The 72,089-nt window shown below is 49.5% G+C and overlaps 1 long non-coding RNA gene across 1 annotated transcript; it reads left to right on the forward strand.

Moving 5' to 3' along the window:
- Positions 1–18,272: 18,272 nt before the first annotated feature.
- LOC123787487 (uncharacterized) lies at positions 18,273–23,753 on the forward strand. Its single transcript, XR_006778245.2, has 2 exons — positions 18,273–18,452; positions 20,177–23,753. It is a non-coding gene; the product is annotated as an uncharacterized LOC123787487 (long non-coding RNA).
- The last annotated feature ends 48,336 nt before the right edge of the window (positions 23,754–72,089 follow it).

The following is a 72,089-nucleotide window of genomic DNA, read 5'->3' on the forward strand; positions in this document are numbered from 1 at the left end:
AGGAGCTGGCTGGAAAGGAGGGGTGCATGGGACTAAGGGAGGAGAGAATTGAAGAAAGGAAAGATGGGAGCAAGAACTCTAAAGACCAAATCTCCTCTCAGCTTTCCTTATTGTCCACGCTGTACTCACCTGTTCACCCTGCACCCTAGACCATCTGAGGCATCCTGTTATGTAATGTTCTATTTCAGTTATCTCCATAAACAAATGAAATACACTGGAAATGTCAATACTTGGGCTCCACCTTCTAGATGCTTCTGGAAGTAGCACAGAGGTCCTATATCAGACTGAACATCCTGACTCTTAAGTTTGGAAATATGACTGCCCCACTCGTGGGATTTTTGGAGCTTCTGATGAGTGCACATCTTGAATCAGAGAGCTCCAGGACATTAGAGCTGGAAAGACACTTAGAGAATGTGTAAAACTTTATTTCACGGACATGAAGAGTGGGTCAGAAAGACTGCAGGGAGTGAGGAGGGGCCTGGGGAGGGACCATAATTGGAATTTGCATGTCATCCTTTACTTTTTCGCCAGGGTCTCACCTGAGAGCCTTAGCTTCCCAAGCCTGTTTCCCCCACAGAATCCTGTTTTGGGATTGCATGTATTTATTACTTGAGATAACCCATGTGCAAACACTTGCCCTGGTGTGCCGCACATAATCATATTAGCCCTCAATAAATGCTTCCTCTGCTGCTCTTGGGCTCGTATCACAAGCTAATTGGGTATAGTCCTGACCTTAAAAAGAAGTGCAGGGTATATAGGCCTGTATGCGTTGATCGTCGAGTCTCATTATAATAAAAGCAGGCTCCACTCTTTTCCTTAGAAGCGGGAATGGATGACCTTTAGCTTCCCCTCTTTAAAAGTCGCGAATATTTAAAGACTTTGAAATAAGAGACAAATTTATCCAAAGTTGGCCTTTTAAGCCAGGCCTCTTTCATGAGTTGCTGCACTCACAAGGAAATGGAACTTTTTACTTTGCTAGTCAAAAAAGTCAGCTGTGCCAGGGATGTGGTGGACACAGTGGCCCTTCCTGCAGGGGAATCTCACCTCTGCACCTGGTTGTTGCTCACAGGGCCCCTGCCTCCCAGGTGAGGCTGCTGGAGTCTGCCCTCCTGAGTAGAATCAGCTTATATTGAAATAGACACCCACAGCTTTAAAATATGGCCTGAGTCTTAGTCTGTTGTTGCAACAGTGTTGTATTTATTTTGGCCTGACTTTAACCTCAGCAATACAGATAAAGGTTCCATGTTACCTTTGGTTGTGAATTCTGCTGGGTGTTATTTTTAAACATATGACCCTTTTTTCCCCCTTCTTACGTAAGACCACCGAGATTTGGTTTGTTTTCACTGAAATGTGTCGTGTGGTCAAGGAGCCCTGGTTGCTTTCATTGGAGATGGGCGTTGGAAACCAAGCTCTGCACTGCGTGTGTGCTGTCATTGTTACCAGAGTCTCATCATTACCTTGAAATGCATTTCCTTGGTCAGAGAATTCAAAACTACTTAGATATTTATCGACCCTTTCCCCTTCTTCTATATGTTTGTTATGTTATTTGCCTGGTTTTTTTAAGTTGGGATGTTTATCATTCTTAATTTGTAAGGAATCCTTAAATTTAATATTAACATTGATATAATTTTAGTACATAGTTATCTTATTTGGCATTTACACTTATATGTGTTTTTCTGGCATATAGAAGTTTAAAATTTTTAGGAGTCAAATGTCTTTACCTTTTACTGTATATTTTAGTTTTACCGTTAACAGCAACCATAGATAATATTTATCTACTTATTTCCTTGTCTTATTATTCATTGTCTTTTGCTTTTCATTGCTTCTTTTCAAGTTTATCTGATTATTCTTGAATTTGTTTTGTGAAATAGTAGTGCAAGTTTATTTCACTTTAATTGCACAGTATTTATTGTGCCACTGATTTAAAATGTTATTTTAATTTTTATTTCTTATAAAAACTCAAAGCTGTCTTTTCTGTCCCAAAATAAGTTACCTATTCCTGTGCAGTCCGGCCCACTGCAGACTTCTTTCTTACATCTTAGTGTATCTTTTTAAATATTTTTACTTACAGTAGTGCAGACGTAGGTTAACTAAAGATTTGGGGTTTCTGTGAGAAACAGTAGCCTCTGTTTCTCCCCTCTCCACCCATCCTTATCCATCAGAAGAACTTATTTCTTTCAGTGGATTTCTCTTCTTGCCAATTTTCTTGGGGTTATTGAACATTATTTCTTCAAATGAACTTTAGAATTATTTTAACCAAAAAATCGCTTTAAAATTTTTATTGAAATTTGTTAAATTTAAAAAGTAGTTTTGAGACTATTAATTTTTTTATAATACTCTTTCTTTCCTGAAGTGTCTTCCCATTTATTAGAGTCTTTCCTGTTCACTAAATTTGTGGAGTTCCCTGACCCCATCCAGGTCCTTTCTGGTAAGTCATCAGTGTACCCCTGAGTTGTGTGTGTGTGATTCAGACTGCAAAGATAAACACCCACCCACATACCTTTGCTATTTTAATAATATGTTTTTCTCCATGTGTTTTAAATAACAATAAATGTTTCTTCTAGTCATTTCTTTCATAGCCACTCACCTTAGCTGATACAGAATAAAAAGTAATGATAGTACAGCCCTGAGGCTGACGTTGTTTCCAGGCCCACCGCCTTCACAGCAGTATTACTCAGGCATTGGCACCAACTGCAATGAGATAATGCATTGGTGTTGGCATCCAAAATATAGGATCTTGAGTAATATTTTATTTTATTTTAAAGATTTTATTTATCTATCTATCTATCTATTTATTTATTTGTCAGAGAGAGCGTGTGCACAAGCAGGGGGAGCAGCAGGCAGAGGGAGAAGCAGGCTTCCAGCTGAGCAGGGAGCCTAATTCAGGACTCAGTCCCAGGACCTTGGGATCATGACCTGAGCCAAACGCTGACGCTTCACCGACTAAGCCACCCAGGTGCCCCAAGTAATATTTTATTTTTAATGTATCAAAATCCTATAAACATGATTCCTTCAAATCATTGTGGTCCAGTAATTCAACATTAGGTTGCTGTCTTTACAAGGTATCCAGAAAAGTGGGAAAGATTTAGGCACATGAGTTTTCATGAAGGGGTGATGATCTGTAATTGCTCCTGGCCTCCTGTCCATGCTTCCTGTCCACTCCATCACACAGACATATCCACCCATAGGTCGCCCACACACACACTCTTCCTTTCAAATAGCCACCTTCATTTATCTTTGAACCCAGCCTGAGTACCTCTCCTCCTGGTGGAGGTCTTCCCTACCCCATGTGACTGTTTCCTGCCTCCCTGGGATCTCAGCGTTTTATCCCCAGCTTAGTCTCTTCGGTGCATGTCACAATGGTGATCAGATCATTATTTATGTAGGTTTTGCTTTTTATTGAATATTCTGAGAAGAATACAATCTTGTCCCTTTTACGGCTGCACTTTCCACACCTAATGCAAGCACATAACTTGTAGCAGGTGCCCACTGAACATTGGTTGAATGAGAATAAAGTGAAATCTTAGAACCACCTAAATGCCCAACAGTTGGAGCACAGGCAGGAAGGCTTTTCAGTCATTTACATTCTTCTTTTCATAGATTTTTAATGCCAAGGGAAATTGCCCCTTGTGATAGTATTAGGTTTGTGTAAACCAAAACCAAAACATGAAAATTGCTGGAAAGAAATACACCAAAATGTTCACAGTGGTTATTTCTAAAGTGGAGAACTATACTTTGGTGTGTTTACTTTAAAATGGGCATGTATTAGTTTTATAGTCACACAAAAATGGTTTTTGTTTTTAAGTTGATTTAGAAAATTTAAGCCTAAGTTACGAGAAAAAGTACCTCTGAGGAATAGGGACGTTGCAATTAAAACCAGATCTAAAAACAGAGATTTCAATAAAATAATATTTTAAATGCTGTTTGGAGAGAAGCCTGACCCAGAGAATGGATAGTAAGTAAGCTGTTGTGTCTGCCAAAGGACCACCATCCAACAGGGAAGTGAACGAAGTGCAGAAACTCATTCACAACAGATGAAACCTGCAAGAAAATCCATGGTGGAATCAGTGAACACCATCAATCCTACAAACGTTTAACACGACTAATTGCTTAGGATCCACATGCACACTGTAAAGGGGGTGAGGAACTATACAGAAGTAGTGACACTAAATTCACAAGAATGGTCACCCTTGTTGAGGGGGCTTGTGATTGAGGAGAGAGGGAAGGGGGGTGATTTTTTTAACCAACTCATGAAAATAGTGGTGTTATTACATAATTCTTTGTATCTTTGTGTGTGTCTAATATTTTACAATAAAATTCTGAAATTTCATGACAAATTTTAAAATGAAACAAAAGCAAAAATGAAAGGAATCCTGCTGTTAATTCTTTCATGAGCGAAGATTCTCTTGTCAGTAGGAATAGTTCATTCTCACCGGTCGATAAATTCAGATTCTCAAAGAGAGCCTCCCTTTCGCTCTCCCTCCTTCCTTTCCAGCCTCTCTGTTGGTCTTTCTCTCTCTCTCTTTTTCTTTTGGCTTTCTTTTAAAGTAGTTTACTCTTTTTAACAGAGATGTCTTTATTAAGAAACTTAGGGGGCACCTGGGTGGCTCAGTCGTTAGGCATCTGCCTTCGGCTCAGGGTGTGATCCCAGCGTTCTGGGATCAAGCCCCACGTCAGGCTCCTCCGCTGGGAGCCTGCTTCTTCCTCTCCCACTCCCCCTGCTTGTGTTCCCTCTCTCGCTCTCTGTCTCTCTCTCTCTGTCAAATAAATAAATAAAATCTTTAAAAGAAAAAAAAAGAAAGAAACTTAGAAATAACACGAAAACCAACAGATAGCTATCAGTCTATCACTTGCATTGTACTCCTGCCTCGTGTAACTATAAGAACTTTCAGGATTTGTCTAGTGCTGTAAGTTACCAGTAATTTGTATTTCATTTATGTAGATTTCTAACTTGGCAAATACTTCCAGAAAGCACACAAGAAAAGGAAACATGCTCCTCTAGCTCTATTGGGTTATGACTGACCTCATTTTTCAGGATCAGCGAGCTATTTGAGATAAGAGATGAACTGCGCTGGCTTACAACTTTCTAATAACTTGAATTGTGTCTACCAGATTTCTAACTGTATGGGAAGGGGAGGAGGCTATCCTCAGAGCATGACCATGCAGTCTGGAAGTGCTCCGAAGGGAGTGAAGTCCGATGCCCTCCCTCTGGAGCCGGAACACGAAGGAGCAAGGAGGCAGAGCTACTCCGCGGGTGATCGAATGGCCTCCATTCTTGAAAAATACCTGATTAGCTTTTCAGTGCAATAGGTCAGAGTTCTTATTCTGCAAAGCGCTATTCTATTAGGATCTTCTCATCTCCCACGAGCCCTGGAATGAATGTTTGTTATGCTAGGAGAAAGTAATAATTGCTTAAATACAGAAAAAGTACATTTGACAAATATTCATGCTGGAGAAACGGGAGAGATGGGATCCCAGACCTGGTGCAGCACTGTAACCAGTCCCTTAAGCTCCTTACTTTTACGCTGATCCACTGATTATCTTCTCACCTAATTTTAGCCCAAAGTTTCAGCTGCCACCCCCTCCCATCTTACTCAAGAAATCATTTATTTGTTTTTCTCTACTATTGACCTACCTGTGAAGATATCAAATAGAAGCAAAATTGATGAAAGGCAGATAGAGCAGAAGAAGAAGGATCCTGGGTTATCTTGCTAACTGGGGAAGTCAGGACACTGGCAGCTAAGGGTTAACTTCATCGGAGGAAATCACCCTTACTCCATAGACTGTGCCCCAGGCCACCTTCCTCTGTCATTTGCACGCCTTCACACACACACACACACACACACACACACACACACACACAGGCTCATGTACACACATAGACACAGAAGCACACGCTCACACTTGAGCGCACGGCCCTATCCTGCCCAGCTCAGCCTCCTGCTGGCACCGCCACAGGAGCCTGGAATGCATGGTGAGCCTCCACGTCCACATCCCTGCTCTGAGGACAGATCCACTTTCACTGTGTTGACAAAGTGAAGAGACAAGCCCTGGAAGTGGTCCAGACAGAAGACCTCCAACCGCAACAAGATCCTGCTGACCCAGATTCCCGACGGCGTGCCTCTGTGGCCGGAATGGGCCGAGCACCTGTTTGTGTCGTCTCACCTCGACCAGGAACCTGGATCCACACATGCCCCCTGAACTGGCACCGTGTGGCTGGTTGGGACATCTCAGCTGTCGTGAACATTGGTGTTGATCACTTCAGAAGACGTCCACAGGCAACGGTTGATTGTGCTGGTTGAAATGGCCAAAATGATCGGACTCCCCGGCACACAGCTGCACGCCACACTCCACACTTGAGCTGACTCTTGGATTTAAAGGTCACATTAAAACTGGTCATCCAGGAGTGCGGCTTAAGTGCCCACGTTTATTACCTAAACTCTCGGGGTATGGTTGCAGAGGTCACCAACAGCAAATAAATATCCTGTAGTTTGGGGTAAAGCAAGAACAGATAATCACTTTCAGAACTAGAGTTAAATTGCAAACGCCCAGAACACAACTCCTATACTTAAACACATCATATTTATACCCACAAAACGGTATGGCACAAACTTGGATTATTTTAATTTAATTTTTTTTAAGTCTCACTCACGAGTAGCAAAAGATCATTATTGTGAACAATAACTTAGTCTTCTTGTTTATATTCAAGAACCAACTCAGATTAAAGTGATCTTTTAAAAGAGCTTGAATAGGAGAATAAATCAGTATTGGTGTCAGTTTGTCTTATTTCAATAATAGTCGCTATGGAAACGAATCACTGACCTATTTCTTTTCATACCTCCAAGTAAACAATAAGTTTCCACTTTTCTGTGTATCCTGTTTCCCTTGGAATAGGGGTCTCTGGTATAGAATGTCTCCAAAGCACTTTTTATTGAAACCTGTAGTTCTTCCCTACATGGGTATTTTTGTTGTTTTAAGCACTCCCAGCCTCATTGTGGAATTCTGCTGTGAAAGACACACGGAGTGCTCAGCTCTATCCTTCAGAAAACTGGGTGCTTTTGGCAGCCGCTCGCCCGCCTTTGCTCAGAACTGGAGAACCCAGTTGCTGCTGGATGCAGGCATGGGGCCAGTGTACCCTCAGACGCGTCACAAGGTGCCCAACGTAGAAAGGCAGCAGAGTTCTGCTTTAGTTTCTTTTTGTTCTACGCCACTCTGTAATTATAAACAGGAGTGTCGCAGAAGAGCACTTTCCAGGCTTAAGCTGCTGATTCAAGAAAGAACAAACGAAATATTAGCAGTGTGTGCTCCCTTCTGTCCTCAACCCACATCCTAAATCCATTTTATATCTGGCTAAAGCCAGAAGTTCTAAATAGAGCGGTCGTTCCCTCCGCAGCGCTGCCCGTCTCCCTGCGGGGCTGTCTGGGTGGCCACGGGCTGCCCTCGCCAGAGCCCCGTTAAACCAGCAAGTGCGGCCCTCGGCCTGCTCATCTCCAAGGACACACTCCTGTCGTAACACCGAAAGGAAGCATCCCGTGTGTAACTGTGTTTATTTTCTGCTATTTTTATGACCTGTAATGTCCTCCTCTTCATTTGTTTATTGTGTGAGATGGAAAATTACAGAGATAGAGCTTTTAAAAGTCATACACACAAAAAAAGACACAAAAGACACAAATCCCAAGCAGTACCCTGTCAGCTGCAGTGTGCTCCGGTCCAGGAACAAAGAGAAGGTACATCAGCAGTGCTGTATATGCCATATTACAGAAACAGAGTAAAATGGCCATAGCCCTTAATTTTTCTTATCTGACAAACCCAGTTTTAAAAACGGAAAGAGATCTGACCTAATAAGGTAGTGCCCCAAATGTGCCGCAGGTATCTTGGGAGAACTGTTTGAGATTTCACTACAAATATTACTAACTTTATGCTCTTAGAAAACCGTGGTTTTCCAAACAGCCATGAGAAGATAATAACAAAGCAATTGTTTGGAAAGTGGGAAAAAATCTACCTGTGAACCTGATGGATTGCTTGCAAGTATGACTCCTGTTCTCCACATCTTCCTTTGCCCAAGCTCTTTGTAGGGTCCTCCTGTTAGAGGCAGAGCCTATCTCATCACTCTTCAGATCCGGGCTGGCCCCGTGGTCCTTTGACCATCGAATGTGGCAGAAGTGAGAATGTTTTCATTCTGAGCCATATATACTCTTTTTGGCCACTGCCCCAAGAGCAAGCCTGGGAAGCATACTGCAGGATGAGGGAGCACAGAAGAACCGAGGCATCCCAGCTGACCCATGGCTGACCACACAGACAGGAGAGGGCCAGCTCAGACAGAGGGCCCTCTGCAAAGCCCAGTCCACACTGCTGACCCATAAAACCCTAACTAAATACATGGCTCTTGTTTTAGACTATAGGTTTTGGAAAGTTCGTTACACAGCAATAGCTAACTGATACATCTTTTCTTTCTCCCTTTTACCAACCCCCCACCCCTCATGCAGGCTTATTGTTATGCAGAAAGTCCTTGTCAGAGTATCCGGAGAAGTAGGTGCTAGTCCTGACTCTGAAATATTTAGCTGTATGACCTTGAACATGTCCCGTAACTTTCTGATCATCAGTTTCCTTGTCTGGGTGTTTACACCCAAAGAATTTCTAGCTAGAGCATCTGTATGAAGGAAACTGACAGAGCAGCTTGAGTTTTCCACACACCAGTATGAATGCCTTTAAGAGGTGTGCATGACAAAACTATTCACACCACAGATGTGTCATCCGACTCAGCAATCCCACTTCTTTGTCACTGTGCTTTGGAAGTACACACTGAGTATACTAGCAGTTACGTTCAAGGATGTCCAGTGCAGGATTCTTTGTATGGCAAACATCACGAAACAGCCTGAATAGCGATCAAGGAAAATGGATGAACAAATAGCGGTATATTCATACTATAAATTGTTATGCAGCTATTTAAAGAGCTTTCTGGAAGAAATTTCATGATACATTTTTTTTAATGTTAAAAAGTGAGGTTTGGGGTATATTACCATTTTCATAAACAAAACCAAACCCTTATATGGGTATGTGGTTTCATATATTTATTTGACCCCTGAGATGGTTCAGACGGATACAGAACACGCTGACTGCCTGGGCTGGAGGCAGAAGTTAATAACAGCAAAAATGTTGAAACGGCCTCAGTGTTTGGGTGGAAGGATTTAGTTAATTTGATTACAGCACTTCCATATACTGAAATAACAGATGTTAAAAATAACAATATATAATACATGGAAACAATTATATAGAATATATCTAAAATAACAGTATCAGTGAACATGAAACAGTATTAAAGGAAATAAAAATGCATGATCTCATGCACTTAGAAAGTCTTCAGGATAAATATACACCAAATATCCACGGTAATTTTTAATGATTATGAGCTTATGAGTGGTTTACCCTTACTTTCATGTATCTGCGTTTTCTAATTTTGCTCAATTAACATATAAAAGGGGGGAAGACATGGGGCGCAGACAGAAATATTTAGCAATTTGAAGGTATTGAGAAAGAACCGAAGGGGACCGGATCCTTCATAAGTGCAATCACATCTCCAAATAATAGGGAGGTGAGCATATTTTGAGTTGGAAATCGCAGTCTGTGAAAGACAGCTTGAGATAGTTAGCCTAGTGAGCTGGGAGACCGGCCATCTATAATGTCTTTAGTTCACACAATGTGATAAGAATGGATGAGATAATTAATATTTATAAAGTGCTTTAATATCCTGCAGAAAAAGCTGTTGTGTAAGATAATACTGTCTTTCTCAACTCGGCTCTTGTGTCTTCCTTCAGATGGGTCCTGAGCAACCAGCAACCTCTTTCTGATTCCCCCTTGAAAGATCACCTGCTTATCTCCTAGTCAGTGTGCTCTTCGGTTTTCTTAAACAGGAAAGATGTTACATTCCTCTTTACTGTAAATTATATAAATCCAAATGAGAAACTCTTTTTGCCTCCTGAGACTACATTTGTACTTGGATAGGTGCTGATCTTCAAAATATCAGCCTTGAATAAACTCTTTCTCCACCAAGTTTAAAAGACCCCGGACACAGTAGGAACTTAGAGTTAAGACGAATGATTTAGCGTAGATTTCGATGGAAAGCCACTTAGAGCAGGTGTGCGCCATGCAGACTGTAAGGGGTGGGCTGTTTCGATGGTACGGCTCCTACTGTCCCACGGCTAGGGCTAACCACCAGACAACTGTCCCCCAAGCCTGGAATTCACAGAAAGAACAAGCCTCAAGATGGGAAACTCACTGCTCTTCTGCCTAAGCCAGTCGCGGGGCAAGTCGTGATGAAAAGGAGCATCGTGAGAGGGCCTGGCCCCTGGTGAACTTGCCTTTCTCCGTGGACGGCGTCTTGCCCATTCCATAGCCTTTGGCAGATTCTGTAAGGGCTTGTGAGGGAGTGACGTGTCCCACCGTCCAACTCAGGGCATTATTTTCACTTGGTTTTTGCTCTGGGAAAAGAAAAAGCCATTTTTTCTTCTATGCAGACCCACTGCAGTCTTAGCACACTTGAGAACATTCTAGCCACAAAACGTGTCACCTCAGGACATAAAGTCATTGGATCCAAGTGTGGTACCTTGTTTCCTTCCTCATGACCCCGATAAAGGAATAGTGACCGGTTGTGCAGGTCTCTCCATGGGCCCCGCTAGTCACACACATTCCTTCCTCGAGGATCGTCAGTGTGTGATTTCCTTGGAGGACAAAGGGGACACAGAAAGTTACTTCCTTTCTCCTCATCCTAAAACTGGCTTCACAGTCACTCTTGCTCATTCGGTCACTGATCCTGGCTCTGCTGCTTGAATATTTTAAACGTCTCTTTGGTCAGTGTGAGCAGCAGGGCACCGCGACTGTTTGCTCCATAGGAGTGAATTCCTGTCACGGGAGTCATGCCTCAGGAACTGCTCTTTAAAACTGTGCTCTGTAGCAATGTCCAAAATAGCTAAATCGTGGAAGGAGCTGAGATGCCCTTCAACAGATGACTGGATTAAGAAGTTGTGGTCCATATATACAATGGAATATTACTCAGCTATCAGAAAGAACAAATTCTCAACATTTGCTGCAACATGGACGGCACTGGAGGAGATAATGCTAAGTGAAATAAGTCAAGCAGAGAAAGACAATTATCATATGATTTCTCTCATCTATGGAACATAAGAAGTAGGAAGATCGGTAGGGGAAGAAAGGGATAAAGAAAGGGGGGGTAATCAGAAGGGGGAATGAAACATGAGAGACTATGGACTATGAGAAACAAACTGAGGGCCACAGAGGGGAGGGGGGTGGGGGAATGGGATAGGCTGGTGATGGGTAGTAAGGAGGGCACATATTGCATGGTGCACTGGGTGTTATACACAACTAATGAATCATCGAGCCTTACATCGGAAACCGGGGATGTACTGTATGGTGACTAACATAATATAATAAAAAATCATTATAAAAAAAAATAAAAAAATAAAAATAAAAAAAAATAAAACTGTGCTCTGTAAAAGCAGGTGTTGTCTGGGGGATAGTTTGCGGCCAGGATTAAAAAACATCCCCCCAGAAATTACATTCCAAAAACAGTGGAAGCCATCCCAAAGTTGGGGAGAGTCACCGTCATTTGACTGCAAGTACTCACAGTTCTGCAGCTGGAACGTTCCTTTCTTCCAGGTGTGAAATACCTGGGTCAGTGGAAACGTTCGTCCTGCGCGTCCCCGGGAGAGGACGTTTGTTATGGAAGCAGCGTCTTCCCTGCTCGCGGCCGAGCGGGAGAACTGGCCGTTCATAAAGCCGGCCGGGTGACAGTCTACACAGCAGTTACCAACCAGACAAGATAACCCGTATGAAGTACACGGCATGCTGTCTCCCATCCTGGTATCAGCAGAGTGAGCACAAGCACGCTTTCTAAGAAGTCTAACTCTTCGCGCCAATGGGAGAATTACATCAGCATCGTTCCCTGAAACTCGGTGCCCTGCGCCTGGGACAGCTCATCGGATGCCGCCACCGACGGGGTCGGGGTTGCCCCGCCCATGAGTCAGATACGCTGGGCCCCAGGTCAGCTTAGAAGCAAAGAGCAGTGTCTATTCTGGGGTGGACGGCTGAGAGGCACGTGCGGACCGGTGGGCAAATCTGAACGACAGAAATCGTCGTTCAGGGCTCCTGAGTTAGACGAGCGAGATACCGGGTTTCTCGACTACGTGGTTTGTCCCACGCATGCCTGGGCCCTTCATCCAGGAATCCTCTCCGGAGGACCTCCGTGGCCTTGTGTGCTGGGTACGCGGTAGTGAAGAGAGAGCAGAGAAAGCCCCAGCTCTGGAGTTGGGGAGCCCACAGGGGAGGCCGACGTGTACCAGTGTGACACCCACACAGTCCCCACGCGGGGATGGGTACAGTGGGCTGTGAAGGAGCTTTAAGGAGGCTGTGAAGTAGGATGACGCGTGGGCCTCAGTCCCACGGGGCGGGGGACCAAGAAGCCCCGGGTCAGAGAGCGGACATGTGAGCAGGGGACCCCTTTGGCCACACCAATGCATACTACCTGCCCATCCTTTCGTGCTGGAGGTCACGCTGGCCCATTGGACAGTTGTCGCCAAAGACAGTTTCCCGTGGAGTAATCTGCGGCCTGGGGCACTCCCCCAGGTGGGATTCGAGTGTGGCAGCCAATGACTCAAGACGGAAGTGAGAGGTAAGGTAACCCACCGCGTCTCCGCATCTCACCAGGCCTGTTGATAGCATTGTCAGCACAGTGGACACACGGCGTCCAGGGCGCGTTCGGCTTGCTCAGCATGGATTTCATGTCTAGACGGAAACACCACCGCAGGCCAGCGGACGTGGAGCAGTCACATCACGGGTGAGCCCTGCTCCCCACTCAGCTGTGATGTCGGCACGACTCAAGGAGCTTGTGCTGTCTTTTAAGGAAACGGAATTCAGGGCACACCAGCTGATTTACTTTTTATTTTCTCCAACCTGTTTCCACCAAGCGTCTAAGGAACAGGAGTATCGCAGGTAGTGGCCGCAGGTGTGCTTCGGTGAGCGAGCAACTTACCCAGTGTTTGTGCTGGAGCTGGGACTGGTGCCCCTGAGGCCGCAGTTGGCCCATGAGGGGCTGTGAGCTCACGTCAGCGTGGTGCTTGGGTCACTCCAGTGTCCACTGTGAGAAATCGCAGGTCAGCCAGTGTTTGAGAAAGATTCGAAACTAATCTTCACACACCCTTTCAAATATTCCACTTTAAAAGTGGACATTTTTTTTTTTTGCACCAAAAATGAACTGGCACTTTCGCATTAGCCCGAGGCGAAGTCTGACCTCGATGAGAAATACAAACATTTGACATTTAAGTTTCGCTTTTCATGCCTAAAAATGTTCTCTCTGCCTCATGTGTCGACTCCACTGTCTTCTGCCCCTTCTCCAGAGGTGCGCGCGTTTAATCCGGATTTCTTTAAAGTAGACCTCAGTCCATGGCTAGAAGCCCTCCAGCACAACACCATTGCCGATGAAATAACGGTGTAATTCCCAGATTAGACCCATTTCTTTTTTACGTTTGCTACGGTGAAGTGTGTCCTTGGGGAGAAGTGTTTGGAATTCAATCCGTCTCATCAGTATAAAACACCCAGTGCTCATTTCCTCCACCAGGTCTTTCTAAAGGTGTGAGCAAACATGCAGACGATGTGCACCTGAGAAGTTTCTCCAAGAAGGTGCTCCTGAGTAGGAGCACGAGGCCTCCCTATGGAGGGAGGGCCTGGGGAACGGGGCTTCCTGAGAAGGGTGAGTGGGGAGGCCGTTTTCAGCCAGTCCCACGGTGGGGCTGATCTCCATGCGGTGGCAGGTTGGGGACCAAGGAGCTGAGGAATCACTGTTCTGCGTGCACGTGCAGACAGACACAGACACATGCCCCAGGGCAGGGAAAGCAAGGAGGCTTCCCAGAGCATTAGCACCAGGGCAGACTCACAGGCTCTGCTCCCGCCGGCGTGGAGCTGGAGAGGAAGAGGGGAAGCAGACATGGGAGCCTCAGAGTTAGACGGAGGCTTCCGGAGATTGCCTGATCTCTACAGATCTCTACCTCCCTCCTTCGCTATCCCACAGCCTGAAACCGTCCACATTTCCCTGGCGGTGTCACTCCTCCCAGACCCTGATACCATCCCACCACCCTCTCCCTGAAGATGTCCTTCTGCAGGTGCCCACAACAAATGCTGACTCTGTGAGAATGAGGTTTACCTGGCAATCCGGCCTGCTGGCCACACTCCCCCTTCCACACCCAGCCCCACATGCCCTGGTCGAGGGGGACCCAGGAGAGGACATCAGGGTCCTGCACAGTGTGGGTTGAGGAGGATGGGAGCACCAGCCCACCGGTAACACCCTCGATGGAAGTGGATAAGCAGAGGGTTGCATTTCAGTTCTGGGGTGCGGGAAACGCGAAGGGGGAGACAGACATTTTCCACATCACATTGTTGGTGAAAACTGCAAACACTTCCTCCAGCCTCAAGACCAGTGCGCTAGGAATGTGGGAAGGTGAAATCAGCCTCAACAATGCCCGATGGCACAAGGACTTCACTAGCTGCCCTTCTGGGCCGCTCCCGCTTGTCTAATGACGGAATACCAGCGCTCTGTCTGTACCCAGCATCTTTCATCTGAGACAGACACTGAAGAATCAGGGGCCAGTGGAGTCACCCCTGGTTTCACTAGCTCCTTCCCGCTTTGTCCAGGCCTGCCAGCCCCACATTGCAACAACAGCCATTCAGAATTCTCTTCCCGGGCACTGGATATTTCCCTCCCTTCTTGGGAAGTTCGCTCCTGATACCTTCCTAACCATCAGAAAGTCAGGAACCAAATTGTCCACGGACCTCAGTCCCTCAGAGACGGGTACACCATGCCCGGTGCAGTCCAAGGCTGTGGTCGACATGGCCACCCTCTTACCACCCTGCTGAGCTGCTGTTGCGACACCATCCACGTCCCCCACCCTGTGTGCGTGTGTGTCCGGTTGTGCAAAACACCCATTGTATTTCCTGATAATATCTCTGTGCAGACACAGTATCAGTGGCCAATAAAATAGGGCCTGTCGTGGAAAGCCCCGGAGAGCTGTACAAATAACCACCAGCGAGCACCGCATTAGATGAAAGCTAATTTAAAATGACGTATTAAACACGGTGCTGCAGACTGGTGAGCCCGGAGTTTCATCTCAGCTTCCTCAAAGGGATGTTCCCAATGCTCGTTCTGGTGACTCATCATTTACCTCCCCGAAAGACCAGCGGGACCTCGCTGCCTTCCTGCCGTTCACCCTTCCCACTCACCTGCTACAAACCCTCATACCGAAGTCCTCCTGCTGCCTTTAAGCGAGAGCTGTTTAGAAAGGCAATGGATTATGCAATTTCATTTCAAGGGCTTATTCTCAGAAAAATGACTCAGATTATGTAAAGGGTCTGTGTATTCAAATGAGAAATGTGTCATTCCTACCTGCGTGCAATCCCTCCCTGGTTGGTACTTGGGGGAGGGAAGAGGGGAGCAGATAATAAGAGCGCGAGTGTCTGGTGTCCTGGGAGCCCCCACGTGCACTGAGCCTGCACAGAAAGCTATGTCTTCATGCACTTGAAACTAAATCAAGTTTTTAACATGATCTTTTCCTGGGCTTCTCCGTGTTTCCCCCTTCTTTTAGGGCAAGGAAATCTCAGTTACAACCACAGAGGGAGCTGGGGCTTGTGGGCAACTTTGATACAATCGGATCCCTAAAATGTGCCTCCTTGTAACACAATAACCTGTCCCGGCAAAGATCTGCTGACGTCAGCTCCTTTCATGACTTCTCCCTTCCCCAAAGGAGGGGCAAACCTCGGCGTTAGCGTGCCATGGGCCCGGGACCCGGGTCAGTCCGCCCTTCACACTGATTGGGGGCCCTGAACCACCCATACACGCTGAGAAGGAGGAGAAGGAACAGCTCTGCAGGTTTTGCGGGGTGCCTGCGTCATGCACTTTCACAGGCTCCCAGGAGATGGCATCCACTTTGTGGGAAAGGATCTCCTCACTCCCCGTTTCCCTTTCCCGAGGCACACAGCACCAGCAGCCCGCCAGCCCGTGAGGCCACTTGGGCAGAAGAAGGAAGTAGGAAATGCTCCGTTAAGCTTGGTCTTTTACTGAAAGCAGAGTGTTGCTCAGTGACTCCTTGGAGGTGTGATGAGGACCGGCGTCGGCCCAAGAGGAGAGACGAGTGTCAGAGCCCAGCACTCGACCAGGTCACAGCAGGAGCAGCAAGTGTGGCCTGAGAGCAATGCAAGACGAAAGAGCATATGTGGGGGGTCATCACGTCTTTTTATTTTTATTTTTATTTTTTCAATGTATTTATTTATTGAGTGGAGGGAGGGGCAGAGGGAGAGGGAGAAGGAGACTCCCTGCTGCACATGGAGCCAGACCTGGGGCTCAATCCCACGACCCTAAGATCATGACCTGAGCTGAAATTAAGAGTCAGACACTCAACCGACTGAGCCACCTAGGGGCTCCCACCACAGACTTTTTAGGGATGAAAACATATTGGGGGTCACATGAACTCTAAAAACAATATTTAACCCTCATTTGCCACCTTAAGAACAAAAACCCAACAACCCAAAGGACCAAATTGCAAAAAGAAAAGTGCAAAGCTAGGCTTGCTGTGTTTTGATGCCGGACATGTTGGGAAGCACTGCACCTGCCACCAGCAAGGCTGTCGGGACGGCGAGGCCCCCGTCTCCTGGGGGCTCCTAGGGGTGCACCTGCTCTGCCCCATCCTATCTGTGTGTCAGATGATGGTTCAGAGGGGACGGTGTGCAAGGTGTAGGTACAAAGTACAAAGACGAAATCACAAGACAGCGATCTGCCAGCGAGTGTCCCAGAAGCCGCAGGAGCTGCAGGGTTGGTCTCGCTGCTGCACGAGCACAAGGCCGGCTCCTGCACAGGGTTTCCGCGGCCGGGCACCAGCTAGCTGCAGGTAGCTCCTGCCAGCAGGTCCCAGGGCTGACCTTGGAGCCACGGTGGCGCTCTCACCTAGAGTGGCTGGGCTCTTGATTCCATATCCCTGCTTTCTCAACACAAACCTTCTGGAAAATTAGGATGATGACATGAGGTTTGAAATCTTACTTTCTCCAAGTTTTATTTTCTATATTGAAAGACAGTCTGATGTTGAACACCCAAGTTTACAGTTGAGTGTGGGGTTCTAGAACCATAGCTTGGTCTAACCCTGAAAAACCAGAGGTGGACCTCTGTTCTCTAACAGAGAGAACAGAGGCCTGTGGTCGCTGCCCTCCTGGGAGCGTCACGACCAGTAAGGTCAAGGGTGGGACCAACAGCAACATAAAGGCCGCCCCGCCGTTTGTCTGGTCGTCACAGCAGGTGTTTTGTGAGTACGGTGCCTGGAGGAGCCACGGGGGGATTGAAGGGTAGCAGAGTCTGTAAATGTGGGACCAGATGGACGTGTGCAGGGCAACGTGGCTACTACTCATTTATTCGGAGCATCTGAACAATCCTGGCAAAACCCCATCGGCTCAGTAGAAAAAGAAAAGCCTGCCAATTTGGCACACTTTACTCGTGTGCAGATTATTTTTAAAAGTCCAACAACAGAAGGAATTAAACATCCTCTGCAAATCACTGTCAAGTTGACACAGAGCAAATGCTGTCCCTGGATATGAGTGACTCAGCAAAATGCTCGGCACCTGTGGAATCGAGGACGGGTACGGGGCGGCTTCCCATCGTCAGGATGCAGACGCGCATTGTCTTCCTCCTCGCCCTCTGCGACAGGTGCTCGCGGACTGCGGAGGGACACGGCAGGCACGGAGAAGGAGAGCTTGGAGGACCCGCTCACTTGGTGGGTGTGAACACTCAGGAAGCGGCTTCTCACTGATCTCACAAGCGCTGGTAGGATGGCTCTTAGCCCCTGGGAAGTTCCTCTGTCGTAGGAGGAAAGCAGAGCTCAGAAAGAGCAGCGGGGATCACTGTACTCAGTCAATCACTAAGTGTTCAGTAGGTACCAGTTGGATGAAGAAAATACCATGGTTTCCAGGCAAGGCAGCCCTGCCCTAAGGTCTCCCACCAGGGGCGTAGCAGGGATGGTCTGGGCCTGAGAGTCCCCATATCATGAGCCACCTGCTGAGAGTCCCCATATCATGAGCCATCTGCTAAAGAGCCACCTCTTTAGCCATGAGTGATATGCCCCAGCCACCCTGTATACCCCGATAACCCCCTACTGGGGGGGAGCACAGTGCCTGCTGGTGGGGTGGGAGGGGGTGGAACACGAGAGAGACAGGGAGAAGGTGAAAGATGCCATAAGGCCTCACCAGATAATACAGTGCTCAGTCCCAATGGTCTACTAGGTTGTCCTTCCCGGCAGGCTGCTCGGGTCCCCCTACAAGGAGGCCTCGGGCAGGCCCACCTCATCGCTGTCGGGATGTGACCGGACACGTTGGAGCCGCTGCGGGGGACAGAGCGTGGGCCGGGAGAGGTGAGTCCGTACAGCCCCCAGCAGAGAGCCTCTTAGGGGTCCTTGTAGGAAAGCCGTGGAAATGACCTGTGATTAGTGGTCACCAAACAGAACACTCTCCGCCCCATTTCCTAAGTCAGGAGGGTACAATCGAATTAGGGGTAGGAAAGGAAATGGGATGTCAAGAAGGGAAACATGGGGGAGGTGGGAGGCAGAAGCAGGAACACCGCTAGGATTCACGCCCGCTGGAGGGGCACGGTGGTGCTGGGCAGGCGGAGGCACGTGCGGTCGTCACAGCGGCCTCCCTCCCAGGAGGCAGCCTCAGGTTACAGATACAGACAAAGGCTCATTACAGGCGCAGAGGTTTGCAGCAAGGGTGTCTTAGAAACTGCCGTTCTCTCTGTGGCTGGTCACGAGGACCCTGCACGCTTTGACTCCTGTTCCTCCTAAGAACCTGAAGCAGAGAATTTACTGGCAGCCTCTTCAGGCCTCCGAGCCTCTCCCTCCCTTTTCCTTGCTTCTTAGGAAGAGCAGGATTGGGGCGCCTGGGTGGCACAGCGGTTAAGCGTCTGCCTTTGGCTCAGGGCGTGATCCCAGAGTCCTGGGATCGAGCCCCACATCAGGCTCCTCCGCTGGGAGCCTGCTTCTTCCTCTCCCACTCCCGCTGCCTGTGTTCCCTCTCTTGCTCGCTGTCTCTCTCTCTCTGTCAAATTAGTAAGATCTTTAAAAAAAAAAAAAGAGCAGGATGGCAGGGAAGAGGAGCTGTGCAGCAGGCGGACCGGGATGAGGAGGCTTCAGCGAGGGGAAGGATCGGTCAGACGCTCTTGCGTGTAGCTGGGTCCTGATAATGCCTGTCCACACGTGCCCAACCAGCAAACCGCCGCCTGGGAGCTGTGCCTAATCTCTGTTTGGGACTTGAAATAAGAATGACACTGTTTGTCTACAGATAACACTAGGGAGGCACTTTCAGATTCTGATAGAACCCAGGCATCCCCAGCCTTGGCCTCTGGTCACCTGTGCGGCCGGGACACAGGACATGTACAGACCCCCAGGTGGCCCTCTGGTGCAGCTCTGGCTGGCGGCCACCAGGAGATGAGAAATACAGCTTGGTTACTGTATACTTGCATTTCCTTACATTTTTGATATATTGTATTTATAATCACGGAGCTGGTTGTCTGCTTCCTGGGAAGTGTTTTGAAGTATGAGGACATAGAAAAATAGTTATACACCATCTCGTTACCCAGACACCTATTCACATTTTCTCATGTTTCCTCCCAGGTTGTTATTACTGTTTTATTTTCTTTAGAGAGAGAGAAAGAGAGTGTATTTGGGGGTGGGAGGGAAGGGACAGAGGGTGAGTGAGAGAGTGAGAGAGAGAAAATCCCAAGCAGACTCCTCACTGGGCATGGAGCCCGGCCTGGGGCTCGATCCCACAACCCTGAGATCATGACCTGAGCCAAAACCAAGAGTCGATGCTCAACCGACTGAGCCACCCAGGCACCTCCCTTATTACTATTTTTAAGCATAATTGAAATCATACATTATATATAATTTTGGAAACTTAAAAAAATTTAACATAGCATAAACATTTCCTCATGCATTAAACAATTTTGTAAGCACGGAATGTAAACACAATTTTTTAATGGCATCCTAAAACAGAAATATATGGATGAACCACACTTAAAGATTTCCCCCCTCTTAAATTACGATTCTAATAATATTAATATTGGCTCTACAATTTCTAGACATTGCATGGAGCACCATACATTGATTACCTGGTTTTAATCGTCAAATCGACCCTACGGACCAAATACTATTGTTTTACTAATATTAGAGAAGAGAAGACCAGGACTCAGTAGGGCTAATTATCCTGGGCAGGTGACCCAGCCGAGCAGGGTTCGTGCTTCCCTCTGGGGTCCCCATGCCCCATGCACAGACGTCTCAAACCTGTCCCCTGGGCCAGCCGCGTCCAGGTACCTGGAGCACAAAGTCGGGGGAAGGACAAACAGCTGGGTCTGCTCACCGCACTCAGACAGACACTGACCACCTGTTTCATTCGGGGGACATCCCTGGACATTTCCAGTGTATGTCCTCTTTTGTCAAACAGCGACGCTGAGACCTGTCATGACCACCACGAGGAATAGGGAGAAGTGAAGACAGCCGAGAGTCCTTCTCCCCACTCAGTGGCCAGAGCCTGGCACCTCCTTCCCGGGGGAGAGGAGGACGGACGAGGAGGGCCTGCTCAGGAGATGAGGCCGTGCCCGGCCCATGCTTCCGTGGGGGACAGCAGCCACCCACGCCCCGGTGTGTGCAAACCCTCGTGTCGAAGAAGCAACCGAACGGTGGAGTGTTACTCAGCCTTAAAAAGGAGAGTCGTCGGATTCATAGAGACAGAAAGTAGGGCTGGGGTAGGGGGACAGGGAGTTAGTGCGAACGTGGACCGAGTTTCCGGTTTACAAGGTGGAATGTTCTGGAGAGCAGGGGCGGGACAACTGCACGACAACACGGATGCGCTTACTGTCCCTGAGCTAGACACCGAAAACGGCTTCCGTGGTAGCGTTTACGCTGCATGTGTTTTATCATGATGAGCCCCGGAGTGACTCACCCCTGCACCGGGCTGCCCACTGTCCTCTTAAGGGCTCAGAGGGTGGGGGGGTTCCTCGCTGATTTGTCACAGCAGGTGATGGGTTGGCCTCCCACCCTCTTGAGGTGAGGAACGGATGAGGGCCGAGACCCAGGGTCAGAAAAGAGACAGCGGACCTGGACGGCGGCACGAGCCACGTCAGAGGCCACTCACTAAAACCTAGGCTTTGCCCCCTCGCCCGGGCGGCGTTGGCATGTCCTGGGCTAGAACCTGGGACCCGCCTCCCGGGAAAGTTTGACACAGCCTCAGCGTTCACTTCAGCACTGGGTTCCAGAAATGCAGGACCATTGGAAACACTGACTCACAGGGAACGATGGAATTTCAGGCAAACCCCACGAGAGATCTGGAGGTGGGGTACCCTGACTGCAGAAAAGGACCGTTACCTCCAAGGGGCACTGAGCAGTGCCCGGGCCGTGGGCGGCAGAAGCCGAGGAAGGCAGAAGCCGAGGAAGGCGGGTCCTGCAGTTTCGAGCACCGCAGGCCACAGCCCTGGAGCCGGAGTCTGCGCTGACAGCCCCAGGCGGGGGACAGCTATCCGAACCAGGGGCCACGCGCTGGGCACCCGCACTCGGCAGGGCCGCGATCCTGAATCAGGACGCAGTGTTTCAGAAGTCTGTGAGCAGTCAAATCAAATATTACCACGGTCATGCACGAAATCTGGTGGCTTGCTGATAACAGAGCCCCTGGGCCGTCACTCACAACGCACTCACTCTCTCAGACAGCTCATGCAAGCCTGGCTACGTGGTTTTGCAGCTCACCGTGCATCAGAAATGGAAAATTCAGAGGAGTGCAGGGAGCTGCCCGAGGCAGGTGAAGACGGCACTGAGGCCCTGGCAGCAACGGAGGGACACGAAGCACCGCAAGCAATAAAATAATTCAACAGCTTTGCCAGCCTAGCCCTTCACTGCGGGCAAACCGTGTCACGTCCCTGTTAGGAGGGGAGAAAGAGAAATCCAAAACGGTGCCTGCAACAGTCGGCCCCGTAAGGGAATGAGAGTTCCTTCTCGTTGGCACTCCTGTGACAAAGATTAAGGACATTTGCTCCGCTGGAGGGTATTCCCACTTCGCGGCGCCTGTTCCTGGAAGACAGGCGAGGGGCAGATGAGCACCGAGGTCGGCCCTGGTTCTGTCGCCCCCAGGGCTTGGGGGCTGGAAATTGCTGTTTCTCCTTCATAGGAGTTCCCCAGGGGCTGCTGTGACAGGTACCACCAACTGCGTGGCTGAACACGAGGGGAATGTATCCTCCCTCCGTTCCGGAGCTAGAAGGCTAAAATCAAGTTGTCTGTGGGGTCTCACTCCCTCTGAAGGCTCTGGGGGAGGACCCTCCCCTGCTCTCAGCCCCTGGTGGCTCTTGGCATACCCTTGGCTTTCCTTGGCTTGCGGCTGCTTTACTCCAGTCTCTGCCTCCCTCTTCACACAGCGTTCTCTTCTCTGTCCAAATTTCCCTCCTCTCAAGGACACCAAACATTGGAGGAGGGCCCACCCTCCTCCAGCATGACTTCATCGTAACTGATTACATCTGCAAAGATGCTATTTGCACATGCTGAGGGTCTGGATGGAGTGGATTTGGGGCATACCATATGATCCAGTACACCCACCCTTTTCCCATCCCCTTTTTCCTCCTTCCTGCCTGCTCCCAGCTCTTCCTCTGAAGACCCACCCAGCTTCACTGGTCTCCTGCTTCTGAGCTGTGTTCAGCCGACCAGAGGTCAGCCAGTGTGGGAGGAAACATCCCCGTCACCCTCGGGTGAGGGCAAGGAAGCACCAGGTGGAAGTCAGCCTGCGGAACAATAGGTGTTGGTTGGCCTGGAGCCAACTGCTAGACTCCCAGATACCCCCTCAGAAGGTCTTCAATGTACCAGGTGCCCACTAGAGCTGCACCAGAGGGGGCCATTTGGCCCCCTTTACCATTTCGCTGGCTCCGTTTGGGTTCCCTTTACAGCCCAAAGGGACGTAGGGCATGCCTCCATAGGCCTGTGAGGATAGGTTGGCCCATCTGACTTCCAAATCATGCAAACAGAGAAACAAAACAAAACCTTTTCTGCTTTGGGAAGAAGTTAAAAAGGCACTTGGTTGCATGGCCAACCCACCTGTCATCTGTCATCACCTGAGAGTGTGGGGCCAGTGTACTATGGAGCCCAGGACCTTTTGGACCATTGAAGATTCCTACCTCTGTGCAGAAGGCTGGCAGAAGTTTCAGTAATGAAGGAGTTTGGCTGACAATACAGGGCGTGTGAGACCCCTTGGCAAGACCCAGTCCCTGGAAATCCTGAAAGAGTCAACAAAGTGAAAATAATCCAAATAAGGTCTGATGTAGAGATAGGAGGCATCCCTAAATTGGACAGAACCTAAAATAAGTCTAGGTAGTTCTAGTGATACGAATGTGTGGCTAGAATGTGACAAACAGGCATGGTGATCATAACAATAAATCATCAGAAATCATTAGAGGCAATGAGCCTCTAGAATAGAGGCATCTGTTTATTTTTATGAAAAAATCACAAAGTTGTAAAAGGTAGAGACTTCAATTATCTGGAAAATGTATTCTTAGAAAATTTCTTGACAATGTCAGACAAATTAAAAATCACTTAATAGCATCTCTGTAAATGTATGCATTTGTTTGAAAGCAGAGAGGAATCCCTTTGTGCTGTTTCAAATAAAGGAGAACATATGTTCCTTGAGATCTTTATTCAATACTTAAATACCTATTTATTTTTTCCCACTTCTCCAATAAAGAAATGAAAATTATATGAAGAATGAAATGTTGCTTATTGTAACATACAAGTTTGCATGACTGTCTAGATGAAGTTTTTCTCACTAATTATAGTTCTTTATTGCTAGGTGTATATCCAAGAGAAACGGAAACATATGTCCCCACGAGGACTTGCACACAAATGCTCACAGTGGCATTAGTCATAACAGCCAAAAAGTGGAAACAACCCAAATGTCTGTCAATGGATGAATGGGTAAATAAACGGTGTTGTATCTACACGATGGACTATTATGTGACAATAGAAAGGAATGAGGTATGATGAGGGAACGCCACGGTGAGCCTTGCAAACGTTGTGCCCAGTGACCACATGTTGTAGGATTACATTTACATGAAAGGCCCAGAATGGGCAAGTCCACAGAGAGAGAGAATAGGTGAGTGGGGGCTGGGCTGGGGTGAGGCAATGGAGCATGGTGAGAATGGGAACACGGTTTCTTTTAGAAGGGACAAAAATGTCTTAAAGTGAGTAGCGGTGTTGTTTGCACAATCCTGTAAATATATTAAAAAACACCAAATTGTATACTTTCAGTGGGAGAAATCAACAGAATGTGAATTATATGTCAATGAAGCTGTTAAACACACACAATTCCTACCCACAAAGAACTCAGAATCACCGCATTCAAGATATTTCCATGTTATTTGTCTGATAATTATCAAAATAATTGGGTCTGGGACTCTGGCAATTTAGGATTTTTTTCCTTTTTTATAAGTTTCGACAGCAACTTTTATTGTTAGAATGAGAAAGTATTTCTAGTTTTCAAAACAATTTGCTTCAAGTCATCCTGAGGTATGAACAGGCATCCTGAGCTGTGAACAGTCTTCCTGAGGTGTGAACAGTCTTCCTGGTGTGAACAGTCATCCTGAGCTGTGAACAGTCATCTTGAGGTGTGAACAGTCTTCCTGAGGTATGGACAGTCATCCTGAGCTGTGAAAAGTCTTCCTGAGGTGTGAACAGTCTTCCTGGTATGAACAGTCTTCCTGAGGTGTGAACAGTCTTCCTGAGGTGTGAACAGTCTTCCTGAGGTGTGAACAGTCTTCCTGAGGTGTGAACAGTCTTCCTGATGTTCACAGTCACCCTTAGGTATGAACAGTCATCCTGAGTTATGTACCTTAAATGACAGCCTCCTTTATTTCTTGCACTTTACCCTGCTGACTTCTTATCTCCACCCACAGTTATAAAAATTATGCTATCACTCTGACAACCCTTTTTAAATTCTCCTAAATTAGGAAACATCATTTGTGGCACTGTGGGACCATGATATTGACATTGTTCAACGGATACAGATGGGTAGGTGGATACCATAATTATGAACATTTTAGATGTCAGGTAGCAGAGATCCCTTGCTTTCAAATTTCATGAATGTGAAATATGCTGTAACTTTTAGCAATTTGGACACTAATTGTAAAAACTGAGGGAGAAAAATATCTCTATTACGTGAAAGTCACATTACCACAAATTGGTTCTTTGAACTATTTATGGTAAAAAGAACATTTTGTCGCATACAACTCAGAATGAGCTGCCCAAGAAGACAAACTATAGGATCTGCACTTCCAACCACAAAACTGCAGCGCATGGGACAAAGTTTCAGAGCAATGCTCTGCAATCTGTCACTGTCCCCACCACTGTCCCCAAGGACATTTGCCTACCTCATGGGGCTGGCTTCAGAATTAATGAGCTGGGGTACAGGAGTTGTTGGGGACGGTGTCTGGGATACAAAACACTCAATACTTCAGCTGTCATTGTTACTGTCATCCTCATAGTCATTATTTATCTGCTCACTGAATAGCTCTTATGGGAATCCTGGGACTGAGTCTCCTGACCATCCCTGGCTTGTCTCAATTTTGTGTCTATCCTCATGGAGGGCCCATCTCAGGTTGGGGAATGAAGTGCTCAGATGGCCAACTTGGATCCCGGGTCTCCCTGAAGCTTGGGGAGTATCAATTCTATCAGAACAGGGCAGGAAGAACGAATTCCCCAAATGGGATCGGGGCAGTTGTCCGCAGCAGTATGATGTTGGGTGGCCCCAATCAACACATGCTCAGTGCATATTCCATTCAAAGAAGTGCCTCCAGTGGGGGGAGCTGCTCCGGGGTGGGGTGGAGAGGCCGTGACACCTGTTACCCTGGGAGACCGGGCTGAGGCAGTGTGTTCTGGCTGTTGTATTTTACGTAAGAATTACAAGAACCGAGCTGCCAGAGAGCTGAGGCGGGTAAGACCCATCGCTACTTCCTGTCTGAGGTCATCTTTTGTGCACCCATCCCTTGTATTCAGGCACCATTCTGGGCACTGAAGAGGCCGATGTGGGTCTTCAGGCCAGGACCTGGCTTCTTCCCCAGCTCAGTGCCCACAGCAGGGATTGGGTCTGGGTGGGCTCACTCAGCCTTGCTCTCCCTCTGCCTCCTGAAGAAATGCACTCCCTCCCGACCACATTTGCACCCCTGCCAGTGATCACTGGTCTTACAAAGTCGCTGGCTGGCTGCTGGGAAGAACTGGGGGCCGCAGCCTCTGCCAGGTAGTGGATGGCGGGACTCATCTGGAAGGGAAGAACTTCAAGAGTGCTCCCATGTTTCCCAGAAGACAGCCCTTAGGGAAAACACTGTTACAAGTCTGCCACCCATTGTATTTCAATCGATTAAATTTTTTCCTCTGCTGTTCTAGGCTCTGACCATGCCCTCAGACCCTTGGCATATTCTCTTTGCCTTATCTCTCTTGTTTATATAATAAATGAGGGAGGGGCCCAGACCTCTTTACATTGGGAAGTTCGGGTGATCTTTTGGAGGTCTCCTACTGGCTGCTAATAAATGCTTCCAGCTCACCATCTTTGGATAAGGAGCTCCATAGACAGTATTGTCAGGCCAACTGAGCCCCCAACAAGTGATGTCTGTGTCCTTCCCATGGTGCCTCTGTGGGTGGCTGAGTGGAGACAGGGTCCTTACAGATGTAATCAAGGTAAGATGAGGCCATGCCGGGGCAGGTGTCCTTATAAGAAGAGAGAAAATTGTACACACATACAGACACACACACGCATACACACATGCACACACACACATACAGGGAGACAGAGGCAGAGACTGGAGTGACGTGTCTATAAGCAAGGGTGCCCGAAGATTGCCAAGCATTCCCCGAAGCTGGAAGAGGCCAGGAACAGATCCTTCCACAGAGCCAGCCCTGCTGACGCCTTCATCTAAGCCTCCTGTCTTCACAACTAGTAGAGGCCAGATTTCTGCTGAAAGCCCCCGGTTTCTGGCACTTTATTATGGCAGCCCTCGGAGACGGATGCAGGCGGCTTTGACAGGGGTTTCTCCAACTTATCGTGGTAAGAACATCACAAAGGCATCTGCAAAAGGATTGCAAGATAAAAGACAAAACAGCAAAAAATTCTCCTGTATTTGTAGGATTATGAATATTTTTAAAATTTTTTTTTAAAGAAAGTAAATGTTCCTATGTCCTGATAAATAATATGTAAAAAGAGAAGCGGCTCCGGCTCAGGAAGCAGTCACATCTATGGGTCAACGCCCACAGAGCGAAACCCAGTCGTGCGGGGCTGTGCTGCACCCAGGTCCTAGTCCTGTGCCTGAGTATGCTGCGTATCTCTAGATAAAAGGGCAGCACTTGAGCTTGAGCTGGCAGAACGCCAGGTAATAAGCCGCTGCACAGCATGGAAATAAGCCAGCACCAAGGATGGCCCACGAGGCCGGACAGCCCAGAGAGCGGGGCCCCGGCAGGCCTGGGCTCTCACGCCTGGGGCCTCAGGCGAGACGGGTTCTCCGGGCTTCGGCCTCTTCATCTGTGTGACTCACGAGTCACTTGCAGTGTTGACACGGAGGCGAGCCCCACATCATCGGGAATTATGTACCTTAAAATAGCAAAAACAAACAAAAGTGCTCTTTAGAATTCATTTCCCCTGAGCAAGCAAATAAATGTGTCTTCACCATTTCCATGGCTTCTCAAATGGATCAGCAGTCTCTCTAAGCCTGGGTCTCTGACCGCGTGCAATTATAAATGTAAATAGAGGCGAAGACCCAGAGCAGGGGGCTGCTTTCTGGACTGTCCTGCCTGGAGGAGACACAGCCTAATCTTAGCCATTGGCGGGATGATGGTTTTTCTTTCACCTTGGATTACTTGGCTATTTTTCAAAAATTTAAGTCGCGTATGTTTTCAAAGTTAATAAGAAGACTTTGCGTCTCAGTGGAGAGCTTAGCAATGCAAACGAGCAGCTCAGAGCTCCCTGGAAGCTTGTGGAGATGCCCCCGCCCCTTCCCCAGGGGACAGGGGTGGGAAGGAAACCGTGGAAACCCCATTTCGGTTCCGGAACCACTCCAAGTAATGGGGAGAGGCCACGGCATTGGAGGGAATTTTGGCAGAACCAGTGGGAAACGTTCCTTTGAACACAGCATTTCTGGAGAGGGTGGTCCCCACCCTGTCCCCACCCGACCCTGCTTTTAGCATTAACCTTTTCGTAATTGGAAATTCTGATGGTGAACAAAATTTATGAGGACATTCAAAGACTAGAGGAGTTGAAAATCCGGACAATGCCTTGAGCAGACAGAGAAGAACGGCTCGTCGTGTTCCCTGTGTTTCTACTGGGGTTTAGCCGGGAGGGCAGCTAGAAAACAGCGAGGAGGCTTGTTTTATCTGGAGCAGAGGCGGAGGACCTTTCTAGAACATGCCGAGGTGGATGAGGGCGGAAGCCGTCTATCCTTCTGCCATCTGCCCGGGGCTGGCCAGGAGGGCAGCGGCGGGACCGGGGTTCCCTGCTGGCCCTGCAGGTGGATGCTCGGGGGGAGCCCCACTGCCGGCAGGGCCTGGGCTCCCGGGGCAGTTTGTCTCTGCAGGCTCCCACCAGGGACACGGGGCCACACGCGTGTCTCACAGAAGCCTATGAATGACACTCTTGGCCAAGTGACAGCTGTCTCCTCCTGCAGCCCCTGCTTGGAGTTTCTCCTCCTCTGGATACATTCTGGGTTTTCCATGACTTCCTCAGTACGTGGAAGAATAAAGGTGACTGGTGAGCAGGGGAACCAGGAAGCCCAAGGTTAGAGTCCTGGGAACACTAAACCCACGAAGAACTCCAGGGAAGGCCACACGGGGCGGACGCAGACCCCCTATCCCCCCCAACGCTCCCAGAGACGACTGTGTCTGGGTCTGCCTTGTTGCCCTCGCTTCCGCCGTGTGGCAGCCGCGCTGCTCAGGTCTCCGTGGACACCGACTTACTGGCTGCTCCTAGCAAGGCTGCGCTAGCCCTACTCGAGGGTGAAGAAAGGGGGCACAGACAGGGAAGACAGCTCCCCCAGGAGCAAGCGGAGGGCTGGCGATCTACTCTGCTCTGCGGCTTGTCGTGTGGACGGGAGCCTGATGCCATCGATGTGCATAAAGTGAGAAAACGCCTGGCCTGCCTGTGCGTGCGTTCATCCTCAGCCCGCGTGCGTGCATGCCACTGCCACGCGGACAGTCCCTCTACCCAAACACTCACAGCCGCCCGAGCCTGAAGCGAGCCCCATCAGCCCCGAGCAAACGCGTAGGTTTTGCCCTCATGGATTCCTGCTGCTCCACACTGCGGCTTTCACGTCTTCAGATGAGCTGGCACCGTCACAGAAGCTCCCCCTCTCCCGTCGTCACCTCCTCCTTCCCGATCTCGGAGCTTGTTGTCACCAGAGCCAAGATGAACGCACTGTGTTCTCAGGTTGGTGTGGACACGAGGCTGGAAAGGAACTGCCTCGAAACCCACAGTGAGCACCTCAGTTGACTTAGTGAGCTTTCCTCTTAGAGTGAGAGCTCCAGCCCAGCGGGGACATGGAGACGCCAAGGTGCGTGTGTGGCTGGGGACAAGTGAGGGACCCTGCCGCGTTAAACAGGACGCGTGCAACCTGCCAACCTCGATCGGCCTGGCGAACCTCTTGTACGGTAACGTCTAATCTCAAGAATCCTGGGACAGTTGTTGTAATCATACAATCATCGCTGTATGGTGCATGATGCGGAAGCGATTTTAAATTTAAAAGTGATTTTGATTAGTATGCCATTAAAGAGTACACTTTAGCATTCATCTTTAACCCAAACGATCATCGTTTTTATAATGTCTAAAGACACACTTCAACTATCCCCACTGAAACAGTGCTATTCCCCAGTTAACTTATTGCAGAATGGTTATTTGATAAAAGCATGTTTTGTTGACAAATACGTTTTTAAATGAGATACCATATCCTGTTTGGTTTTGGCTCATCACACATACAAAAACAGAGATGGGCAATTAACACCATGTGACAGTAACAAAAGCAGACAAAAAGCACAGTGATGGTCTATTTGGAACTCTTGCATGTTGTTCTTTAAAAATAAACTGATTTGTTTTTATAATATTTATATTTTTATGTGGTTACTAGGTGTTACGTTTAGTTAAAACGTTTTCAGATGTCGTAGAAAATCTTTCTATCTTAAATGGAAAGTACTTACACCATGATTTCATTCTTTGATACGAACAGTGAAATGTTATCACCAAATAGCAGTACGAACGCCCTTGCGGGGGGCGGGGGGTGGTTTGATGATGATGCATCTTGGCTCGTGGTCTTCAGGTCTGCTTCGGGGGTCACTCTGCTTCTTGAGTTTGTAGATTTAGATCTTTTCCTAAATTTGGGAAATTTTCACCCATATTTCTTTGAATATTTTTTCAGCCTCCCTTCCCCTCTCCCTCTGGGACCCTGATGACAGGACGGTGATGTTTTTGCCCTGGCCCCAGGTCCCTGAGGTTCTGGTCTGGCTCTTCTTCCCAGTCTGCTTTCTCTCTGCTCCTCAGACTGGGTAACATCTGTTGTCCCACCTTCAGTTCACCGGTTCTTTCTCTGTTCTCTCCATTCTGATGTCGAGGCCCCCACCAATTCTCCCATCTTCATGATCACGTATTTCAGTTCCAAAATTCTGATGTGGCTCTTTGTATCCTCTCGTTCTTTGCTGAGAGTTTCTTTTTCCTCATTTGTCCCGAGTGTGTTTGTGATTATTCATTGAAACGGATTTTTTGTTGTGTTCTTTTTTTTTTTTTTTTGATGGCTGCTTTAAAAATCCTTGCCAGATAATTCTAACATCTCTGTCATCGTGGTGTTGGCATCTGTTGGGTGTCTTTTCTCATTCAAACAGAGATTTTTCTGGTTCTTGGTTATCATGAGAAATTTTTTATTATAACCTGGATATTTTGACTCTTATGTTATGGGACTCTGGGTCTCCTTTGCGATTTCTGTCTTTGATACCACAGTTAGACTCGTAGTCTCCCTGTTGGCCACTTACTATTTCACAAACTGACTTAGCAGTAAGAGTCTTGTCACTGTCCAGTGCAGGTGAAGGACGAGCTTCCCCAAGGAGGGGTGCAAGGGTGGGCCCCATCTCTGGCTGGGCCTCCTCTGACCACCTTGCTGTGGTGATGTCATCAGGCCTTCTTCCCATTAGATGGTGGTGAACACTCTGGTCCAGCCTTGCTGGTGGGGGTGGAAGTGAGGCCGTGGGTTTCTCCATGGAGTTTGGATGGTGCAGGGCAGTTACCATGTCAGAGTCCACTGTCCTGCTAGGCTGTCCCTTTGGTCAGAGAGAGCAGGCTCTCATCTGTGCCCATTGACGTTCCTGGGTTGCTGGCTTCTCCAGGATCCAGTTCAAGATAAATAAACTCACTACCACATCTAGCTGGTCTGGCTTTTCTCTTTGCCTTTTGGAGTCTTTTTGTGTTTGTTTCACATATAATGTCCAGAGATTTTGCTGTACTTACTGGGAGTAATAGGGAGACATGTGCTGAGTCCTATATTAGAAATCTCCTGTACTATCTTATATCATTTTCTTGGACTTTGTCAAAAATTGCTGTTTCTCTATATTCCCATTTTTCAGAGCTTAGCAAATCCTGTTCGAGTTCGTCTGCAGTGGGTCTATCACAATGTGTGTGGGTTTTGGGAATTAGAGGGATTCGCATTTCACTCCAGCTCTGTGACTTAGATGCTGTGTGATCCGGGCAACCTGCTGACCGTGTCCAGCTGCTTCCACTGTAAAGTGAGTGCAACACTCCTTGTCCTACGTGGTTAGAAGTACTTCCAACAACGCCCAGTGCCTGGAACCTGAGATGCTCGGGAATTGGTAGCTGGTATTATCAGCACTTTCCTTATGTTGTTGCCAAATTTTAGTTTATTATCAGGTCTGATAAAAAAGCACACATATTGGGGCGCCTGGGTGGCACAACGGTTAAGCGTCTGCCTTCGGCTCAGGGCGTGATCCCGGCGTTATGGGATCGAGCCCCACATCAGGCTCTTCCGCTATGAGCCTGCTTCTTCCTCTCCCACTCCCCCTGCTTGTGTTCCCTCTCTCACTGGCTGTCTCTATCTCTATTGAATAAATAAATAAAATCTTAAAAAAAAAAAAGCACACATATTATATTCAAAAGACAATACTAGTGATTTGACATCCCTGGTACGCATGTCACATGTGGCCTGTGCTGCGCTAATGGGCCCACACACCCCACTGCCTCTCCGTCCCGGGCATAGCAGTCCGGCCGCGGGCAGCCCCGGCATGGCGGGATTTAACAGCAGGACTCTGTCTTCTAGCTCTAGCTGCTCTGCACGTTCCAGAAGCTTCCCTCTGGGACTGGAGCCTCGTACAGGCACAGCATTGATCAAGGTGAGAGCTGTCTTTGTTTCACACCTAGTTTCTTGAAAAATGCAACAAACACAAAGGAGCACAACCTTGTCCAGGTGTGGTCTCCTGCCACGGGCCCCAGAGTACCACCGGCAGGTGTCGTGTTCATTCATCGCTCCCTTCCCAGCCTGGGGGACACCCACGGGGCTCCACCTGAAAGCATGTTGAAAGCACTGCTTGTGCACTTGAGGCCCTGGGTGGTGGGGGTCATCTACCCCGCTGGCTTCCCATCCTCACTGCACGTCCCCGCACGCGGTACCACGCACCACACACACATACACCGGGAGCCACCGCGAGGGAGAGACGGTGAGGTGCTCGAGGCCCAAGCAGACCCGGTGCTTCTCTGGGCTCCAGTCCGCCCCTGCGCTTTCTGCGGCCAGCAGCCGGCACCAGACCCGTCATTCCTGGACGCCAGAGATTACATAAGAGCTGCAGAAACAAGTCCAGATGGTAAAAGCCTCGCGTGCAGACACCACGCCAATGGCACAAACCCCACTCTGGGACGGTCACTCGTCCTGCTGAGACTGAAGCTGGCTGGATGTCCCCATGAGCGGGGCAAGCCAAAGGTTTGGGTGTCCTTCATTTTTGTGTCTTTCTCCTATAAAAATGCCTTTTAATTTTCTTTGAAAACTGTTGCCTTTTTACACTAGAAGTAAGAGCAACTATACTATTGGATCTAGCACAAAACGTGACACGTCATTACATCGAGTTGGACATTACGGTTGATGTGATGAGTGTCAGACACATTAAAGGACCGCAATTTCCTCTGTGTTCTTGACTTTCGGCTAGTGGTGTTCCCTGTTGGCGACTCACCAGCTCTGTGTTCTTGGACAACTCACTTTACTGCTCGAGGCCCCAGACGCCCCATTTGTAAATCGGGGATACTAAGAGCCCCGCTTTCAGAGGGTTGTTACCCGGATTACGTGCATTAAAAGATTACAGGGCTTAGAACATTATTTGGTGGGTAAAAATTTCACTTAATGTCAGCCGTTCTTCCACTGTGGTTAAAAGGAGTAGTCACAAAGCCGCAGGGACGACTCCTCTTGGAACATTCGCCTCGCAACTAGCCTTGGCTGCTCTCCATCACCGGGCCAATCGATGGTTGCCTCTGGATTTGTAGGCCCCTCTGGACTCAGGTAGAAAACAAAGAGCCTCATGTCTGGACTCTGGAGACCTCTCAGGCCCTGCGGCCCTCCTCGTTCTGGCTGTCCAGGGGCAGCCCAGCTGGGGTTTGGCTCCTTCAAGTTCCTATCTTTCATATATGTGTGTCATTTATCTTGCACATTGAGAAAGCTTGGCCTACCTGGGTATTGTGTCTAAATATGCTATTTTTACTAACTAAGGGATGTATCATCATTCTCTACGGTAGCTCTTTCTATATTAGCAAATCCCCGGTAACCACAGTGCTTGACTCGCAGGCCCCATCCCTTTGCAGCCTTCCCTGGGAGCAAGGCCTTGACTCACGACAATTAGGCTTCCCTCTCAGAAATGTGTGCTTGCCCCTTCCTGGTGTCTTCTGCCCTCCCGGCCGATGGCCAATTGATCATTCAAGGATTTGTTCCAATATCTTCCCAGATATTGACTCTAAGGGGAGCAGTCTGTAATTAGGTATTAGGTCATTCCTTTTTTTAAAAGATAGCCATACTCTTTCTGTTGAAGATCCTCGAGAGGTTTTCTCTGTTCTCTGGGACTGTCCACATGATGGCTCGCGTCCCCTTGTGATGCCTGCTCTCGCCTCGAGCGGCCCAGAGTACGTCACACCAGACTCCCCGAGGAAGAGTGTCCCTTCCGAGGTGATACGTGATGACTGACTTTCCTCTGTGCATCTCACCGGCCGAGTGTTCACGGAAGTTTTCTTCAGCAAAAATAATAAACTTGGGATGCCTGGGTGGCTCAGGTCCTGGTCTCAGGGTCCTGGGATGGAGACCCACGTCGGGCTGCCTGCTCAGCAGGGAGTCTGCTTCTCCCCCTCGCTCTCCCTCTGCACCTCCCCCTGCTCCTGCTCTCTCACTCTGCTCTCTCTCTCTCTTAAATAAATAATGATAATGATAATAAAAGCTCAAACGTTAAATTCCTCTGTTCTTCAGCTTTCCTCTTTAGGGGTTGGGATTTGCCTTTATTTTTGCTTTCATGTAATGTATTTGAAAACGCTCATATTCTTATTTTTCCTGTGCTACGGCACCTTCTTAAGCTTGTTGCTGTATAACCAAGACCCCGTCTCTATGATCTCATTTGATCATGACTTTACGAGGGAGGTAATTTTAATGTTCAGTTGGATACCGCTGCTCTTCTGTCTAACACAGGGCATACCTCGATACAGGCATCTAAATTCTGGTCCCCCGCGGGCATCCCCCACCCCACCCCACCCCTGCTTCGCTGTTTCTTCGGCGTCGGCTGGTGACTCCACATTTTTCAGTAAAATTGTTCATACTCTTAGTTGATCGGCTCTCTCTTATTGTCGTCTTGGTGAGCTTTGCTCTTTCCCTGTGCCGGGGGCAAGGGGGAAGGCAGAGGGGAGGGTGACCCATACCAGGTTTCTGACCGGCTGGGAGCCGGTGAGGTTCCCATAGCAAAGGGCCTTTTCCAGTAACTCCCGCCTGGAGCCCACTGCCCAGGCCAGCCTTTGTTCACCACGTCTAGGGCGTCTCCTGCTCATTTTTTCCATCGAATAAGCCTCAGTCTCCTGCAAGATGGGGAAGCAAGGTCCTCACCTGCTGCCCAGCACGCTGGAGGGGACCCTTCCTGGGGATCCTTGAGATGAGCTGGCTCCCTTCCCATCAATGTGGCCGTCTACAGAGACTTTCCTCCACCACGTCCCCATCTGTTCGCCGCCTGCCATGCACCCCTCCAAGTATCTCAGCTACTGCTGTCTTCTCTCCCTTGCTCTTTGTGATGAAAACAACTTTTAAAATTCTTCTGCAGAGATTTGTGTCAAAGAAAGATACACACATCTCGTTAACCCACCATGCTCAACAGAACATATGCTTGGTTTTCTAAAGTCCTTTTTCCTTGCTTTTCATTTCACTTTTGCCTTCCCTGTGCATATTGCATCTGGGTGTGTGATGACTGATTGCTCTGAACTGTCTCCCAACCAGCGATTTATCTTTAAATCTCCCACGATTTCTTCCTGCTGAGGATCAGATGAGTTGCGGCCTCTGTCTGATTGGATTTCTCCACCATTCTGAAAGAGGACATTCTCTCCAGTGGAGTCCAAAAAGCTATTTGGTGGTCTGTGGTCAGCTGAATTGTTTTTCCAGAATGTAATGGAGTTAAACGCCCCATCGTAACTAGATGTAACTGGAAGCTTTGGCGAGTTGACCAAAAAAGGTTTCCTCAACCTCTTCTTCATGTGGGTGCCTATAAATAGACGGCCAGGACGCTGCCTCTGTCTTAGTCCCCTTTGCCACAGCGCTGTCTGCGTAACGGCCTCGGCGTTCCCGGGAGCTGTTCCTCAGTGGGTCCCGGTGTTTACGCACATGGAGGCAGAGCCTTCCTTCCGTGACGGCGCCTGCGAGAACCCAGCAAAGACAGAGCTGAGTTTCTCATTAACTGGAGGAAATTTTTATGATCATGGAATTGTTCAGGTCTGGTCTTTGCAGAAACCTACCACAGGGAGGGGAAGAGGGAGAAAAAAAGATGGCTTGTCGGTAATAAATGGTATTTTTGTGCAAGTTTTTAAACACTTATTTTTTTCAAGGAACAAGGAGGACCCTGGTAAAACCCCAGTCTGCCCGGAGTCTGCTGCTCGCCCTCTTCTCGACCAGATGCCCGTTCTGCCTCAGCTGCCCTTGCCCTCAGGGGTTAATCGTGGAGTGAGAGAGAGAGTGTGTGTGTGTGTGTGTGTGTGTGTGTGTGTGTGTGTGTGTGTGATTCAGAGTTCCTAAAGGACTTTGAACTCTCAGAAGCCCATGCAGAGATTACTATCACTTCCTGTGCTCTCGGGCTCCTGTCCTCTCTGGCAAACTAATTTCCCTGGCCGTGCTCGCTGCGGGCCAGGAGGGCACGGCGTCACCCTTCGTGCGCCAGCAGGGGCCGCGAGAAGCCAGCGGCGCGCACCCAGGTAGCCACTGGGGGGGAAGGGAGTGTTCCAGCCTGACGCTGACGGGAAAGGCTTGACTTGGGTGGGAAAGCCCTAGAAATGTGGAAGGAAGGGGGCAGTAAGAGTAAGACTTCCGGGGCACCTCGGTCGATTAAGCAGCAGGCTCTTGCTTTCAGCTCAGGTCTTGATCTCGGGGTTGTGAGATCTATCCCTGCACTGGGCTTGGCACTGAGGGGGAGTCTGCTTGAGATTCTCCCTCGCCCCTGCCCCTCTCCCACTCCTGAAAACTGCAATCCTAGAACTAATTCAATCACCAGCACACCTCCACTTGCAGAAAGCTTTCAGGAGCAGTACACGTTCACAGTTTTTAGTAAATGGTTCACTTTTACGCCCCATGTATAGTCAGCTGCTTCTGAAAATATATTTTTGTAAGCAGACGAGGGAGACAAAGTTTGTTTTTCCCAAAGGAATGTTAAAGGATCAGTCGCATTCAGGAGACAGAGAGCATCCTGCCTCTCTTGGTGCTGTCGATACTGCTGGTGTAATCGGGGTTCTTTTCCTGGACATCTGGGTCTCGATTACTAATTAAATAAAAGCAATGCCTTGTCAATATCCAAACTTTTTTGCTTCTTGAAACATAGGTGTTTTGTTGGGAAACGAATATTTCTGGTACACTGATTCCCACTTTAACTCAGGACGGTCCCCCTCCCTGCACACTGGGGGTTCTCCACACCAGCCTGGGACGGACCCAGAGCCTCCCCAGAGCCCCAGGCAGGCACTGCCACAGGACGTGCCCTGGCCCACCGTCCCCCGGCCGTGACGGGAAGCATGTGGGGCAGGCTGTCGGTCCCAGAGTTCAGGGTAGGATGGAGATACAGTCCCTCCCCGCTTGGGTTGCTGTGCGGGTTGAGTGAATGGATATTTGGAAAATCCCTCACAGCAGTGACCGGTGGTCGTTCTTACTTAAAGGGGAGCATTGGCTCGCCCAGGTGGTCGGGTCTTCCTAGTAGATATGACTGAACAGCTAAACTCCTTTCTGCTTCAAAAAGTAAGGATGTGTACCCATTATTTGGATCATGGGCTTCATCATCTGATGTGAATACTAGCATTTATCCCCAGACTTTACTCAGGTATTATGGGCGAGGGGCTTAAAAAAGCTAATTTACAGATAGGAGGTGACTGTCTTCTCAAGGAAAGTCCTTGAGAGTTATTGATGCTGTTGGTCAGGGCTGAGATTCTTTTCCTTTTAAAGAAGTCTCAGACACCAGATGAAAGATATTAAGAAGCTATAAAATAGATTTAGTGCCGAGTAGATTCCAACATTCTCTATTAATTGGGTGGATTCAAAGAGTGGAGATCCATGTCTCCTTGCAGACAACAACTTGAGGGAAGACGGAGAGAGAAAACGGGCTGTGGAAGGAATAGAACCAGGGAGACACGTCCTCCCCAGGGAAGAGGCCACGGAAAGGCTGGCCAGCAGACTCCGAGCCCCCCTCTGTCCTTCAGCTGCTTCATTCCATCAACCTGTGGCCGCCATACTCCTGACAAATGAGGAGGCTGGCGCCCAAATGGGCCAAGAGGAAAAGCTCAGCCTTTTCAGAAGACACGGCAGGGGAGGTGGCAGCCGTGCTAGGTCACTGAGTGCTGGCTCCCTACGCGGTTACTGCCCTGCATTTCACAGATCAGGAACATGAGGCACTGAGGCGAGTAACTTGCCAGACGTCACACAACAAGTGGACCCTAGGGGTCCAGAGCCCCTCCTCCCGAGTGCCATGCTTTCCTTCCCCTCGGGCATTAATGAGGCCGCCCCTCCACTTTCTTGGCCCTCCTTCACTCCATCTGGAAGTTCCCGAACACCACTACTAAATCTGCAAAAAGCGAACTTGAACTTGACAGACAAGGACACTGCCTTCTGGGACCACGCTGAGATGAGCGGAATGTGTGAGGGGCCCCATCAGGAAGAACACGCAAGAAAGAAACTCCTTGCCTCCAGGGTCCAAGTCCTTCCATCTACAAAATGAAAGCACTGGAACATTGAGGGTATTCTAGTCATTTCTTTCTTCGTTCACCCATAAAAAAGCATGTCTTGATTATCTTTTCTGAGCCAGGCCCTGGAGATACCACGTCCACTCAAGGAACCCAGAGGGTAACAGAGCGTTAGAGCGTACCATGGTTCATGCTGGCCACTTGTTTACTCACGCATGACGCTGTGTGAAGTTTCTGCTGTGTGTCAGTCCAGGCCAAACTGGGGAAATCAGCATATTGGCAGATCACATCCACATCAGTATCCTGGTTGGGATATTGTGCCATAGTTTTGCAAGACGTTACATTGGAAAAAACGAGGTAAAAAGTGCCCGCACCCTTTCTGTATTTTTTCCCATAACTGCGTGGGGATTACTATGATCTCAACAGAAAAAGTTTAATTAAAAAGGGGGCTGCCCGGGTAGAGTCACACCCATTCTTGCCCTGGAATTTGTGTGGGAGGACGTAAGATTGGAGCTGCTTGTGCCTGGCGAAGGGAAGCCAAGAGAAGTGTAGAAGGACAGCCCAGAACCTGGCATCATGAGCTACGTTCTTCCGCATTTCTTACTCTGTGGGACAATAACAATTTCTCATTGCTTAAGGCACTAAGACCTGGGTGCTCTGTTATTCGTGACCAAAATGCCCTCACTGATGCAGGCTTGAACATCCAGACTACCTCAGATAAAAGAATTATTAGAACAGGTTTGCCAGATAAAACAGAGGACATCCAGTGACCAATTTCAGAGAAACAATGAATAACATTTTACATAATTATGCTTCAAATATTGCACGGGAGATACACTAAAAATTATTTGTTGTTCGTTTGAAATTCAGATTTTACTCGGTGTCCTGTATTTTTATTTGCTAAATCTGGCACCCCTATATCGGAATAGGAATGGATGTGGATGGTAACTGAAAATTAGAATTTCTATATGCCTTACTCGAGTCAACTCTCAACAAAGGAGGTGAAATTCAGGATTTATCATTTAAGGAAGCTGTATTTTCCTAGTCCTAATGCCACACTGGTTGTAGGTAGGACAGTGGTAAAGATGGGATTGTTCTTGTCAGTTTCAGCCCATGCCTCAGGACAATGGGGCTTAGCTGCACCCACGGTCTACGCAGGGAGCACAGCCTGCAGCGCTTCCAGGGGACGCACGACAGGTCAGTTTTAGGATTCTTGCCCTTCATCAGCCTTCTCAACAAAAGCTACAAATTCACTCAAGTCAGCGTAAACTGGGGAAGAGAGGCCCTTTAATTTTAAGTGAAGTTTGGTACTTTATCGAATGGGACCGGGCACTTTAGGATCTGAAATAAGGCCGTTATTGGTTCGAGAAGCAGCCAAAAGATTTTGTATAATTCAGGAGTGATTGGAAAAGTGACAAGGACCCGCCTGAGAATTCACCACGGGACAGGAGAGTAGCAGCTCCGGGAAGAGCCTGAGGGGGTGTCGGCCGTTTCCCGCTCTTCGCTCTTCGGTGCATGGCTCTAATTGCCCCGCCACTCCACGCGGGCCTCAGCCCTTGACAAGTAACTCGTGCATTCAGTGTTCTTAGAGCCCATCGAGCTGTGAGTTACTACCACTCCAGCTGACTGAGAAGGAACCCAGACACGTAGAGGTCGAACACGTCACCCAAGAACATTACGAGGCAACTGTGAGGCAATGTGAGGATTTGCACCCAGGACCACCCCCGTAACCATGAGGCTGCCCTGCCTCTCTCAGCAAGTGGGGCCAATGCGACCAAAATTACAACACAGGCTCCATATTTTTAAGAGCCACTCATGGACGCCCCATCCCCACCACAGCATGAGTTCTAACCCCCCCAAACTCGTCCTGTTCACCAACACACTTTGCACGGTTTGTATCACAGACGTGATGACTGTTCAAAATAACAGCCCCGAGAATAGCAATGACCATTATCGAGGACACAGTAAGCGCTGTGCTCTATCCTCTACTCATCTCGTTTAATCCTCTCGGCAAACCCATGAGCGTCACGTCTTTCACAGGTAAGACAGCCGCGGTTAGGACAGAATAAATCACCTGTGGCTTGTGAGGAAAAGACTTAGTGCGCATCTTTCAGATCCGCGGCCTGCCCCTTGCCCATCAGAGCACAGGACCTCCCGGCAGGGTTCCCTCTCGAGGACAGAGCAGGGCTAATGAACTTAGCCTGGGCAAGAGAACCCCCCCCCCCCCAGGGCGTCGTGGCGATTGCGGGCACTCTCTTGCCTCCAAGCCTTTTCCCTCGGTATTTCCATTTATTGGGGAATAATGCTTCCATATTTGTAATTTATAGCACAAATATCCTTTACCTTGCTCCCTGCGATTACTTAAATAAAATTAGAATTGCCAGCTAGCACACACACCCACCTTTCTAATGTTTGGATGGTGTTAAGGAGGTCTGCAAATTTGGAAAATGATATAGCCATTACCAGGCAGCCAGCGTGCCCTCCTGATGCATTGTGGGTCAGGGAGAGCACAGTGTTTTGTAACTATGGAAACAAACGGAGTTGGAGAAGCCCAAGCATCCAGATTACCTTTCAAAGATGGCAAACGGGGAAAAAAAAAAAGCTCTAAAATCACTCAGTGCATGGGAATTAATTCTCAAATATCTAGACCTTAATGAAACCAATTATTTTGGCTGACTCGGGAGACAAGGAGAGCTTTTACCTACAGAAGTGTCGGTAAGTCAGCCACCAACCCCTATAGGGACTGGAGCACCAAGGAAGGGCTCCCCCCAAGCACCACCCACCCCCATGCTCTTGCATCCACTCTGTGGCTCTTTCCAGAAGGACGCCCCACTGGACAACCCACAGGTAAGAATCTGCTATCCTCACAGCAGTACCCTTGCTGCCTTCCCTCCACAGGAGACAATGCCGCCAACCTGGGAATCTCGGGCCAGTGGCCACATCGTCAAGGTGGGTAAGGCCAAGGGACTTCCTTGGGAAACGTCTTTCCTTCTCGCACTGGCATCATCCCAGGTGTTCCTGCAATTATCGTTGAGAGTTATGCTTCCAATCATGGTCACATCCAACAGGGCTTGTGAGTCCCTTACAGCCTCTGTGCCATAAGGAAACAAGGCTGGGGCCACATCTACTTGGTGTCCATTTCCAAAAATAACTTAGGAAATGTCACATTTTCTGCTGGCTTTTACAGACCCCGCAAGGCCAGGGCAGCCACAGGCCTCCTCTGCGCTCCTGACTTTGGCCTCGGGAGATGGACAGTGTCACGGCCATACTCACAGCCTCATGGGCTGCGCTGGCTTGAGCTGTGTGTCCGTCCAGATGAGAACGGTGGGGAAGCAGGTAGTTTCTTCGGAAAATCTTCTTGGATGACCTGGCTTGGGGTACCGGGTGCCCCGGAGTACAACATCTCTGTGCTGAGGAGCTGGCGGGGAAGGAGCGGGCAGGCAGCCCGGACGGTGGAAAGGAGCGCGCACACCGACATTTCCTCCTGGCCCAGCAGCCAAGCGCCCCACTCGGGCCCCACTCGCGTGGCTCCGCACACCGTCCCCGGCCACAGCTGCCTGGGCTCCTCCCGCGGACGCGGCCCGAGGTTTGATTGCAGGAGAGAGTGGCTGAGGAAGTAGTCGGTAACGCAGCGATTACCGTTCATTTGTTGCCATGGTGTTTCTGCAGCCTGTTCAGATCCATGAATGTCTTGATTATTTTCAATACCCATTTATAGAAAGCACTGTTCATCACCAAGCGCTTTGAAATGATCCTCATCGGCTCCTCCGAACAGACCCAGGTTAGGAAGGTCACTGCCATTTCACAAATGAGCATAAGCAGTGTGGTGCGAGTTTAATAACTAAAATCAGGGACGGTGAAGACAAGACACGAGAAGGGACATTATCGTTCTAACGAAAGGAAACTTGGCTTCAGGTTAAATCACATTTGACATAAAGGTCAGAGGCTATCATGTGATATCACTGAGGCTTTGACATCTAGTCGGTGTCACAGTTGGGAGGAAATATTTGAAGAACAAGGTTACTGTTTTTAAAGGGAGGAGTGGTGAGGCTGGAGGAGGAGATTGGCAACAATTCTGCTTCTCAAATCTTTGGTTTCCAAAGAAACTATGTAGGAAGTTAACCAAGTCACAGTGCAATCTCTTACGTCCTGGAGCCTCCGTTCAGAGCATGTTTGCAATACATGAATAGTCATGCACCTCGTGGCCATGTATGCATCCATAATATTAAGACAATATACTAGTGTGAGCAATTTAAACAGAGAAGTCTCATATCCTCCCCTGGGTAAATCAATCACGTTGTGTTTGTGCAATGGGATTCTCTACCACCGTGAAAGCGAATGACTTAGAGCTACGAATATCAACACACTGGGTCACTTGACAAGCAAACTTGAACAAAAAGCAGATTGCCTGCAACAAGGTACCACTGACGGAGACTAAGCAATATATGGGTTAGGTATACAGAGCTACGTGGGAAAATTGTGAAGGACATGATTCAGTGAATAATGAACACGCAGTTAGGATGCGGCGACCTCCAGAGCAGAAGAGGTGACATCGGGAAGCTGTAGAAAGATCTCAGCAATACCGGTCCGGTTCTAATGCTTAAGCCGAGCAGCTGGTCTGGGGGTATTTGTAATATCCCTTGGATCTCGTGTGTTCTTTCAAATCTCTTCTTTTGTGTTCACGAGCCGTAGTTTTGGCCTTTGGCTTGGTTTTTTCCCTCTACCTGAGATCCTTGATTTTTCCCGTTGTCCAGGAAGGCCGACCCAGCCCTTGCTCCTGCCAAGCGGGGGTGTTAACTTCCAGCTTCACAGAAAATAACTCGCTTGGGTCAGGGGGCACGCTCTCTACTGTTGTGTATAATAGGATTGTAAATTATTTCAAACCCTCATGATCACGGTCAGTAATAATGAGCAGAGCCAAGACCAGGGGCTGAATTATCAAATTATCAAATATGTGAGTTTTTATCTAAAATAAAGCAATTGTGAAGCAGGATGATGATGATTTTTTAAAAATTTTCAACAGAACACGTTGGCAAACATCATACAAAGTAAAGTCAATGATCTATTTTCACTTTCTTCCTTTGTTTGATTTTCCCGGAACACAAGATATCATATTAGAGACTATCCTACAGCAGCCCTCCCCCTCCAGCTCACAGAGAGAGTTATTTAAACTCACCAACACTCAGTGTCCCAGGGCCGAATGCAGGCCCAGCCCCCAGAGGCCAGCCCACACCTCCCCTGCCTTCCTACTCCCTTGATGAGGCCTCATGGGGAACAGGAACACACTCTGAGTCTGGAGATCTGTTCTGACACAAAGAGCACCGCTCTGCGACGGACGACAGGCTTTCCTCCTACAGCTGTAATGGGCCATGTAAGCCACCTCCTATGTGAGAGCCTTGTCCATTTGTAGGACGGTATGTTTGAATACCCTGGTGCGCGGGTGGGATTCCTAACTGGATTCAGTAACAAGTACAAAGACTTGTGTACAAAACGGAACCTGACCTCTCTCTAGCACAACATGCAATGGCAGACGCTGGTCTGCTTGTTTTCTCCGAAGACGCTCCTTTTATCACGACGCTCTTGCAATTCTTCCCGTATTGGGGGCGGGCACTCTGTTAAGGGGCAATCCTTCTATTAACACCTTCTAGCCTTTGACTGTCCAGGTGAGCGGGTTCTGAATCAGCAGCAGGGGCAACGATACCGCTGGGCACACTCTTTGGACAGGAAGAAATCAAGATGGTGGGGGTTAAGGGCAACCCCAGATCTTTCGATCGAGGAACCCGTTTGCTTCCCTGTAAAATGAGCCACCACTAAATTTCTTCCGGTTGTGTCCTGGGAAGTAGAAGAGGGAAGTACGCACACGCCTTCCGCGGGCAGCCTGCCCTCAGGATCAAACCAGCTCGCCCTGCGGCGTGGCCGCTTCCTCCCTGGTTCCCCCCGAGCTGCCCGCGCAGAACCACGGCGCCCATCAGTGTCCTGGCTGACTTCAGCGCAAGAAATTCGCTGGGCTGATGTCGAGTGGGGGGAGGGTCCCAGAACGGACTGAGGACACAGAAGGCTGCCAGGAACTCCGGAATTCTGGAAGGTCAAAGAGCAGGAAACAGCACAGCTCTCTCTCCGCGTGAGAAGTCTGGCCGAGATTCTAACACCGGACAACAATACAGTGACTGTGAGCAGACTCCCAGTGACACTTCCTGCCAGTGAGTCAAGGATCCGCGTGGGAGCCCCTAGCAGGTGCCTCCAAGGTCCGATGCCCAAGTTCAGACCACAAGGGGCAAGAGAGGGAGGGTCACTGCCTGTCACTGGACCCACTGACGCAGCCCGCCTTGTGGATTCTGCCAAGACACCGGGAAAGACAGATGCCTGTGGAATCCACACCATCGGCCTCACTAGATTTACACACAGACACACACGCTCTTTGCCCGACATTCATTTCCAAGAGTAACAACAACTTTACACCGTGCCATTCTCCTTATTTCAGGCAAAAAATGCGCTCACTCCCTCTCCAATGGGCGATGGCCCAAAGCCTCCATGGTGGCCGCCCGTGTGGCCCTGGGCACTGGGAGGCTGCCCCATCCTCGGTTCCACTCGCGCGTTCCCGCTGTCCTGGCCTGCGGACCACACTGTGCTCAGCTACCGCACACGGCGGGGGCCGGGGAGCCGGAGGACAGTGGGAATTAGTTTGCTCACAGGTATGTCTATGACATCCAGAAAAGAAATGCTCCTAGAGGCCACAGTCACAGTTCTGCAGCTGCACGAGGGGCCCAAACAGACACATACGACGTCTTTCTACCATCCTGTTGGCCTTCAGCCAGCATCTCAAACGGCGGGACATCCTTACACGTGAGGGCTTCCAAAATATTCGCTCTGAGGAATCTGAGGGCTTGTTGGTTAACAGACCCCCGACCCAGGCTCTGTGCACCTGTCGTACCAGACCGTAGCGAGGACGGGGGAGTGGCTGAACAAAACACCACACCCGGGGGCTTCAAACAGCAGAAATGTATTCTCGTGCTGCTTTGGAGGCCAGAAGTCCAAAATCAGGGTGTCGACAGCCTTGGCTCCTCCTAAGACCCTGAAGGAGAGTCCGTTCTCCGTCTCTCTCCAGGCTTCTGGGGGCTCTGGCAATCCCTGGTGTCCCTTGGCCTGGACAGGCGTCTCTGTCCCGGCCGCCATCACCCCCTGGCCTCCTCCTGGTATCTCTGGCTCTCTTCTTCTCTTCTTATACGAACACTGGTCACTGGAGGCGCCTGAGTGGCTCAGCGGGTTTCACTCAGGTCCTGATCTCAGGGTTGTGGGATCAAACCCCGAATCGGGCTCCATGCTCAGTGGGGAGTCTGCTTGAGATTCTGTCTCTCTGCCCCTTCCCCTGCTTGTGTGCTCGCGCTCTCTGTCTCTCAAAATAAATAAGTGAATACAACCTTAAATAAAAAAGAACACTGGTGATTGGATGTAGGCCCCTCCCAATCGCACCCAAATCCAGTAAGAGCTGATATTGACTAATCACATCTTCAAAGACCCTGTTTCAAATAAGATCACATTCTGAGGTTCTGGGTGGACGTGAATGTGTGGGGACACTATTCAACCCAGTCCAGAGTCATACAGACCTGAACTGGGGTCTTGGCCCCGCCCCAGCTGTGACCTCATAGTCCCCATCCCCCTGGCAACAGTGGGACAGGGTATGCCAGTTTCCCAGACGGTCCCTGCTGCCTGGTGTAATTTTGATATTGTCCACATTTACTCTCAGAAGCGTTTCAGCTTGAACAGCACACCACACCGTCCCGACACGTGTCATGTATGTGAATCGCCTCACACACGGGAAGCCCTAAAGAAATGGCAACTTCTATTATTAAAAGGCGCAGCAGACAGTAAAGGGGCCCCACGTTTTGGGCCAAGGCTTTCTATAACCCGGGAGGGGAAGGCCGAGCCCACAAATAGTTCACAGCTGTGGCCACTAACTAAACAACACCCCTCGCGCGTGCGTGTGAGGTGTGGGAAGGAGGGTAAGTCAGGCGCTGGTTGGGCTGCAGCAACCACCCCCCAGAGCAGTGCGTCCTCGAGCAGTGATGCCAACTCCGGGTCGACACGAAGTGTGTTTCCAATAGTGGTGAAAAGGCTGGGCTGAATCTGGTTCACCGATTTCCCCCGGCCTAGCACAATCTCACAAACGAGTGACCTCTAGAGTTTGCTGGATTTCTGAAAGACTCTGAAAGACAGAGATGTCCCAAATCAAGGTTCACCACACTCAGGAGTAGCAACTCCAGCTTTCTGAGATGGACAGACGGACTCTCAATCTTAACTTCCCTTTCTTCTTTGTAAAGTGACTCAGTGAGACTCGTCCGCCCGTTCCCAGGGATCCCCGAAACTCAGGGCATCAGATCTAGCAGTCCGTTTGCCAAAAATGCAGTTTCCAGGGCCCCAACCCAGACCTGTGGGACAGCAGTGTCTGGGGTAGAGCTCCGGAGTCTTATTTTGAAATACCACCCCTTGCGTACTTGCGCGTTCTCAGAAGCCGGAGAGGCCGCTGCCAGGACTCAGGGTCTGACGGGAGGAGCCAGCAGGGAGGTCCACGGCCCCCCACAGTTTTTATCTATTTATCGCCACATGCAGATTTAAAAATAATCCCAGGACTCTGTGTATCTTCTTTCCTATCTCCTTAAATCTGTAACTCGGGAGGCCTTTGGATTTCCAAATCCCTTGCGGGGAAGCGCTGACATCTCTCCGCAGCTCTAGGGCTCACTGTCCAGGGCACTTGCCACGGGCCCTGCATAGTTATTTAGATTTAAATGAATCGGAATTAAATAAAATTTATCACTCCACTCCTCAGTTGCTGGGGCCACATCTCGAGTGCCCAGGGGCCACGGGCTTGGCTCCCATGGTGGACGGTGCCTAGGGGCTTTCCGTCCCCGCGGGAACGTCTTCTGAACGGCCTGGCTCTGGAGGCGTGTTTGTCAACCTTGGCTGCACACGAGAATCACCCGGGGAGCTCGCAAAACCCCAGTGCCCAGGCTATACCTAGGCCAATTTAATCACGACCTCCAGGGATGGGACTCAGCAATTTCTGCAGGTAGCTTGCACGAGAATCACTGGCGGGACTGTTAGAGCAGAGATCGCTTGGGGTGGGGGGTGAGGGGGGGTTCCACCCCCAGAATTTCCAATCCGTAAGTCCAGGTTGAGAAGTGAGAATATGCATTTCTAACAAGTTCTGAGATGCAGTCTTTGCAGTCTATGCCTCGGAAGGAAGGTGGCACAGGAGAGCATCTTCCTGTCCACAGAGTGCCACACTGTCCCCTCGGCAGCCCCCTCCCCGCTGCAAGGAACAGCAGAGAGCAAGCGGCACAGCTCTGTTCCTGAACCAGAAGAAAGGCTTTGGAAAGTCTTAGAACTATCCAAGGCAGAGACCCAACGCGCAGCATAAAAGGAAACTTCTCCTTTTCTCCCAACTCCTCCTGTTCCCACGTCCCCAGGCTGCTGGCCATGGCAGCCGCTCTGGCCCAGCTTGGCTCCCATGAAGAATGGGAACGAGCCATGGGACCTTTCCAAATGCTCCGGCCACTGCTGGGAGGGGAAATCCAGGTGAGAGTCCCCCCCATCCTGCGATGGGCCTCCTGGTCCCCAACGAACCAAAGATCAAAATGGATTCTACCTGGGAAGATGGTGGCCCTGGCTTCGTGCAGCCTGAAACTTCTGGATGCCAGAGGCCCATGTGCAGCATTTCAGGCTCACACATTTAGACTTGGGACGAGACCAGCGCTGAAGGGACAAGGCCCAGATGGCCTGCAACAGTCTGTGTCATCAGCCAGACACCACCTTGGTTCTGGCCAAAGGGTCATCCTGCGGTATTAACAGTCATGACACAGACGTCCTCCTTTTTGCTCTTCTTTTCACCCGCCTCCTTCTAATTTGGGGCTTCTCTTCATTCCAAACGTATAAAAGCATTTATAAGGTGTGAGAGTCCGTTCCTCGCTGAGCCCGTATTTCCCACTGAACCAAACGCAGTTCCTGTAACCTCACGTCAGTCAGTCTCTGTGCCTTGAAGAAATGAAGGATACTTGCACCTCTGAGTTGCTCAATTTCACCAGCACAAAAAAATCTTCCCTCTTTCTTAATCTCTCTTTTTAATTGGTATATCGGGCTACCAGGAGAGTAAATAGGGTCCTACCACGAGCCGGAAGACAACGGGACGGGTCGAAGTACAATGCCGCTCAGACTCGCAAGGCTCAGGAGCGGAGGGTCCGCTCTCCTGTCCTGTTTGGACGGCTTTCAGGATAAAAATTGTTCAAGACACAAAGAACAAAATTATAAAAGCGCAACAACACCGTCTTTCGGGCTTACGGACAGACATGCACGTCGAAGTTTAGACCCGAAGTGCATTCATTTCATAGAATAGTTTAAGATGTTTATAGTCTCTCCTTCATCTCCCAGGGATTTAAGTTTCAAATCAGATGGTGCTTCTTCCCACACTCAAGCAGGACGAGATTCCTTCTCCCCTGGAAAGGAATCCAGGACTCGGGCGTGTTGCCCTTCATCTTTCATTTCCAAGCACTACTGTGACATTTATAAATGTAATCCCCTAATTTGGTGAGGAAACCCAACCCCCCACTTCTAAGGCCCTGCCTTCAATGCAACAAAGCCAGCGGGTCGTACCACAACCAGGGGGGTTTCTGACTCCCCAGACCTTTGACCACCCTCTTTCCCCTGCGCTGCAGCTTTTCAGTTAGGAAGTTAAAGAGAAGAAAAGAAAAATATTTAAAATTCAATCACAAGTGTGTCTATGCATCATTAAAGACAGACCTTTGTCCTGTTGCTTTCTAAACTTTGAATGTGAATTCTTCTTCTCGAGATTACTATTGTACTTTGTTCTTCTGGAAAAAAGAAAAAGCTTTAAGCACCCTAAAATGAGGCTTTCACCTGATACTAATTTTCTTCTTAGTTATAAAGGCTATTGTTTGTTTGAACAAAGAGGGATAGGAGCGATTAGTAGCTGTTTACATTATAGGAATGAGGGCAGGAGGGAGGAGGGGAGAGAACCCTCTTCATTAATGAGCCAGGGACGCTGATAGTCGCAGACCAACAAGCACTGAATCGAAAGGGGACACCAGGATTTTTTATTCTTTCCCTGCAACCAAGACACTATGTTTATCATCTGTTAAATGCCAATAACATGTTTTAGACAGCTCTAGGTTAGTGTTAAAATTTAGATTAAACAAGCAGTTGGAGTCTGATTGAAAACAACAACAACAACAAACCTCCTTAGAACTGTAAACCGGGCGTGCGTAGTCACACCACCATCTTGGATGAGCTGGAGGCGTCCACACTGAACACACAGGGCCAATGTGCAGATCTGCCACCAGGGTCTGATTCACCCAGGGAATCCTGGCCTTTTGGGAGGAGGCAGCCTCTTACACAAAACAAGCATTCAATAAATATTTACAGAACAAAGAAGTGAATGGATTTCACTTGAATCGAACATGACTCCTTTGTATCTGCATAATTCACTTTCCTTTTAGTAATCTGAAGTTTTGCTGAAAGTGTTCTTCTGAAATCTCAGAGCAGAAAAGTTTCCAATGCTTCAAAACTCGCTGGAAACCCCTCCTATCCAAGCAAGCATCAGAGTTAAGCCATACGATCCTAGCCTTAGTCAGAATATTTTTATTTATTTTTTTTAAAAAAGAGCTGTCAGTATGAAAAAAGAAGTGTGATATCGTGTGATAGGTATTCTCCTGCTACCCACTAATTTGACATTAGACCTGATTATGTGTTTGTTGCAGATTCAGACAGAGCACAGGAGACACAAGTCAAAACTGTGTTTTTGCTCTTTGGGGAACAAACTCAGAAATGGGAGAGGAAGAGTAACACATGCAGATTAAATATGAGGCAGGGTCCCGAATTTTAATAGGATTGTTTTTAACTTAATAGGTACTCAAAGCATTCAATGAAGGCGTAATTTGTCAGCCAGAGGTTACTCTATTGTCCCCTGAACCGGCAAAGTGGGTTGTCGCACTAATTCAATTCACCAGGGAACCCGTGTTTACCATCCAGGAGTCCTAATGGAAAGGCACACCATTTTCAAACTGGAAAAATTAATAAGGCGCGTTGCCCCTGAAGCCTCCGCACCTTGCTGTATTTGTCTTGAAGAGAACAAGCTACATTTCAAAGGACCATTTTCCTCCATGTGGAAGTATTTATTTGCTCGCTACTGAAGGGCTGCCAGGAAGTACTAAAGCATTTCATGTTTGGAGCTTCAGGAGCAAATTGCTTCTGCACACGTTGTCTTCAGCCGGTGGATGCTGCTGTGTTCTCTGCCTCTCCATCATGACTTCATTAATCTTTCTTTCGAATCCAAGAGTCTTTCATTTACGGCTTCTAGAAAGCCAGGTGCATTGCAGTGATCTCCGGGGTAGGACGGTCGTTCGCTGTGAATATACACCGCTTCCTTACTGAGTCCCGAGAGGCGCTGGGCGCTGGCCGGGCGGAGCCCTCCAGCAGGGGCTGCGGAGAGGACGGGTCACCGCCCGGGGACCCAGGCCCACTTCTCCGGGCCACTCCGAGCTGGGAGCGGGCTTTAGGGAAAAGCAGCGGACACACACGGACCTCAGTCCCCTCTGCGATCCCACGCTTCCACGCTGCCCGCCAGAAAGGGAAAGTTCCCAGGCTGGTGGGTTCCTCCGGGGGCTGCGGGCCGACCGCGCTGCGGAGAGGGAGGGCGCGCGGGGCGGGCGGGGGCGGGTAGGGCTCCCACAAGTGCCGGTTCTGCATCCATTTACGAAAGTGCTTAGGTTGCGTTTAGACGTTGTGCTCTTAAAAGCGAAAATTTGGCGTTTTGCTTTTAATCCCGACCAAAGCTCTTTGGTCTATTGACTTAAAAGGTCTTCAAATTGCCAAGACTTTGCAGCTTGGGTAACATCTTCGGAGAGATTAAGAGGGTCGAGTTTCCAAAGCCCTTGTGGGCGCGAGCCCTCGGTCGTCGGCCCTGCCGGAAGAGCGGGGCGCAGCGGGAAACCCCCGCGGGCCCGGTCCTCCGTGCGCCCCCGAGCGCGCGAGGCCAGACCCCAGCCCGCGTGGCCGGCCCCCGCGGCACCGCCGCAGACCCGCCGGCAGGGGGCGCCGCGGCCCCCCGCCGAGACAAAGGCCCGCCGCGCCGCGGGGCGTGGAGGCCGCCCCTGGCGCCCGGGCGGGCCCGGGGAGGGGGCGGGGCGGGGCGCGGGGGCCGCAGGGGCCCCTACCTGCCCCGCCCCGCGAGCCCCGAGCGGCGGGAGAGGGCGGACCGCCTGCCGGCGCCGCCTCCTTCCTCGGGGGGGGAGGAGCTGAGCGCGGCTCCCATTTTATGTATTGTCCCGGGAACGCGTCCCCGCGCCCGCGCGCTGCTGGCCTCGCGGCACCCCGGGCCCCCGGGCCCCCCACGCGGCAAGCCTGCCCGGCGCCTGTTTCTTCTCCTCTGCCTCCTGCGGGGAGGACAAACCAGAAAGTCCTGACGCCGGCGCCCAGGGCGCGGGAGGCAGCGCTTTCCTTTGAATAATCCCCCGCCCCCGCCGGCCCCCGCCCCGGCGACTCCCGGGCGGTGACCTCATTCCCAGCGCTCGAGGTGAGCCGGGAGCAGCGGTGGCCGCGGGACCTTCCCGCCGCTCCCGGGGCCTCTGAGGCTCCGGCCGAACGCGCCGGGTGCCTTGTTTGGGCTGGAGAGACAGCGCAGGCCGCTCGCTCACGCTCCGGTGCAGAGCACTGAAAACTTTCTAGTGCCGCAGTCACTTCAACGGCAGGCCCCTCTCCCGCCCCAGCGCCGGGTGGGGGCACGCCTCTTCCAGCGCACGGGGCCTGCTCCCGCTGTCCCTGCGCAGACAGCTGCAGCCTGTCGCCAGGATGTCCTGAGGCTGCCGAGAGATGGGAGCGCGAGGCGGCCCCTAGGACCTGAGTCGCCCCGCTGAGTGAGGTCAGAGAAGCTGCATCATGTGCACAGAGCCGTCCGCCGGCTCAGGGGGCCTGGGAGCCAGCCCTGTCCTCGCCGGCTTCGCACGCGGAAAGCCAGCGCCCCCCCAGTAAGCCCGAGGCACAGGGAAGGCCCTCCTCCCGCACCGGGCCACACCTGTGCCTTCCGGAGGCCGCTCGGCCCTTCGTCACAATGCCTCACACCTCTGCAAATTTCATCCCGATTTTCCTGTCCTTCGCCACCCGGTCAGGTCTTCCCTAACACGTAAAGGGTTGGGGGAGGGAAAAAAGCAAAGCCAAGGTTGGGAGTTAGATGTCCTGTGTATCTTCCACGCATTACAACAAAAATCCAGAAGGGGAAAGCAATGGGCAGCTCAGGCCTGCGGTGTCCCCGGCCAACCACGGCCGCCTCCGCCTCCTCCCCGCCAGGGCTGGGAAGAGCCGAGCACTGGATACATTTTCCTTTTCTTTTAGGATAAAAGTTTTATTTCAGAGAGAAGCACAAAGCCACCACTGTCTTGAACAAATCAGGGCTTCTCCAGGACTCAAGGACCTTCCAGAGGGAAACAAAGGCATTAGCTCTTAAGAGAAGTCCACAGCCGGGCCTTTAGGGCCCCAGCAGTTCCATGTCTGTGGCACCCCAGCGCCTGGGCTCCTGGTCACCACACAGACTCTCTCTCAGGCCCTGTTACTCTTTTTAAATCAGCCTCAGACCTGAGCCTGCCCCTCCCCCACCCTATCATCCCGGAGGCGCAGGACTCCGTTTACCTCCTGGATCCCACATTCAGCCACTGAAAAACGTAAAGCCACAGCCTTGATCTTCCTTCTTACGTACTTTCACATGCTCATCCATTCAACTCCTATCAGCTGAGCGCCTACTGAGTGCCAAGTGCAGTCCTAAGGAGGGGAGTGCTGTCCTGTCTTGGGGCTTTTGAGTCTGTCCTCTAGCTCAAGTCACAAAGCCATGTGGATTGGGGCCCCGCTATGGCAATGCTCTCCAACTGGGTAAGACTCTGCCGTGGCCCATGGAGCCCTCCATCCCTCACCTGTGGGCTCTGTGGTCTGACACCGGTTGTCTCCGGTTCTCTCCGGTTCTCTCCAGGCTACCGGGATCCGGGTCCTGGACGAGCGAGCAGGTGCGGGGAAGTGACTGGGGTCTAGCCCCAACTACCTTCTCTTTGGCACCCCACCTCCATCCGCTCCCCTCTAGAGCTCGCATTTTTAATTTCACCCCAAGCCTTCATTCCTCCTCTTCCTGCGAAGTAACCTCGCCTCGGCATATATTCCTAAGCAAACACACAAAGAACGACCCTTCTCCTTCTCTTCACCACCAACAACTTGAAAGGAATAGTTTCCATCCCTCTTCACCTTTACTGACTCTTAGATCCGTGGAGTCTGGTTTCTCAATCCTTCTATCGTTGTATGAAATTGCTCTCTCAAAGACCACCGTGACCGAATAACCAGGGTCTAGTTTTACTGTGGGCTGAGTCGTGCCTTACCAGCTCCGGTCCCCTCCAGGATGTGGGCTGAGCTGCAGCCCTATTGTTGACAGGGTCCAGTGTCCCAAACTAGTAAGACACACCAAGGACCTCTAGTGGGGCAGAATCAAAGGTGGGTCTAAGTCCAGGGATGAAACCAGAAATTTAGAATCTGGGACACCAAACCACAGAGCTCCAGGTGTCTTAGTCCACTATTGCTGAATAACAAATCACACTCCCCCCCCCCCCCCAATTTAGAGGCTTTGAACAACAAGAAACAGTATGGCACACAGCTTCTCCGGGTCAGGAGTTCGGGAGAGCCTTAGCTGGGGGTCCGGCTCAGGGTCAGTCCTGACACCACAGGCCATGCTGGCTGGTGCTGCTCTGAAGGCTGCCGCCAGGATGGTTGACTCACGCCGCAGGCAAGCTAGCTCTTCAGCCCTGAAACCCGCATGGGGCTGCTCGTCCGTCCTCAAGACATGGTGGCCGTCTCCTCCGGGGTGAGCGGTCGAGAAGGGTAAGGCAGAAGGTGCGGTGTCTCTAAATACCACAACTTGGAAAGCCTGCGATGTCAGCTCTGTGTCATTCTGTAGGCTAACCAGATGGGCTCTCTCCGGTGTGGGACGGGACTTCACAGCTCATGGACACCTGGGGGCAAGGTTGGGTAGGAGCCATTGGGAGGCCACAGCAGGGCCAGGTGAGACTCTGGAAGCAGGAAGAAACATGGCTTATATGACTACCTGATTAGTGGTTTTCAGATTTATCTTTTCTTTTGGCGGGGGGGGGGGACCAGAACTCTTTTATCAAAAATCCTTACATTAGAATGACAAGTAAAAATGGAGCCGTCCTAGTTCAGGTCATGCTGGGCTGCTGGTTCCCCTCCTCGTGCCCCATCTTCTGTCTCCACCCGCAATCAAGGGATGCTTTACCTTTTCCAAAGGACAGGACTTAAATCCAGGGAGCGTGCGACGCTGGGCCCTATCCCGCCCTGCTGGGAGCACTGGATGTTAGGAACAGTCGATGGAAGGCGGTTAGAGCTAGCTATCAAAACTGAAACACACAAGTCCTTTGTCCTGTCAACTTTCCTGCTAGGAACCCATCCCACACGTGTGCTTGTGTAAGTGCACAGAGATGGCGACATAAGCACACTCCGTAAAGGGTCTCACAGCAAAATTTGGGAAATGTTGAAGTGCCCCCAAATGACAAAGTTCTGCTTAAATCCACGACAATGGGACGCTGAGCACCTAGTGAAAAACGGAGCGTGTTTCTTTGTATTGACATGGAAAGAGCTGTTACAGGAAAAAGTCAGCTGCAAAATACTACCAATGGTTTGATCCTACTGCTGTAAAAAATATATGCACGTACATACTTTCATAGTCATAGAAAATTTCTGGAAGGTATTAACGTGGTTTTCTTAGGGAAGTGGGAACGAGGAATGTGTAGGTCAGGGAGGGGATCAAGGGATTTCCATTTTTAAATTTACACCGTCGAATAGTTTTAAAGTTGCTTCCAGCCGGTTTGTGACGAATCACGTTTTTATTGAGACACACTTCTTACACTGTAGAATTTACCCTTCTGCAGTGTGCAGTTCAGCGGTTTCAGGCTAGTGACAAGGTCGCGCAGCCATCACTGCCGTCTGCTTCTGGGATGGGGTGGGTAGAAGTGAGATAGGAAAGCTGACTCCGATGATTGTTTCGTGGTGCTCAAACTTGCTTTGATGAACAGGTCACTGGAAGGGGCTGCCCACGGGACAGCCGAGTCATCGCACCCCCTCCCGGGACCAGCTCCTCCCCGCATTGCTGATTCTGGAGGCTTCTGGCTCCTCCGTCACTATGCCGTGCTCACTGCACGCTCCCATCCCGAAGTGCTCCCAGAGTGTATTTTCTTGGCCAGGCATCTTGCTGACTCCGGACTTCTCTGCACCAACCGCTTCCTCTCTTCCGCTCTGGACGGTCACAGCCAGTGCCTTCGACCAGCCTCCACCACTGGCCATCATTAGACGTTGTACATTCCTGGACGGTTCTGATACTCCAAGGCACGGCCCCGCGGGCTTTGAAGCACCGAGCGCCATGAGGCAGGAGAGGTTCCAGAGATCCACAGAGGAGGAAGGAGGAGGGACTCCCACACAGGAGCTCGGCACCTGCCCTTTCTGCGTTCTTGCTACGAGAGGAGAGGTGAAGCAACCCTTCCCTTCTGTCTGCTCCTTTCTCCAGGTCGGTATAATCTTCATTTGCAAGTTCAGTCCTGCTACCACTAGCGGCAGTCCTGTCTTTGGGAAGGAATGATCAGAAACCCATATTCCCACTCAGAACCAGGCACAAACTATGCTTCTCTGACCCCGTGGGGTGTAGTGAGTGGCCTCTCCTGTTAGGAGGGAGTCAGCATTGGGTGGCCGGGTTCTCCCTGATGACGGGGCTCCCGATGGGCAGCTCCAAGCCCTCCTGGCTGAGCCCGCCGTATCAGCTACTCAGTCCCTTCCGCCGGACAACATCCTGGGGTTCCCCGAGAGCCTCGATGTCTGTGGGTCCCTTTGCCGGACGCAGCTGCCATGGCCACCCAACCCAGGCCCCAGATCTGTGGCTGATGGCTCCCCCCACCCCGTATACTCTCATACCATAAACCGAGCCCCTCGTTTGGGAACTATTTGGGGGATTAAGACTCCCTGGAAGAACCAAACCCCAATCTTCTTCGCATGTCCCTGCAGCAAGTGTGTAAACACACTCGGATTCTCCAACCCGCCGCATCCCAAGCTGGCCTGAGGCGTTACCGCACAAACCCAGAGCCACGGCCACCATGGCCCGGTAGGTATCTGACACACAGAGAGAGCGTATGCTATTTATAAATCCTGTGAAACACGTAATTAAATCGCCAAACCTGTGAGGCTCAATACATTTAAATGCGTTCTGACTCATCCTGATGTCTGTTTACAGAATCCTAGCAGAAAATGTACTTGAGGAACCAGAGAAGAGGACTTAGAACAAAATAAAATGTCAGGGAAATGAAATGTCAGGGCTCCTTTGCTTATTCATCTTCCAACCAGAGAGACCCGGCGGGGCTAACCGATTTCTCACGGTTGTGAAGAGTTTTTGTACAAATTCAAGGGGAGACATCACTTTGGACAAATTCATTTCTGGGAGGCAGAGAATTTTCCCTTCTGTTTTAATGCGGTCAGAAGAGAAACCAGCATATGTAACTAATGTGTAAATAATATCAAATTAATCTTGAATAGTCTTGGTTAGTTTACCTCTTTATCTTCGCACTTGGGTCCGAAACTCTGGGGCCCCAGGAGCACGTCAGAGTGGTTGTTCTCCGGCCCTCTGTTTTGAGGTCACTCTTGCCCATCACTGCAAATCGGGATGATACCTTCTCTTTTCACCTAAAAAGGTACAGGCCCTCTCTGCTCCTGCCCATACTGGATGTGAGCTGGCTCAGCCACGCTGACCTTTTACAATTACTTAATATATTTTCCTAAATAAAAAACAAATGCAGAAAACAGGAGTCCAGAAGGATGGAAGGATGGAAGCCGTCAGGACTGTGCTTTGCCCCCTGGGGAGAGGCGCGGACCCTCCTTTGCAAGCTCCCCCCACGCACGTTTCTCTTGGAGAGGGGCAGCACACGCCCATCCTACTGCCCTGCTCCCACTTCTGAGGGAGCAGCACCCTTTACAAGCCTTTACTGTGTGCGAAACACCGGTTCAGCATTTAACCTGAAATGAGGTCCAGCCCCGTGATCCAGAGACGAAATCCCGAATGTTTCTTGCTTGGCTTCTCCCTCCCCTGCGTCCCTGCTCCGTCTCTTTCCACTCTCCTGATTCCTGCTGAGTCCTCACATACTCCTTTCCTGTCCCGGGTCCCCCGCACCCTTCCGTGTCCTTGCACCGGAGTCACAGTGGGCAGCACGCACCTGCTCTGCAGGGACTCCTGACGGCTCCACGGGGAGGGCTGCTGAGCACCTGCCAGCGTGGCCCCCCACAGTGTCCCCCGCACAGACCCTGCACAGTTCCACCGGCTTGTTCTTGGGGCCGAGAAGACCCTCCATGGATGTCAGCTCCTATCATCCCTGACTCTGGTACCCAGCATCTTCGCGTCTGCCGATCCTTCTGTCTCCTAACCCAGTTTCTTCTCCCAGCATGGTTGGGGTTGGGGCTAGGTGGGAGGGGGAACTGTGGGTGAGTGAGAGCTCTGGTCGTACCTGGAAAGAGACCATGGCCTCCTTTGCCTTGACAGCTACACGCCACCGTCCAATTCCCCGGTTGCTCTCTCTGTTCTCCTCTAGACGGTGCGACCCACCCCCTTGCCCCTCTCCCAGGGCCTCCGGAACAACAGCCTTCCTTCTTCGGCCGGGTCACAGCCCAGAAACAAGTACTGCGGGCATCACGGGGGCTGCACTGACACAATCGTAACTGTTGGGACAGGACCAGATGGCGGGCTCTTCCTCTCCAGGGAGCTTCGTGGCCACACTTCAACCTGCGGCCCACGTCCCCGTTTCTTGATTGGACGTGTACCTAAGTATGGAAGACTACGTATCTAGGCCCTGCCTCATTTGAAAAACGGGTTGGTCTCCCTGGGTCACTAGTTCCGGAGCTGTGTGGGCAGGGCAGGGTAGGGAGGGAAGCCGGGGTTGGCATGGACGCCACGGGGGAGCGGAGGGGCTTTACTTGAGCTGCCCGAGGCGCACGAGCTGGTCCTGTTGTCTTCGTGTTCATCCCCATCTTCTTCCCTCTTCACCACCCTCCACACTGGGACCGTGCTGTACACTCTGGTCCAAATATTTCAATATCAAAGTCTCCCTCCTCCTAGACTGAGGGAAAGGTTCCAGTTCAGATCCTGCGCCAGTCTGGGAAAATCCACTTGGGCAGAGACTGGACGGCTGCAGGGGACACCTTCCCGGGCCTCCAATGGTCAGACCAGAGCCCTCCTCCACCCCCCACGCCGCACCTGCTGCCTGCCAGGGCTTCGGTCACTCGACATGAAGCACCAGGTCCTATGGACCTGCCGTTTTCCCCTGCTGCACTAGCAAGAACACTAGTACCAGTAACTCCATGAGAATCCCACTCACACATGCACACACGCACTGATACAACGCTTTTCTTGCACAGTTACTCTTTCCTGTGACTCACAGCATTTTTCCCTCGTGCGTAACTGAAACCAAACACCTCCCATTACACACCCTGGGAGCACATAGCTCCGAAGGAGAGTTGCCTGCATGTTTACATGGTAAAATATGTATTCATTAAAAATAATGTTTAAAGCCAGAAATAACTTATGCATTGACAGTTTACAAGGGAAGATTTGAACACCTTTTTTTTTTTCAGTTATTCACAAAAAACGTCTTACTGTTACCATAGATACAGATAAACTGACAACAGCAAAGTCCTTCTCGGAGAAATTCCCTGTGTCAGCCCTGGATTATGCTGGTAATGGAGGGGCACGCGGGAGGGAGAGCCCAGAGCCACCGGCAACCAATTCCACCAGGTTCTGTTTTCCGTGGGTCCCGGTGGGGCGCCGGGGGACTTGACCTGTGGGCTGGAACAAGGTTGGCAAATGAGATACAGGCTCGGAGGAATTGGCAGAACTTGAAACCCAAACCTGTTCGTCCACTGCCCCTGCCCAGAGGGGCCAGGCCTTCTGCCTCCTTCCGGTCCTGTGGCAAGGAGCAGTCCCTACTCAGGGGTCAAAAGAAAAAGAAGTGTGCTCCCAGCCCAAAGGAAAAGCTACGATGGTTTTCGACACTTGAAATAACACACGCACCGGCTGTCACGCTGTATGGAGTCTTGTGCTCTGTTTCATGTGATGTATCCTCTGCGAAAAAAGTAATTTTAGAACAAAACAAGGCAGAAAACACTGGGTAAATTAAGAGCCGCTAGAATTGAGTACAAGGGGAACGCCGAAGGCGCCCCAATGATACGACCCAGGGAGAGAAAAGCCTTCGTTATAAAGGGGCAAACCCAAAAGACGGCGGGTCTGAGGAAAGACACGGACTTGGATGCTTATTCTGGGATTTGCTCTGTGCTGTGGGCTTAATCACATAGTCCAAAAACCCAAGAGTTTCACGTTCAGAATGAGTGAATCACCTCGATCACCCATCACAGCTTGCTGCTTATTCTTTTATCTGCTTAATTGAGTCTAGGAATATTTGTGGGGCTTAACTTTGCCCTTTGAAGTGATGAAAAAGTTCTGGAAGTGGACAGGGGTGGTGGTTACCCAGCACTGTGAATGTCATTAATGTCACTAAACCGTACACTTAGAAACGGAGACACGGCCCATTTTATGTTTATGTGTTTTACTACAATAGAAAGAAATTATTTAAGTAGCCAGTGAGAAATCTAAGAAAATATATTTTTTTAGTTTCACTACAAATACTAACAGGGAAGTAAGCCCAAATTGCATTGTGAGTTATTATGTTTTTGTTAAATGCATATAACAGAGGTCACTCTGTTGTTTAGAACAATTTAAGAATAAAACGAATTGCTTTACTTAAAAAAAACAAAAACAACTTGCCTTTTGAGTGCCATGGTTGGGAACAAGCAACGGAAGCCGTCATTTGCCTGGTGCACTGCCACCTCCCTTTCTGTTGTGGTTTAAGGTCTGTGAGGCTGTGTCACCAAGTGGCCCTGGGGCGGGGATGTATATGGTTTCGTGTGTTTGGTCCTAGTCCCTGCATGATGGCACCATTTGCTCCATCACCTGGGAAGCTGCTGCAGCCCTCTCAGAAGGGTGGTGTTCGCGTCCCCCACACTTGCCCTTATAAAGACCAAGTTTATCTGAAACTGGTCAGGGTTACTTAGAAAGATCCTAAAAGGGCAGGGGTAGGGGACCGGGCAGTGAGGGAGCCTTGGACACCAGCGAAGGGCCTAGGGAAATCTGATATATGATTTGTATACCGTAGGCCTGTGTCCATCTGAGATCTGAGTGGAATATCAGAGATCTGTTTTCACTGTTTCCACCATCTCTCTTTCAAAAAAAAAAAAGAAAAGAAAGAGAGAGAGAGAGAGAGAAACGTGGTTAAATGTGGTTAGAAGTTTAAACTTACACAATTTAAATTTTCTGCTTGATATCACAATATTTTACATAGATCCTGGCAAAGTCTCCATTACTAGTGAGGAAAGTCCAGATGACCATCTGAATAGAGGAGAGATTGTACTGATTATAATATTTCCCTTCACGTTCCTGGGGTTGTTCACAGAGGCTCTTTCTATGTGTTTCTATTAAGGACGCCCCTTACGAACGTGATTGCTATTTGGGTATGTGGATATTACTGAAAAGACCAAAATGTGACCAATCATTCTTTCCTCTGAGTGAATGCATGAGGATTTTAAAAACTCAGAATTTGCGGGGAGAAAAAAATCCACCGGCGTAACGCCTTGCTGGGCTCCGCCCCACCCGCTTTGTGGAGTGGCCGTTCCCCGGGGGCTGAACAAGAAATCAGCCTTTGGATTTCAAACAGCAGCTCAACACCAACACTAACCAAGAGCAGTAAGGGGTGTTTTGTGGTTAATAACCATTTGTCTTGGTATTATGACTTGTTAAAACATGGATGAATAGAAGGATAGATGGATAAATAGCAGAGCGAATGAACAGAGGGAAGGAGAGGTGAATGAGTGGATGGATGCATGTACAAGGATAACTTGGTGGATGTTGAACTTTTTAAGGGACATAATTAATTTTATTTGTAATTTTTCTAAATAAGCCATCTTCTCCATCTTTTTATCCTTTTAAAAATTCACCAGAATTCAATCAGTGCTAGGTACCTGGGTAACAGTGGGAAAAAAATATGTACATAAGCATTCAGCAGTGCAGACCCAGGGGAGGCATTCCAACGGTGCAGCCCAGACACGTCTGTGCTTTGGGTCACCTTACGAAAAGCAAAGTTCTAAGAAAGTAGAAATCTGTCCCAAAATTACAATTAAAATCTACTTTTGCTATCAACCTCATTGAAATTCCTGATTTAAGGGGAAAATGTAGATTCTTAGATCTCCTTAGAAATTATATATATGACTGAATAGATCTTAACACTTCAGATGTGCTCATGGCAATTTAATATATGAAGAATTACTTTGAAGGAAAAAGAAGTTATGCAAATGATATAAGTAAAATTCTAGACACAAATGAATTCCCAGGTAGTATAATTTTTTCAAGGTATTAATGGATTCAGGCTTATTATTTTTATAAAAAGAATAGTTTTTTAGGTTTGACTTCCATAATTAGAATGTACATTTTTGTATTATCCACGTGCAAAAAAAAGTGTGTATACCTGACTTTAACACTAAAATTGGCATTCTGTGTAATCTATCCCCCCCCTTTTTTTTTTTTGCCAAACTAAATTTATCCATCCAAAATGAAAAAACAAAGAAGGTGATAGGCAATAAGATGTTGTATATTACAAGTACCAGGCTGCTTGGGGGTCTTCACAGGACACATGACCCTTCCAGTCACTAAAAGGAAGGATCAGATCCATAAGGTCTCTCAAAATGCAAACTGCTCGTTCTAAATGGATCAAATCTGAAAGTGGGTGATTTTCACTAGAGTCAATGTGTCCATACCCATTCCACCATGTGTAAGAGAGGACAGTCCTGGCTCCTTCTTCTGTAGATCTTAGGTTCATATGGTTCAATGTAACGCCTCAGTTTTAATCAATAATAACATCATGGGTGGGAGTAATAGTGAATAATTCAAATACACCTGAAAACAGTTTTGTTTTAGTCTTTTTGTTATTATTTGGTTGTTTAAATGAGAGCATAATTTAGACTTTCAGTAATAGGCAAAAGGGAAAAACAGGATAGGTAATCAAGAATTCTTCTTATGTCTTTGAGCCCATTCAAGACAAGGATTGTATCTTTCTTTTATCCCCAAATCCCAAGACACATAATAAGCCTTCAAAAATGGTTAAAATGTGGATGGACAGAAGGATGGGTAGATGGGTGGTCAGATGAATGGACAGATAGGAGGGAAGTTAGGATGGATGGGTGGATGGATGGACGGAAGGATGGGTAGATGGGGGTCAGATGAATGGACAGATAGGAAGGTAGGACGGATGGATGGATAGATGGATGGACAGAAGGATGGGTAGATGGGTGGTCAGATGAATGGACAGATAGGAGGGAAGTTAGGATGGATGGGTGGATGGATGGACAGAAGGATGGGTAGATGGGTGGTCAGATGAATGGACAGATAGGAGGGAAGTTAGGATGGATGGATAGATGGATGGATGGATGGATAGATGGATGGACAGAAGGATGGGTAGATGGGTGGTCAGATGAATGGACAGATAGGAAGGTAGGACGGATGGATGGATAGAAGGTAGTAAGAAGAGTAAAACCTATAGAGCTTGACTGATTCAATGGAATCTTAAAAATGGAAAGGAAATTTAGATTGAATAGAGAGTCATGTTAGTAGCATCAAGTTCTTAGCAATATTTCTCAAAACATGACCTACACACTACATTTATCAAAAAAATGGCAACTCTTGTCAAAAACACAGACTACCGGACCCCCTTTTAAACCTTCAAAGTTAGAATTGCTAAAGCTAGACCCAGGAATATGCTTTTTTACAAGTTCTTGATGCAGAACAAAGTTGAAAGCCACTCAGAAGTAGTGTTACAAAATCTAAGACGTAAGGCACCTTTGAAAATAATTATGTTTGTCACCTTCTACACTTATGGAAAAATCAAGAGATGATGAAAAAGGAAAAAAGAAGTCTCTCACTAGGGATGACACCACAGAAGCAAGAGTGAAAACAAACAAACCCACACTGTCTCCCCAGGAATGGACTGAACAAGCCACCCTGTGCTACCGCATAGGAAACGTATCTCTTAGCCTCAAGACACTCCGTGCAGCAATTTGAGGATTACATTAGCAACGTCTGACATCTCCATATGGGGGAATAGTGAATAATTTTATAAAATGGTACTTTCCTTGACAGAAAATGCATTGTGGACCTTTTAATACAATATGAATGGAAATTGCACAGAATATCACAGTCTGTTCCCACCGGTAATGTCAAGGGCAGTTAATTCTTACGTAGCCGGGCACACATGTCATGAGATTGGAAATGTGTTTCAGAACAAATGCCTGGGCCTCAGCTCATTTTGTACATTTAAGTGAAAAAAAAGACACAGGTGTGTGTTCCACGTGAGTCACTAGAATCACGGGGTAGCTTATGGATGCCGTGCATTTCAGAAGCACGTTCCCGGAAGCTACTGACTTTGACATCGCATGCAGGACTCACCCGATGGTTTACACATTCATCCTCACAGCATTCATAGGTGCACAACACATTTCAGCATTTACCCTGGGTCATTCTCCCCGAGCCAAGTGTGGTGTCCGGCCTGCGCTTAGGAGCCCCTCCACGCGCACCGCCTTCAGTCCCTCTCCCGCCTGAGCGGTGGCCAGGTCCCATCCTGCAGGCAGGTCGTGTCCGTGGTGACGACACGGACGGTCAGATATTATTTCCTTACATAATGCTGTTGCTATCGGAAGGCGCAGACACGTTTTGAAAATGTGATGGCGTTTCTCAAAGCCTGTTAAGAGACAGATTTCACACTGAAGCTTTCCAAAGATGAGTGTTTGACCGTGGGAAATGTTCTACGTAGTACGTCCTCCCCAACATTCAGTGTACACACGTAAAAGAACTTCCATCTCTCCCAACACTCAAGCCGTCCTCATTGCTCAAATACATCAAGTTAACTCAGCACAGTTCACTTTCCGGGTCTGTTTCTCCGTGAAACAGCCGAAATCCAAGGCTGATTCATCTTTGCCTGGCACCTGCTGCTGTGTCCATATCCATTGTCCACTGTGCTTCGTTGACACCTGTATGGGATGTTAAATATTGGAATATCACCTGAGCCTTTCTCATACAATTATTTAAACCAAAGGAAATAATTGTAACCATTATTTACTGAAACAAACATGTTCAATACATTGGAGGGCTTCTAAATTAAGTCCTCAAATGATTTTATCATGTCCAATTCACTCGACTTTAGAGATGAGGCAGCGGACCCAGGTGTCCTCACCTCGGGGCGGCGTGGATGCTTGTTACCCTATCACTCACACTCTGACTGCTGTGTTCTGTCGCGCCCCCCAACTTCCAAGTCTTAACAATTTCATGGAGCATTCGTAAGTAATTTTCCTCTTTGAGCATCAGGTCAGCCTTCTGCACATCTGGAGTGTTCCTGGTGCCAAATGGTGAGAGCAAGAAGCCTTTACCAGCTAGCCCTATGCCCCTCCTCTTGTGAAGCATTTATCTTCACATTTAAAACGAGAGGAACCTCATGAGGTCACTGACAAACCGCAGATGAACTCCAAGAAGCCAGTGTGACCTTGGGGCATTTACGGACGGGGGTCCATCCCTGGGGCTCTCCCTCCTGGCTAAGACATGGTCATGGGCAAACCGGACTCTTTCCAAAAGAAAGAAGTGGAGAAGAAGGAAGACTGGAAATGCTGACACACAGCGCGCGACCTGAAGTAGGAATATGGCCGGCCCGGAGGGGGAGAGGTGTCAGGAACACCACCCCGGCATCGGCGTGGAGCTCCCCCCCCCCCCCACGGGAAGGAAATATGACTTATCCCGGGGGTGGGGGCTGGAGATCCAGGGTTAGGATATACATGGACATCACCGTGGATTCATGTAAGTTCAAATTTAAAAAAGAAAGACTTTTAAGTTGAAGCTTGTATTTCGTGGCCTGGAGAGTTCTGTGGCGGACTTGATGACGTCCAGGCCGAGGAAGCACTTGGCGGGTGTTACAGAGAGCAGTCAAGCCTTTGATCTGTGTTTGGGTTACACGGACTCCCAATCTTGAGATCCGAGGAATCTAAACTGTGAGCAAAGAAAGATACTAATCTTTTCAACTTGATATCTTATGCTCAAGACTTGTCATCCATTAAACATTTTACATGAACTCATTGAGTTTTGGGTGGCCATTTGGGAACGCTGTTAGACGTCTCCCTATGGGAGAAGAGCAGCTGCGCACTCGTCCAGCAGACCGTTGCCAGCACCTACTATGCGCGTGCCATGCGCACTCATCCAGCAGACCATTGCCAGCACCTACCATGCGCGTGCCATGCGCGTTCGTCCAGCAGACCGTTGCCAGCACCTACTATGCGCGTGCCATGCACTGCTCTGGTCGCTTGGATTCTGCCAGTGCACAAAACAGACCCACGCCGCCGTGCGTGAGGGGCTTGCCTTCTAACAGGAGGGCGCAGGCAACACGCAGCAGACATCACGGGCAAGTACAGTATTTGGCGTTAGAAACGAATGGAGGGCTGTCCGCGTGCTCGGGGGTCACTGTGGAGGAGGGCATGCAAGTCAGGTGCACACACAGAGAGGGTGGGAACCCCGTGGGGCCTCTTGCAGAGCCCATACTACTTCCATACCCCCTTGCTGAATGTTAGCCACTCGTTTCAACATGGAACTTGTTAGGAGTGGCCCAAATAAGGAGCAAAACGGCCGGATTGGGATTTAGCTTGTGTTGCTGTTGGCTTTTCTTCCCATGCGTTTGTCCTAGGTCAGATGTTGAGACAAGTTTCGGTAAACCGTGGGTGCAGGAGAAAGAGTTGCAGGTAAGTCACAGGTCGAGAGGCTGACTCTGCCTCGCCGAGGAGCTGCTCTGTAATTTCCTCAGAACTCCAGCCATGAGGATCAGTTTTCCTCAGGGAATGAGGAGACACGGTCCTTGTGGAACTTTGGCTGAGCAAACAGGCCCAACACGTTTGGAAGCCATGTGGCACTATGTACCCGGCTCTATAAAGAAGTGTTCGGATCCTTTGGCCTTTTAATCTTCACTTTTAAATATTTGCCCTGTTTTTATAACATTATAAAAGGAAATCTACTTGTAAATAATTCAAATGATACAAAAGTAAAGAGTAGACAACGAGTATGAACATTGCCATGATTCCCCTAGACGCACAGTTGCAAGGGTTGGGTACATCCTGCCTGACTTCCGACCATCCAGCTGGAAGTGGCCAGGTGTGTCTCATACATGTGTGTTTCTAATGCAGGTAGTGGACAGAATATCTATGAAACCGGACATACACGATCGTATTGACACAGAGAAGGCTCCATACATGTTCCGTGACTCAGAAATATGCATGGACGTGTGTGCATATGCCCGTGCTGTACACACTCACGTCATCTTATTAGCAATGGCACAAAATTCCAGGGTCTGACAGCAGTGTAATTTATTTACCTAACTCTTTCCGACGGATACTCGGACATTTTAAAATTTTCATGTTAAAAAAAATCTGCAAGAGGTATTGTTAGACACATGTGTAATGGAAATCGGACTCTGGGCACACGCCAAGTGCTCTTCACAATGAATTCCTGCGCGTGGAATTACCAAGTGAAAAGGTGAGCGTATTTAACAGTTTGATAGATACTGTTAGTTCTCCTCCGAAAACTGTGGTGTCACACTGCAGGGTATGCCTATCACTCACATGTTCATCAAAAAAGTAGTATTAATATTTTAGTCATTGCCAATCTGAGAGGTGAAAATTTATATTCAGCTCTCTTCATGTCTGTTTAACAAACCTCAGCAGCTCTCCTGCACCCATAGAGGTTTTCTGTTTCTAAGGACGGGTCGTTGGTGTGTTCTGCACATTTCTGTCTTCGGTTGCCTTCTCTTTCTTGGTTTTGACCCCTATGTATTAGGAAGATTAATATTTCACCTATTGGATAAATTACACATTCTTCCCACTCGTCATTTATTTCGTGTGATGTCTCTGGCCAAATCAATTATATTTTCCTTTATACTTTTTTGGTCTTGGTCTTACGCTAAAACAATAAAATCTTCTCCACCCTCAAATTAGGATATTTTCCCCTAGTTTATGTTTTTATTTTCTAATATATATACGTTTATTAATCTACTGATACTTCATTTTATGAGTGCGTAAGGAAGTCAGCCAACTTTTTTCTTTTCCCCTAAAGATAGCAATATCTCTTACTATTTACCGTATAATCAAGTTTGTATTATATAATCCTTAAATTTGTAATATAATCTCTACCAGGCAGCTATCAAATCCCTAAATGGATGAGGTATACCTCTGTAGTCTTTATTTTGTTCCAAAAGCACTAAGCCCATTAGAACCATTCCGTGATAGCCAGCTGGCTGGAGTGGGTCTATCCACTCACTCTTCTTTTCCAAACTTTTCTTAGCTACCCCAGGACATTTTCACCTCCAGATTAACTGAGTATTTTCCAATACAAAAGTGAGATTTGGACTTCATTTAGAGGTTAATCTGGGGGGAATGGACTTCTCTAGAATATAGAATTTCCTCCATAAGCACATGTTATAGTATCCATGTTTCTCAGGCTCTCTTTCTCATTTTCCAATAGAGTCATTTACTTTAACTCATCTGCGTTTCTTGTTATGTTAAATATTAGCCGTGATACAATCCTTCTTGCTGCTGTGAATCACATGCAGAAAATATAACTTGATGCTATGTGTCCATGTATATGGAAAAAGAGAATACTTTTTAAATACTTAGGCACTTTCCTACACACTTTGTATTATATTTTGGCAAAAGTTTAGGGCTTTTCTAAGTCTACAACTGTGTAATCTACTCACAGAGATAATATTATCTTTTCCTTTCCAATATCTTCACGTTTTTTTTTCTTGTTTTAACCGAACCTCCAAAATAGTTGAAGATATTGCCTGTCCATGCTCCTTGCAGCCTTCATGGAGTGAGTCCTTAAAACACCCAGGAGAACAAACAGGCCGTGTCCATTTAATTTAACTCGCAGGGGAGTATACCTGGAGAGCAGAGTGAAGCCCACCGTCATCAGTAGACGTGTTTATGCAAGCACCTGGTAAGGGACAGCCACAGCAGGATTTAAAGCCAGATCCCTAACGTCTACAAGCTTTCGATCCAAGCCACGTTGCCGCACACAGCAGGTGAATCAAACCACAATTAGGAATCAATTCAAGACCTCCCATGGAATTTGGCTGGCAAAGGTCTCACCCCAGTGGCTGTGGGGGGTTGGGGGGGTCAGGGGAGGGGACTGGGACCCTTAGGAGGGTATGGTCTGCAAGGGGGCAGGAGGGTTTGCTTGCTGGCATTTTTAGCAGAGAGTGGGGGCAGGTTTCTGTTCCTGACGTAAGGTGATCTGGTGGCTCATGTCTCCGCGGGGTTTGTGGTGAGTTTAGATGAGAAATCACGGTTGGGTTGGGAGAGCGGCCGCCCCGAGAAGCAAGCCCAGAGCTTACCCGTGGGGGAGTCCTGAAGTCAGTGGCAAACAAACCCAGAGTGAGTGCATCCAGGAAACGAGCTGGCCCAGTCGGGGGAAGAGGCAGGACCAGGCGAGCCTGCTGAGGGGCCTTCGGGAGCTTGCTCCGACCCGGGGCTGCCCCCGGCCAGGACCCCAGCAGCGGTGAGTGGCAGCCCTGGGTGTCTGGGCCGGGGCACGATTTCCCCGTCGTGAAATGAGGAGTCTGAACTCATTTCTCTGTAAAATCCCTCACTGTTGTGAGCTCTGAAACCCCGGTGAAAGGCACACCCAAGTGCCCTGGAGTCAGGCTCGCAGGGAGCTGGCTCTTGCTGGCGGCTTTGGGGCCGAATGTAAAGCCACCGCCATCCGCCGGCAGTGGCGGGCAGGACAGTGAAAGTCCGGACGCGTGCTCAGACGGCGAATCCCACAGCAGCTGGGGGTGTGTGGAGAAACCGAGGCAGGCACGGTGCTCCCAGAATCCCGGGTAGGGATGGGTGGGAAGAGCCAAGACCCGGTGTAGGGGAGGCCCGGAAGGAGAAGGGGAGGTGTGGACATTGGGAATGGCCGTGTGCCTCTCAGAAGGAGGCAGGAGTCCAGGCACCTAGCAGTTCTTGGTCTGAGATGGTGCACAGGGCGGGGGCGACCATGGAGAGTGTGATGGGGAAGGTCGGCTCTGCGTGGTTTTGGGGTGGCTACGGAGAGTTACAGCCCGCGGAAGGCCCGGGTTGCGCAGACACCAGGAGCGTGTGCAGCTGACGCGCCCTGAGCGCTCGGCGGGGCCCAGACAGCGGCACAGTTTTGGGGCCACTGCCACCCCCACTTCCGGGACTTTCTGTCACCCCAATGAAAGCACCTGCCACCCACGAAGTAGTCACAGCCGCCCCCCTACACCTCCTAGCGCCCCGAATCTACTCTCTGTCTCTGCGGGTTTGTCCGTTCTGGACACCACGGAAGGCGAACCGTCCCAACGGTTCGCCTTCCGTGGCGGGTTTCCTCTCACTTGGCGTGTTTGTTTCAAAGGCTCGTGGGTGCTGGAGGCCCTGTCGGAACTCCTTTCCCCTTTGTGCGGAGCGGGGGGCGCGCTGTGTTCGTAGGGCTGCCAGCGCCTTCGGGGCGGCTCCCGCCTTCGGCCGCTGCGCCTGGTGCCCTCAGAGCGCTGAGCGAGCCACGCGCTCGCTGTGCGGCTTTCAGACGCTCTCCGCATCCACCTGTCCCCGGTGAGGACGCGCATGAGCTGCCCGCAGGTACACGGCTGCTCCGGCCAGAGTGACAGTGTGACTCGGAGCCGCCAGCAGCCGTCTGTGGGGTCTGACCAGCCCCGAGCCCCAGAGCGGGAAGTCACCGCACCCTGGGGGCACAGCCAACCTTGCCTGCCCTCTGGCCACTGTCATACTAACGCCCACCTCCCCAGCCCGCCCAGCACATCCTGAGGGTAGGACTCGGACACCTGCTTTCTGGGGGGCGGTCCCTAAGCAAGAGGGCCTTGTGAGGGAGCTTGTGATGCAGGTGGAGACAGCGGAGTGTCCTGGACGAGCTGGCCAGGAGGCCATGGCTTTAAAAAGAATAAGGGAGAAAACCTCAAAGATGTGCCGTTTTAACAGTGAGTGTTTGGGGGGGTGAGCATGGAGGAAGGTGCACCGCCGGGAGTGGGCGGCTCTGCTGGGCAGTGCTGGCCGGCCGGGTCGGGCTGGGTCGGGCCTGCACCCCAGCCGCATGGCGAGGGGCCGGGAGTCTGAGCGCAGACCCCAGGGCCCCGGGCGGTGGGCTGGCAGGCCCGTCACAGACGGCAGCGCGCCCCCCGATCGCTCCCCACGTGGTGAGAGAAGCGCTGGGTGGCCGGGCTCTTCAGAGCGATCGCGGGGAAGGAATCGCGCCGTGAGCGTCATGACGCCTGCCAGGAGCGCAGCTGTTTTTAAGACTGGCTGTTGTGAGTCTTCGTAAGAAGCTCAACCGACTGCCTTTAATAGCTTTAGAAAGGAATTAATATGCTTGCAGAGCAAAGGAAAGGCATTCAGGAGGGGGGCACATACTGGGAATGCACCCCGTCCACGCGGTGTGCAAACTTAGCGAGCACTCCAAGGAAGTTTCCTTCTTTCCCGGCTCTCGAACTTTCCCTGACTCGAGCCTGCAGGGGCCATCCACGTAACTGCTGCTTTCCTCTTCCTCTCCGACACAGCCCCTTCCCGGGCTGGACCCTTACACCAGCACTTCTTACTCACTGCCCTTAAAAATGGCTCTGAGAGGCCAGGATGAAGTCATCCCCCATGGCTTGAGACCGTGCTGAGCTCTTCTTCTCTGAACTCCTTAAAGCATGAACGGTCCGTGCCACACAGATAGTAGATCAGTACTGTTCTACTTTGTTCCTGGTTGTTTCGTGTGTGTGTGTGCACGTGTGCAAGTCTGTGCGTGTGTACCTGTGTGCACGCGTGTGGTTTCCCTCCCACGCCAACCTCAACTATAATATCACACACTCTTGGAGAGATTAAAGCCACCGTTCTCATTTCCCCATCCCCTCCTATTCTCCACACTTAACACCCTAACCCAGTGCCCGCCACAGGTTAAGAAATGCATGTTGATTATTAAGTAATTGGGAACAAATTTAATTTCAGGATTTGAAACCAAGAGTGATGAAATTCAGGGACAAATCACAGAAGATTCTTTGTTTCCTGTGCTCACTGAGGGAGTGGAGAGCTGCAGAAATAGAGTAAAATCAATTCAGTTGAACAGAATTGGTAATTTTAGAAAGATCCCCACCTCTCAGCTACGGTGTCACGAACGGTTATGACTTCCACAGAGTTCACGGAGGCCTTTCGTCACATGCCTTTGGGTCATTTTAGATGTAACGGCATACGAACTTGGAGACGGGCCCAGCTTTTGAGAAGGATAGGGAAATCGTTTCAACCACTGTGGCCAGCTCCGCGCCCATGCCCTCAGAGACGCACCGTCCTGTCCCTGTCCTGGG

This window comes from Ursus americanus, chromosome 19 (genome assembly GCF_024610735.1).
Source record: "Ursus americanus isolate L20-20 chromosome 19, mUrsAme1.1.p, whole genome shotgun sequence".
Taxonomy (NCBI): Eukaryota; Metazoa; Chordata; class Mammalia; order Carnivora; family Ursidae; genus Ursus; species Ursus americanus.